This window comes from Dysidea avara, chromosome 4, assembly GCF_963678975.1.
Source record: "Dysidea avara chromosome 4, odDysAvar1.4, whole genome shotgun sequence".
Taxonomy (NCBI): Eukaryota; Metazoa; Porifera; class Demospongiae; order Dictyoceratida; family Dysideidae; genus Dysidea; species Dysidea avara.
The window spans coordinates 45146089-45208974 of NC_089275.1; the positions used below are offsets into that span (position 1 = coordinate 45146089).

At 37.8% G+C, this 62886-nt stretch overlaps 3 protein-coding genes and 1 long non-coding RNA gene across 5 annotated transcripts; 3 read left to right on the plus strand and 1 right to left on the minus strand.

The window, feature by feature from the left end:
- Positions 1 to 204: 204 nt before the first annotated feature.
- LOC136252389 (WSCD family member GA21586-like) lies at positions 205 to 9235 on the plus strand. Its single transcript, XM_066044815.1, has 2 exons — positions 205 to 1087; positions 8759 to 9235. Exons 1-2 carry the CDS (start codon positions 220 to 222, stop codon positions 9091 to 9093), a joined length of 1203 nt encoding a protein of 400 aa, XP_065900887.1. The 5' UTR covers positions 205 to 219; the 3' UTR covers positions 9094 to 9235.
- A 4190-nt stretch (positions 9236 to 13425) lies between these two features.
- LOC136252388 (probable inactive serine/threonine-protein kinase slob2) lies at positions 13426 to 32842 on the plus strand. The gene is made up of 17 exons (XM_066044814.1): positions 13426 to 13540; positions 15608 to 15684; positions 15829 to 15932; positions 16362 to 16439; positions 17777 to 17853; positions 17906 to 17983; positions 18334 to 18444; positions 19040 to 19135; positions 20750 to 20838; positions 21457 to 21563; positions 23246 to 23343; positions 27647 to 27706; positions 27749 to 27814; positions 28225 to 28289; positions 28960 to 29016; positions 31879 to 32078; positions 32624 to 32842. The coding sequence occupies exons 1-17, from the start codon at positions 13499 to 13501 to the stop codon at positions 32725 to 32727; spliced, it is 1509 nt and encodes a 502-aa protein (XP_065900886.1). The 5' UTR covers positions 13426 to 13498; the 3' UTR covers positions 32728 to 32842.
- Positions 32843 to 40345: 7503 nt separating this feature from the next.
- Positions 40346 to 53241, plus strand: LOC136252390 (uncharacterized). 2 transcript variants are annotated; one of them, XM_066044816.1, is made up of 6 exons: positions 40346 to 40484; positions 46989 to 47234; positions 47950 to 48030; positions 49016 to 49746; positions 50408 to 50764; positions 51853 to 53241. In XM_066044816.1, the coding sequence occupies exons 1-6, from the start codon at positions 40412 to 40414 to the stop codon at positions 53101 to 53103; spliced, it is 2739 nt and encodes a 912-aa protein (XP_065900888.1). In that variant the 5' UTR covers positions 40346 to 40411; the 3' UTR covers positions 53104 to 53241. The 2 variants fall into 2 exon arrangements, with proteins under 2 accessions (XP_065900888.1, XP_065900889.1); XM_066044817.1 differs by lacking the exon at positions 40346 to 40484 and adding an exon at positions 40907 to 41121.
- An 8263-nt stretch (positions 53242 to 61504) lies between these two features.
- LOC136252788 (uncharacterized) lies at positions 61505 to 62652 on the minus strand. The gene is made up of 3 exons (XR_010699786.1): positions 62530 to 62652; positions 61793 to 61929; positions 61505 to 61742 (listed from the first exon to the last, which is right to left on the minus strand). It is a non-coding gene; the product is annotated as an uncharacterized lncRNA (long non-coding RNA).
- Positions 62653 to 62886: the final 234 nt, after the last annotated feature.

Sequence of the window (62886 nt, forward strand, 5' to 3'; positions counted from 1 at the left end):
AAGACTTTTGGAGCCTTATAACAGCTTTTATGACTTCACAACCATCTTCAAAGGCCAAAATGGCAAAAATCATCAGTGAGACACTACTAAGAGGTGATTATTTGCTGCTTCAAGATGCAGCAACTAGCAAGAGAATCTGGATCTCCCCAACCGCCTACAACTTAGCCTGTTTGTGCCCCTCCCCTTGCTGGCTCCTGGATCCGCCCCTGTGTTGGATCGATGTTGGTGACTTTACAGCGGTCGCGAAGTATTTTAATATATGGTGCTGCGTTGTGTATGCTGTCCGTTTGGGTACTGTGGGTATTGTACTCCAGTGATGTTTCGTTGCGGACCGTTCACTCCCAGGATTCACACATTTTGGTCGCATTCCAGCAGGGAGTATTACAGACAAGCGCTCCACTAGACAGCACAAGTGGTTTGATTAGTGAGCCACAGCAAAGTGTTGATAAATCAATCGCAAGCCGTGAACTTGGTGTATTTCTCGAAACTCTTCGGAGCAAAGGTATACAGAAGAATGGTCCTGAGTATGACATTCGGTATGAAGTTTTACGCAATTATTCTGAAACTCAAATTGGCAACTTTGTCGCTGACTTTGGGGTACCCAGCTTGAATTCTACACCGTTCAACCGGCAATTAGTGATTTGTGCCGGTCTAACATTAGCAAAGCAGTTTGTAAACATAACAAATGATGGAAATGTGGTTATGCCTAAACACTTTCAGAAATGTAAGAGTATGAGTTTTCAGAAGAATCGTAAAACTGTTGCATTACTCAGCTTCCCTGGATCAGGTAACTCATGGGTGCGACAACTACTAGAGACCACTACTGGAATTTATACTGGTACCTACAAGGATTGTGATATTAGTTATATCACTAATGGAATGATTGGAGAAGGAGTTTATACTGATAATGTGATTGCTGTTAAGATACATTTTGTAACTAAAGGCGAATTGCCTTGGTTTCGTGGTCGTAATATCATTTATGTTGTTAGAAATCCTTTTAATGCTATTCTTGCTGAATGGAAGCGAATGACCTCATTTCTAAAGAATAAAAATCTTGAAGCCCATATTTCTAATAATGCTACATTTGGTAAGTAGTTTTATTACACAAATGTTTTAAGTAGTTTCTCATACAGTACCCTAAGGTCATCATTATTATGTTACTTGTTTCCCATCACCTAATGGAACAAAAACTGATGTGGGTGGGAGGTAATTATTGATTCTTAATTATACAGTTATTTCAGTCTCTGACTGCTCTAGTAGAGTATCTCGGATCTTGAAAGCTGCCAGGACTGCACCCTATTGAACAAGAGTGGAGGCACTTCCACCATAATTCTGCTATGTTTATACACAGCTAATACATTTACCTTAAAATCCTTGGTTACTCTGTGCCTCCTTCTATCACAAAATAGTACATTCATGTGATCTATAATCAAATAACTAAAATGTGGTGCGGCTGTCTAAAAAGTGGTAAGGGCGGTGACGGGAAACAAGGAATTTAATAGTGATGGCTTAATGTGCTTTCACAGTGCTTCTATAGTTAAACACCACATACCATCATCTTCGTATATGTTGAGTAGGAGGTGTTAGAATGGGAAACCAAGTCCGAGTTGAAGTTTTATTGTGTCATTCTAATACGTACCTTCTATAAAGCGTTTATACCTTGAAGTCACTGGTATTGGTATCTAACTGTCTTAGAAAATGGTCAGCCAGCATTAAAACAGATGTTGTAACTATGCCTTGTGGACTGCTTTGCCAAGTCTGTGAAGAGTTTATGAAAGGCTGCATATGTGACTGAATTTGACAAAACAAGGCTTCGACGCACAAAGCTTTGTTAGGAGATATGGCGATTTTAAGGAATCATTGTGTAATAACTTCCCAGTGCCTACAGCTGTGCAAACAAAATTTGCACCAATTGTTCATCTGTTCACTAGCTATCACTGAGTGGGTGTATACATTTCTGATACCCAAAATTTGCCCTGTTTTGAGCAGCTTTTTTCGAGCGGGTAATAATATCACAGATGGTAGTAATAGGGTGGGAGGGTGGGGGTGGACGGTGGTCTTAATATACGGGTATAAAATGGAGTAAGAAGACGATTGGAATCCAGAGACCAAGTTTGGGCTCTCCATGGCCCTCCATGGCCCTCAAATTACTCCAAATTGACTAAGAACACTATTGGCGAGCTCTCTGTGAAGTCCCAGCTCACTACACACCATTATCACAAAGCCATGGCCATTTAATGGTGCCAATCTCACATTCATGGCTTTGACAGGGTCGGAAGAAAGCTGCTACAGAAACCAGACTTGTCAGTGCTGAAGGAAGTACAGTGTGAAATATGATAGTGTATTAGACCAGCACTCCATTTCTGGTAAAATCGTAAGTTTGATTTTGTGTGTGTGGAAGCCTTGTTATGTGAAATCCGGTCACATATGGTAAACTGTGCTTGAAAATTTACATGTCTTCTGAAGAGCCAGATGTTTAACTGGTGTTATCCTTTAGTGGCATCAATAATTATTGCATAAAAGAAACACGTCAAAAATTAGCCAAAGTGAGTTTTTTTCTTTGTTGGTGAACCAGATGAGTATCCTCATAAGTGGATTGATTCACCTTGCTCGTGTAGAAGAAGTGAAAGCAGGGTCTGTTCCTATTACTAAATCTGTTTTATTGAGGAGAGTAATACATCGATCTTAGTTTAATGCAGTGAAACATCATTGTTCCGTGTATACAAAATACGTACAGTACATGACAAGTCTGGTGAAGTTGTATACACCAAACCACAACTTATTAATTTCATCCACAAAACTCAAGTGCTTTAACAAAACAAAAAACCATCCTGCAAGATTATGCCAGAAAGGTCCTTTTTATTGCAAGAAAAACTCTTGCAGGAAAAAGTCCAAAGTATTCTTGCAGGATTGTGCAGGAAAGGGTCCTTTTATTGCAAGATCTTGCATTTTTCTTTTTGCAAGATGGTTTCTTGCCTTCATTGAACCCCAGCAGTTTTTAAATTTTGTATTGGGACTATTGAGGGTCACGTGAAATACCAAATATAGCAATGCGGTATATTTAGGTGGTGCTGAAAGTGTGTCCAATCTCCTATGCAGCACAACACAGTAATTCCTTGCTATACAATGCCCCCCGTACTTTTCTTACCATAGTTGAGGACATAATACAAACTCCATACTAATCTAGAATGTAATTACACAGGTGGGAAAATCCCAATGTTACCCTCTATCAAAGTTGTAAAACTTTGTGTCATTCCACATGTTGAGGTGTAGATAGAAATCTGCCTGAACTAAGTTCTTAACTGCTTGTTTTACAGTATCTGAATGTGTACTTTAGCCAAGTAAGACTCTTTCCTTTGTCACTGCACAAACCCAAATACATCACTCAAAATATACTCTATATCAAAGAATTAGACAAAGAAAAATTGCATTAACTAAAGTATGAGAAAGTTATGATGCCTTGTTTAAAGGACGGTGTAATTTTATAATGGGCAAAACCTATGTTGAATCCAGGAATATGCTTTGTCATACTACACAGTTCTAATTAAAAATCACCATACAATTCAGAGGCTTATTCCATGTTCATGAGATTATGGAATTACCATTTAAGTGTCTTCATGGTCCAAGGGTTGAAAGGCAGGTTGTATTATGTATGTAACTGTGGTAACTGCTGGTTTTAACATTTTGAACTGGATTACCAATAAGTGCTAGCAACTACATGGCCCCTTGATAGTAACTACCCCTTGCATGGTCAGTTGCCCAGCTGTATGTCTGACACCATTTTTTAAAGTTTTGTATACAATGTAGTGAACAAGTACATGTAGGGAAATGACAAAGATCACAAAAAGTACAAATTTACTGTACTTTCACCATAAAATTGCTGGTATACAACTGGACCACTCTTTTTGGGTACAGTAACATAATGACAGGGCTGGTCACTCGGAACAGCTACTTATATAAAGCATCTTGTTGTTGAATGTTGAAAGAATGGCATACTACAAATGTTTAAACAACTCCATATACAGTGAATCATGCATCTGATTGTTTGGTAGGTCAGAGTAGCTCTTATAAGGCATGTCCACACGACAAAAATAATGCGAATTGAATCCGCATTGATTCGAATTATTCGCGTCCACACGGAATGCGCATTAGGGTGATTCGAATTGAAAGTGGATTACACGAATCCACCTCCACAGGTGGTTTGAATACGAATTGGCTGCGAATCGGGATTAGATACGTCATAATAATGCAGCACGTGAGGGCTTGACACGTTTGCGCGTGACCTTTGTAAACAACACAGGACAGAAATACAGAAGCGCTCGGTGTGATAAAAGCGCAGGGACGTATGGAAGCAGTGTTTCATCATCGCAATTAGCCCTTAGAGTTTGAAAGAACAACGGTCCCATACCCATCACGCATCATCAGCAGTTTTTCGTATTCTATTCGTAGAAATCCTTCTGGTACGTTATAAACAAAAGTATAAGCGTTACTACGAGCTATTCCTTTCAGTCTATCGTTAAACTCACTGTTCTCTTGGTTGGCGCAAATGAGTGTTTTCTCAACCGTTTAATTATCCGTTTATCACACCAGTAAATTCAATAATGCGCATTACGCGATAATGCGTGTGGACACGTTCAATTCGGATTCAATACGCATTGCCTGAATTTGTTTTGCATCCGGTTCCTAATTCGATTTCGTGTGGACATGCCTATAGTGTCTCGATCTTGAAAAGTGGAGTAGCTAAGGTCCCTCTACAGTACCGCTCAAATGTAACGTCGCACACGCTGACAGCGAGTGATTACAAAACTTGTTAATTAAAGGGAGTGGAAGCCATTTCCTTCGCAAGTATTCATCCCATACGAAACGGGATGAATAGTTGCGAAGGAAATGGGTGCCACACCTTTTAATTAGCGAATTTTTAAATCACTCTCAGTCGTGTGGTGCAAGCAAGTGCGATGTTATGTTTGAGCGGTACCGTATATACAATAAAGGTGGAGGATTTATAGTACTCCCTTACACTACACGTATAGACAAAGTTCACTATTTTGAATGTAAATTTAGTCATGAAGGTCACTAAAAGGTCAGCTCATACCACAGGCCTACACTGTTATATATAGCACTACACTAGTGCTATAGCTGTTATATAAAATTGCTCAACCAATTACTAATAGAACACACACTATTACATGATTACTCTAATTGAGCAGTTAGTTTTGGCTAGGTAAATAAGGTAACATTGTCATTCATAAACACAAATTCAAATGCAAGTGGGTGATGATGTGGTGGTGTCTGTCTATTATCTTGTGCAACACAAGAGTGTGTGCATATGCACAACAATACGCACTAGTATTAAGGAATCATAAAAGTGCTTAAAATAATTGTAATTAAACTGGGTGTGCGCCTGGTTTACTGAAATTGTCCGAAAAATGCGTGTCTATGTATATATGCATGCATGCATGTATGTATATATGTATGTAATAGTTGTAACACGGGCATGAGGGTTTTGCCTGGTATATATGCCCGACTGCCCGAGGGCATACATATCAGGCAAAGCCCGAATGCCCCATGTTACAGCTAATATGTAACACTTATTAGGCTGATAGCCTGTACAAGGCGATCAATCACCCAAGCAATATGAGTGCAGCCACTGGATGTGTTATATATGCATACCTAACATTTTCGATTATGGGTTGGCAGCTAGTATGTTTTGGTTACATTCGGTTGTGATAAACAGACATTTCCTAGAGATATCACGGAGAATTTTGGTTACACGAGTTTAATGTTTTAATCAGTGCTATTGAATCGTTTACGGGAAAAGTACGGAGTTTACTAAAGGCCTAGACAGGTAAGCTTGCTTGTAGAGTGGTTACTCTGTGCAGAGTGGTAGCTTCGTTGATGGGAACGTGTCCATATTCAAAATAAGCTATAGCACTAGTTTTTACCTTAACCCAACTTTTTTCAACTCGTAGGATGGTGAGGATAACAAAACGCTCTCTGTCTGAGTGGTTTTCATGGTGAAATCCAAGTTGTGCATCCTAATCACATGAGTATTAATCAATCCCCACAATCGATATTGGCCTTAACGTCTATATAATCACTGCCCAGTTGTAGCCCGGCTACATTTCGTATGTAGCCCGGTTAGCTGGCTACATACGAAATGTAGCCCAGGCGGCTCCTTTGATCTGAGGTGTGAAAGTGTTACATGTATATTTGTTTGTATTTCCGTACCCATGTGAACAAAACTTTGTTCACTAAAAACAGCCTTTATGTGAGAAATAAAGGCCACACAGAGCCTGTATTAAACTTCCAGCAGGTAAGCTTTGCGGTTAATACGAGCCAGTTTGAAATATGAATGAAACGAGTTTTTAAGGACGTGGTAAAGGCCTTTCTAAATGAGCTCTACGGGTATCAAGCAGCCGAAATACAACACAGCTGGCCTCCTGGCCTACCAGGTACATATATCGAATTCCTTTGATTTGAAATTGGGGTGTGTCCGTACATACACAAGCAAAAATTGAGAGCAGCTTTGAGGCTTTGCCTGGAGAATTTGTGTAAGAAAATGCTATAGACAAACTATAAAAGATACTTCTGTGCATTACTAGTGGGTTAAAATGGTTTGTTCAAACTGTACTTCCTTAGCAGTGCATAGCAACAGTAATTACAGAATTACAAAATATTTCATAATTCCGAAATAAAATTACATTACTATGATTCAGTTGATAATTTAATAGCAACAAAGCAAAACCCAATTAGTTTAGTACATTAATTGGTTTCTTTGCTGCATGGCACCTGGTTTTTAGAAGTAACACAACATCAACTTATTTTTCACACTTGTTGGTCATCATTTTGTAACACAACAAGTACACAAAAAAATTGGAATTTTCAACTAGAGTAGGGACCATAATAAAAAAAAAGCTGGAGTAGTGCACGATATTAAATCACAGTAAAACAATAAGAAGTGTTATATATATATATATATATTTGTATCTTCACCACAGTAGGGATACCACACTTTTTATTGTTTTACTATCGTGCACTACTCCAGCTTGTTGATGTGCTATGGTTCCTATTCTAGTTGAAAATTCCAAAATTTTCTGTGTACTTGTTTGCAAAAGTATATAATAGGGAAGGAGAATGCCGAACTGTGCTATATGCTGTGAAAAATGAGCCCGTAAAGTAACCCGCATGCCTTCATTTCTTCTTGTAGACCTGACTGCTGTTGATTGCTCGACACTCTCCCTCCCCATTATATGCTCTTGTTGTTTGTTAACTTTTTTTGTAAATATTAATATTATTATTATGATTGGTCAACCCACGCATACTGTATCTGAAATGGTACCACGCACACCAGCTATATCAATTATCATCTGAAAAGTGAAATATCCATTACGCTTCATCGTCAGCTATGTTCAACCCGTTACGCAGCATTATGAATCAAGAGCTGTTCAGAAAGCACCTCTGCAATCCATACATACTGGTGCCGCGAACCCCAGTTATATTAATTATTGTCTGAAAAGTGAAGTATCCATTACGCTTTGTTGTCTCTGTATTCAACCCGTTACACAGCAGTACGAATCGAGAACTGTTCGAAAAGTACCTCTGTCATCAAAACAGCCACTATGAAAAATACGGATGATTTCCATTGTGAAGGGAAGCTAACACGTGCTATCGCCAAATCAACACTTTTCGCTGTCAGCAAAGATGAATGGGACACAAAGGAGGACACTGGTAAGTCCATGAAGAATGCATTGTACGTACTGCGGTATGCCAAAAGGCACCTCCTAGGCTGAAGCAATGTTGAACAGTGAAAAAATCAAGCCGTAGTCCTTAGCTGTTATCGAGTTACGCTTGTCTGAAGGCATCAGGCAGTCAGCCAGTAGAAAATCTATTAAATAAATAATTTTTAAAATTCTGTAACAACTTGTTGAAAGCGTTTCGGGTTGATCTGAAAGCTTGCTTAGTTTTACCTAACCAAATACTGAGTTTTATCTAACCAATACTGCCTCATCGTCAGGGAAATTAAGGCTGGTTTTTGGGTGATGTTATTTCATGGGCCACACCTACTCCTGTGTGCTCCCTACTATACACTACTATTGTACTGTATGATATTCATCATTAGTTAATCATATAACACCACATCAATGGATATAAAACTAGAACTACATAACTAAACATGCAATAACCATTTCACTTAGTATTTTCATTGTGTAACCATGATATTCACAAAAATTATGTCCATCGAAAATTTGTACGTGACGGTACTTTGATTGTTGTTGTTGTTGGATGTGTAGTGTAAAAATTCCATTTTATTTTTACATGATAAGTAATACACAGAGCTAGCAACGCACCACCAGTTAATTGATATTTTCGCACAATCGGAAATGCGATACAAAGGTACTGTACATACTGTATTGTCTGGAATTGTGGCCCGGGAAAAACTATGAATACTTGAACCTTGCATTTATTGTGGTCACTATGTTATTTACAGTACCATGGTGACTATGTGAGACCAGGTGTTATTGACCGGTCATAATTTGAGACACTACAGTAAGAAGTGTTTTCCATTTAACATGTTTTGCAAATACAAGGATCAAAAACTCTGGTAGAATTTTCAGTCGGTCAGTCCAATCCTTCTGCCAGTAAATATGTTTGTCTGTTCATGACAAGCTTTGTGTGGAATAATCATTCAATGAAAATACAAATCTAAATCAGTGGTAGCTAATAGTCTTTTTCAGTTATTTAATTACATTTCTAATAGGTAAACAATGGAATGTCCTGGTGGATGGTTATTCCAAAAGATGGCGAGCTCATGTTGAACAGTTCTTAGCTTCAGCAAAGACTCCAATATTGGTGGTAAAATATGAGAACTTGCTCACTGATTTACATACTGAATTGAAAAGGATGATGGAATTTATGAAGTTTCCCTACACAGAAGATGACTTACAGTGTACCATCAAATCTACAATTGAAGGTTTTCACAGAAAACACAAAGGAAATGTTACTGATCCATATACTCCAGAGTTAAGAAAACTTGTATCAACACAAATTCAATTGGCCAATAGAATATTACGTTTATACAACATCAGTTACTGAATATATAATATAATTGTTGTATGTACCTACAAAAGTTTATATTATTCTGTTATACATTTTAAACCAAATTTATTATTGCCATAATACCACATAGATGTATTAATTTATTTTAAAGCAAATTATTCAGTAACAAAATTTATAGACTAAGAACCCATTAATGTTGCAAGGTGGCTTTAACGGTCTCCTACTGTATTACTAGTATCAAGAGTGTATAATATACTCTTGCTAGTATACATAAAATGAAACGGTGGAATATCTGGCAGTTGACTGAACCTTGAAACATCATGCTAGATATGATTATTACATATCAAGTGTTTTATTAGAATAACTTACGCATACCTTCGAAATTTTGTATTCCTCAGTTGTCTCCAGGGAGTTGTGGTTCCCAGTCCCTGTAGCTAGCGCAAGAAATGATGTGATAGGGAAAGGTGTCAAACTGATTGAGCATGTCAAGCCAGATTTCTAAGTGGTCAAAAATCAAAACAAGGTGTTATCAACTTAACTGTATAAGGTGTAATTTTTTAATTATCTTGTTATGATTTTGTGATGATGACATAAATCTGTCAACTATATTTTAACCCAGCTACATAGGTGTTTTGAAGGCTCCAAGCATGGCTATTTTTGATTATGTAGTGAAGCATCTCTTAGGAATCTGCAAATTCAGGACACAATTGTAATAGAAAATATCTATGATCACATCATGTGACTGAGTAGAGAATTTGGATGTGTGAGGAACAATTCCATTCACATTATAAGGACAATCTCATACCCCATACTTTTTTACTTCTGAACAAGATAACTAAATCTGTGTATATAGCTGTACTGTACAATATTTAGGCCAAATGGAATGTACATAGATAGCTATATAGACAGACTGACAGATGGCTTTTCATAGATAAAAGGGACTAGATATTTATGGAGTTTGATTTAAGTCCTATTGTAGTCAAAATGGCAGCATTAATTAATACATTGATTTAGTCAACTGAAACTATATAATAGCTAAATGCACATGATTTATTGTAGTGGTGATCATGCTGGGCATTGAGGCCTACCATGTCTGATAGTCATGTCACTGCTTAATAAGACCACCGGACCTGTGAAAACTGGCCATAATATAATTGCACCTAATTATCAACCGCTGTACCTCCAACTATCACCAAGGTTCACTATATCACCTAATTTCTCTCTTCTATCCTTTGTTCTGTAGGTTCTGTTGTTTTAGTTCTCTAGGTGTAGGTACAGGCAAGTTAAGTCATCCTTTGCAACACCAAACTCAAACAAATAACTGAAGCTAATTATATTATCATTGACTTAAGACATGACTTGTAAAAAAGCTAGTAGTATTGTATCATTCCTTGCTGGGGGTGGTAGCAAGGGCAGTCCATCTAGCCTGGGGAAAAAATTATCATTCCTTAGAAAAAAATTTTACCATTGCCAAAGGAAGGTCACACGTCAAGCAGCAAGATTTAATTGTTATGGCAATTTTTCAATTTATAATTACAGCGGTACTGGTGTTACCACTATGTTATCCAACCTAAAACGGGAAGCGTTATATCACAGAAGGAACCAAATTGAAATTTTAAAATGTTGTTTAAGATCCTATATACACAACTTAGGCCAGGCAAACTTGATTAATTGTTTCTCATCCCCACCCGCATCCCTTTTTGCCCCATCTACCTCTAATTTTTTTTTTGCTGTTATCAATCACATGCATATGCATATTTTGATGCTGAGGAGGCTGGCTATCATTTTACTGCACAGCAAATGTCACCTGTGCCTCAGAAATGGTGGTAAAACATAATTAATATGTATATAGTTCTTAAAGACTTTAGCTAACATTTATAGTAACAGACAACTTGATTTGGAGTATTTTATAATAATGAAAAATGACTTCCCACCAGCATGGAAATCTGAATTTTTGAGGATGCGGAAACAAGTAATCAAGTTTGCCTGGCTGTAGTTAGCTACAATTACCAAAGTACGTTATAAACTTACAATTCGAGCACTATACCAGAGGTCATGAGTATTAACTGTCCATCATATAGGCCTTTTCCAAGAGTTGACACTCACAAATATAACCACCATCTCTACATGGCCAAATTGCCAGCTCTAGTTGCAACAGCAGAGACAATTGACTCTTACTGATTAATTAGTCAACTAACTAGCTAAGCTATATATGTTTTGACATTGAGTTTTTAGTAATTATAATAGCTAAATAATATCTTTTAAATAGAACATCTTAGCTTAGTTAAATAGAATAGCTTAGAGTTAGTGTGGTTGATTGATTTATCATTTTTATACTCGCAGCAATTGACACTATGCCATTCCGGAGTGATACAAAAAACAACGACAACAACAAACCAAACATAAACACAAAGCAAGACCGAAAATAACAAACATTACACCACACACAAACAACACTGAATTATATAGTACGAATTAGAAAAGGCATAATGTCATGCAGCCCGATGGATTTATAATGACTATGATAGTAGATTTTAGCTCAGTCTCAGCAATGTTACGTGAACTATCCTGGCCATCTCTTGAGACCCGCTGTAAGATATCTAGATTACAAGTCCTACACAAGGCACTGTATCACCAGCTTGCTATCCATCAATGAGCTACAGACCATACCACCCATTACATTTCATCATACCGTCTTCATCCACAAGGTCACATCAGAACAGTTATTTCTCCAGAACTATCAAAGAATGGAACACCTTGCCACTTAATATTATTGAAACCTCTGATCTCGCCGGTCTCTGACTTTGATTCAGGCATTGTTTAATACATCACTTTTACAACATGCAATACTGCACTTGTAATAAGATAATTGGTTCACATTCAACTTTTTTTCCATGCAGGGGCGTAGGGAGGGGGGGTTCACAGGGGTTCAGGAACCCCCCTGTAAAATTTAGACTTCTGCAAGACCCTAACACACCATTTAGTGTGGCAGGACAAAATGAGTGAGTAATAGTGTATGGCACAGCACAACCATTGATAAAGCTTGCATTCATCTCTCAAGGAAGGATTTACAGAGGTAACATGAGCCCTCTTGAAAGCTTGTAAAACAGATCGATATACTCTAATAGAGCAGTCAGGTATACTCTAATCAGTAGCAATGGCGGATCCAGGATGGGGCATTTGGGGCAAATGCCCCCCCTCCCCCCTTCAAGAAATTGGATACAAGATCGAGATACTCTAATAGAGCAGTCAATTACTCTAATAAAGCAGTCATAATGTTCATGAGGCAGTGTAGCTTACTTATGAAGCTATAAATAGGATTTTATTTTACATAACAGACGTGATATAGTTGGTAAAGGATAACTAGCTATTATTGTTGTGACCTTTTTTTTTTTTTTTTTTTGGTCTTCAACTGGTTTTCAGCAAGTTTTTTTGGTCTTCAACTGTTTTTCAGAAAGGTGCCCCCCCTCTTTCCAAACTCTGGATCCGCCCCTGAGTAGAGCAGTAACGTATACTCTAATAGAACGGCATGCATGTAAATATCCATTATGTTAAGGAACTTCATTAGTGGAACCGGTTTTTCAGACATTTTAACATTTAATAAATGCAAAACTGAGCATGACTCGACCTTATACTGCTATACAGTGTAGCTTTGGTGTGTAGTGTTTAAAGATATAGAATGCCAGTACTTTATCACTTGGGCATGCAGAATTAATCCATGCTATGCATATTTTGTAGTTATAATGTTTTGATTGTAAGTTGTTCCAATTGTATCAGTGGATTCATGGTTCCTATACCAGTGGGATAACTTAATTATCATTTACAGGTGTCTCTATATGTGGCTCTATGTGTTATACTGTCTGTTTCCACTAGGTATATTAGCTACAAGCTTCATCCCAGGGGCACTCATATAGCTATGCATTATAATTAATGGCCCATTTTTTGATAAAATATAAAGTTTTGATTCATTAAAATATTGAAAGTCTCTCAGCGGCTGGGGGCTGTGCCCCCAGACCCCTGTTTCTGGTAACTGCAATATTGCTGTTGGAACCCCCCTTCAAAAAATCCTGGCTACACCCCTGCCATGAGCATACCAGCAGGGCTGACTGCTCAGATAAATAAATACATAGATGGTGGACGGGTGTGCCATTGAAAGAAGTCTCGTCTTTGTTTCCCGCCCCCACAGGGAAAAAGCCGGTGGTTTGGCTACGCGAGACTACCGGCACACTGAGAAACAGCGTCTGTGTATGATTATACACGAGCGATCACAATAGAAAAGCCTGCCTAGCCTGTTCAGTAATACAAGCTCGTCTAGTTTTCACACCGGCGACAAAAAGGGTGTGGCTTTCCGCGTGACTTCCATGACCAGTCACGTGTCGTGGTGCTCTTTAAATGAAAACGGACCCAAAGCCTCAAGGGGTTGGCGTAGCAAGCGGGAAACATGTCGTCAGATGTTAAGGATTATTTCGACGAAAACGTCTGGGTAAGACATTTGTAGACTAGGCTCTATTTCTTGATTTTGTAACGCTCTTTCTTTCTTTCTTTGTTAATATTTTCTTGAATTGGAAAAGGCTTTCAGTGACAGGCTTTACCTCTTGTGCAGTCCCTTCCTGTACCAAACTACGGTACATCTGCTACGTTTAATGTGCGTGTGTGACCAAAATTGGGGGCTAAAACCAAACTTTCTGTCCATATAATTATATTGGCTGCTGTACTTCTGTTAGTTGGGCAAGAAACAATATAGAACACTTTGTGGTACTGACTTTGAATTAAAACGTGAAGTGTTTTGTACTGGTGACATATGTTGCTGTATAGTGGGTTTTTCTGAGGGCTAAAACTTTTACAGATTGACTGCTATCTGAAAATTTCCCCCCTCAAAATTTGCAGTTCGATTAAAAGATCCTGAATAAGCAAAATGGTCCTTTTTGAAATTTTGGATAGTAGTAATCTGCAAAAATTATCCCTCAAAAATAACCCACTATAGCAAGCAGCGTGACACTTGTTGGCAAAGTTGTTGGGAATTAACATACAAGATTTCCGAATTGATTTCTACCAATTCTATTATATACATTTTAAAAAGTTTCACAGTTGTAGATGTGGAAATTAGGCGAGGAAATTTTTGTACAGGTAGCTAGACAATATCACAGCAAATTTTTGTGTAATGGCTAATCTGTTTGGAGCAAAAGTTTCATAACTGAGGAGTGATCTATGAAATTTGCAAGAAGTTTCCGCCTTAAAAACTTTTACGCATATAGTATGATTTCTTTTAAATTTATGGAGGTTTCAAGAGGGTATGAGATTTCCGCAGATGTTGTGTCCCTTGGATTACGATTATACGATGACTTATTGTCACCATAGTGCTGTACACCTCTGCTGTATCACAAAGGGATGCCATAGCCATTGTATTAACCTTAATCCTATGTCTTTTTTTGACATCAGTGTGTGTTGGCTCCACTGTACATTTGTCTCTCTAGATTAGTGCATCTATAAGTATGTTAGTTGTCTATGTTGATCTGCATTAAGAGGTTGACTATAGTGTGTACGCGTTGAGCTGAATCCTCAAAAACATTTACTCATGGATGCAATTACACAAGATTTTGAAATTTGGCTCATTTGTAATCTTTTCGTTCAAATGTCTGACATAATGTTTACAGCCAATCAAAAAGCTTGCCATACATTTCCTATGGGAAGCCATAAAAATTTGTGTTGTACCGATATGCATTTTTTCACATTTACCGATACCGATTGTTTGCCTATTCCTGTAACTGATATTCCGATATTTACTGATATTCTTCAATTCTTCAGAACAGGGGAGGAGGAGGAGCAGAAAATCACCTAAAGTTTATGTGTATAAACTGCATTTGAAATGATAATGTAATCAATGTAATTAATTGCGTGGGTGACCAACTTTTACAATGTTTTCTCAGTTTGCCACTAACTCCTTTCATGGAAAAGGAAGCCAAGTAGTTATAAAACATCTAAGCTAGCTGTTTTTAGTGGGACTCCAGACCCTTTGTGAAGAATGATCAACTAATTGTGTGGGCGGCCGATAAATATACACAGCCTACTATAGCCTTGCAACCATACTTGTGTAAACAAACAAGCCAACAGTTACAGCAAACCACTTACTGCTACATTCACCACCTTCTTCTGTTCATTGCTGTCATGAATGATTGATTGTGGGTTTCGGTTAATCGGCAAATTATTTCTGCTTCGTAGCCAATACCGATACTTGTAAAATTAGCTAATATCGGCTGTTACCGATAATTCAACCGATTATCGATGCAACACTAATAAAAATATGATGTCCATTATAGCCATTTCCCGAACTTGTAATGGAGCCAAACCATACGTGTCTATTGTTGATACCTTTGCTGTCACCATTAATCATCTGGTTGGCTGAAATGTTTACTTTCTTGAGAAAAAATCCACTTTTAATTTTTAGCTGTTTTTCAGGATCTAGTTCAACTTGTACATACTATAAGTGTAGGTCTCTGTATGCAGTGTGGTCAAGGTGTGGTAAATGCTAAATAAAATATTTTCCTTGTAGTTACCTATCACAGTTGGTGTTGGTGGATTTGCTATTATCTTCATTGTCATTGTTGTTATTATTGTTGCAATCTGTAGGTAAGTTTGGTTATTTGATTAGTGAGTTTATGTATATTTGATTAGTGAGTTTATGTATATGTGTAGTGTGTACAGTTTCCAAAGTGTAGCATCATCTGTATACATAATGGTGCAGTAACTCAATATTATCCATATATGCTTCAGGTATCGTAATGCTAATAGAAGAGAGTACATACCAATACAAGGGGATATGGGTGTGTTTGAAGCCATGGAACTACAGCGACAAACACAGAAGGATGGTGAAAAGGGTACGGTTTAATAAATACATACTCCATGTTTCTATATGCCTACAATACATACTGTAGTACAGTTGTGTCCCAGTGACTTGGTTGTATATCTTACAACTATACACATATGTATGTACAGACATACATACTTACATCTGTATGTATTTCTAAATGTGTGTACTCTAAAAATGCTTGTAATGTGCCGACATTACATATGGGAAGGTCATGTTGTATATAAGTAAATGATTGTTGGGGAATTTTAATGTGTAGTAGTACCTGACCTTTTGCTAAAGGTTCATTTCAGCTGTAAGCCCTAGAACACTTATCGTAATACACCAATCACTTTAAAGCTTAGCTAAACTATGGGTGGTTCATTGTGTAGTTGTCACTTTGTGTGTTGTGTAGTTTATATATTGCTACTTTGTTATTTTGATTTTGTTATTGATGTAGAGAGTGCATTATACAACTGTCGATTCTACTTGAGAGCTAGTCCACGTTATTCCATGGTCAATGCTCTGCCTGACATTGGTATGATTGTGTGTGTGCATGCGTGTGTGTGTGTGTTTGTCAATGGGTGCAGCACGTGTGTGTATGTATGGCATACTCCGTCCTATATAAATTCTTGGGTTTCCAGGGAGTAAAAGTTTTACAACTGAAACAAGTTGATGCTGTGCTTCTAAAAACCAAGCACCCAGTAAATATTATCCCTTGAATTAATCAATTCTTTATAAATTAAATTAATCTCACAGATATGCTATAGCTTTGTTTCTTGCCTTGCTTGTAACAATACCTGCAGTACATTAAAATTAAAAATATTTCAGAATTCACCAATTATGTCTTTATTCACCAATTACGTTGCTAAGGAAGCGTGACTCAAGCAAACCACTGTAAACCACAAATTATGCACAGAGCTATCTTTTCAATTGTTTAATAATTTGTCTATCTTGTTTTCATACGCAGATTCTCTACACAAAGCCTTGTATATCTTGTTTTCATAAATACTATTTAGTTATACCATAGATAATAAGAATTTGCAACAATGATGTCATTCCCATAGGAACTAATAGTTTTATGTATGGGCAATCTTCATTACAGGTCTGGACCTTCTCTCACTAACTCTTCTTTAGTTTTTCACGAATTTACCTTGACAGTTTCCTCTTCACTACCACATCAGGTGAGTGTTATCAAATCACAGCCATACAGAGCCAGTTTGTCTCGAACTTCATCTTTACGGTTGCCCAGGCGTGGCACCAATAATTTTTGTGGCGCTATTACTAAGGACCCTGACAAGGTATGAGAAGTAACCAAGTCCACAATAATAGAAAAATTGTTATGAAGAATATATTTCACAAACTGAGGCTGATTTTATTGACTACTGAACCCATAACCAAACCTGTAACAAGGATTGTCTGTAGTGACATCGCTGTTGCAAACCCTTTTTTACTAGGTTATACATTAGTCACTGAGTATCTCAGTCAAGATATTAAAGAGATTTCACCAAGTTAAATGTCTCACAAACCATCTGTTCACTGCACTTGTACAGTGTAAGCACATGTCCATCTAATTTACTATATACACCTTATTGTACCACGTGTAGCAGTCATGTGATTATTTTGGCTTCTGACTTAGAACATCAACAACGCATAAAGGTAGACATCTGTTTAAACAAGTATCAAGTTGTAGTTTAGTAGTAGTATTTGAGCTACTGTAATAGCTTATTGCATTTTAGGGTTGGCCAATATGGAAAAGTTATGTAGCTGGCTCACTAGTGGTCATGTGTATACAAACAACACACTCAAATTAATGGTGGACACAAAATTAATTTGTTTTGTTTCTTCTATGGTTATTTGTTCTTTGTCTCTCAGGTAGTAGACTGGAGAGGAGCTGGTTTGCTGTTAAACAGGATAACCCTCCACTGGCAGATCACATGATGATGACCATGGTACCGATTATGTCATATGATGTCATCTCTGGTAATCATGTGATCATTGTAGACCCCACAACACTTGAAGTGTTCTATTAACCTGTCAACTGATAAGAAGACACTAAACCAATTGTTCTTCTCTCTGCAAGTAAGTGTTTTGTACGGTGTAACTTTAGTTACTGGCCGGCCACTCTTTATACCGGCCATGTCTAATGGGTCCCAAACATAGTTAATATGTATTTATGATTTCAATTAGAAGACCACCTTCTTATAGTGACCAAGCTTCCAATCACAATCCTGAGAAATCAAATTTGCTTAACTTAATTAAATATATGGACTTGAATTTATGAATTTACGTAATGCTTTTTTATAAGCGACAAGTATTAGGTAAGAATTTACAAGCTAATCAGTGTGTATCTCCCATGAAGTAGAGGGTATCATGTTTACAGTGTATGTAAGGGTTGTATTTGCTAATCAGCTGCCATTTATTTTTTACAGCATCCATTTGTACATCCCATTATTGAGGTGGACTATATGACGGACAAATCAGTTGTGGTTATGATATCACCAATAAGTGCCCGTGGCTCCATGAAGGACTTCATCTATAGAGTGAGCAAGATGTGATGTGTTGTCCCTAATTGTGTACTTCACGACCTCATTAATAAGACCACCTTATTATAGTGACCATGTCAAGTAGGTCCCAAACATAGCTAAGGTGTACTTCATGACCTCGTTAATAAGACCACCTCATTATAGTGACCATGTCAAGTAGGTCCCAAACATAGCTAAGGTGTACTTCATGACCTCATTAATAAGACCACCTTATTATAGTGACCATGTCAAGTAGGTCCCAAACATAGCTAAGGTGTCCTTCATGACCTCATTAATAAGACCACCTTATTATAGTGACCATGTCAAGTAGGTCCCAAACATAGCTAAGGTGTCCTTCATGACCTCATTAATAAGACCGCCCCATTATAGTGACCATGTCAAGTCGGTCCCAAACATAGCTAAGATGTATTTCATGACCTCATTAATAAGACCACCTCATTATAGTGACCATGTCAAATAGGTCCCAAACATAGCTAAGTTGTACACTGTACTTCATGATTTCAGCCATCTCTTTAAAACAGGCCCTAAATAAAGGGTTGAATGTATATAAGCTATTTTGCATATAACCTGTTATTGTTTTGTGTGTATGTAGACACGTCCATTAATTAATTGGTCAGCAAAGTACAATGGCAGGGGAACACCCTTACCATCTAAACAGACTGCCTTGTTTGGAAGACAGATTCTTGAGGTCAGTATAGAGTATTGTACAATACCACAATCACATTGCTGTACACTGTGTGCAGCAATGTGTAAAATCTGTTTATACCGTATTGTGACTTGAATTGTGGCCTGGGGATTTATTTCTTTTAAGCCCCGGCCATTAAATGAGACTGGAGGCTATACGAGGTTGGTGTTTATATATGTGACCACATTCATGAATCAACTTCACATCTCAACGATGTTTGCTTCAGCAGATTCAAGCTTAATAGGAACTCAATAGAAATGTTCTTCACTTCATCATTTATAATACTGCACAGAATTGTTATAAATTATGATTATGACTGTACTAGGCATTCATTTGAGGCCTGGTGTTTATTTCTGTTGTAATGCTCTATACTCCCTGGCAACCAGGTATTTATACAGGACCAGCTGTAATTCAAGGCAATGTGATATATACCAAGTTTATTATATAGTTATACAACGGCCACGAGTGCTCTGCCTAATATAAACGCACGAGCCTGAGGGCCGTCAGGCCCGAAGGCAAGTGTGTTTATACAGGCAGAGCACGAGTGCACGTTGTATAACTTTTATGTACCACTCATCTAATAGGTGGGGAGAGTCTCACAAGACAGCTGTAACACTTATAAAGGCCAGGTTTCTAACATCAATTGTGGGTAACCAAGCCAGACGTTGCGATGACGTTCCCCCTGCAGTACTGCAGCCACCTGAGATATTGAAAGCTAGTACGCTATGGGTTATATCACTAACCTGCATTCGCTGTTCGACTCTCATCATGTAGTGCTCAGCATGCCAGTGTGCCATATAGACTAAGCACCAGACTAATCACCAGTGATTCTCTCGAGCGAAAAAAAGCAGCTAAATAGACGGTTTAAGTAAACAAAACATAACTACTAAACGATACTAGTCTAATTCTTACTATTCACACTGGCTAAACTCGAATCTGGTGGCATGACAAAACTGGTTACCACAATCGAACGTAAAGGTTAGTATTATTTAGAATATATTTGTTTTATTGAGTCATTGTCGAAGTGGACTACAGTTTAATCTGAGCTAAGATGGCACCAGACTAGTAAGGTGTGTAAGTACGTTTATATATATGTAGACTAGAGTTGTGGCCACCTGTGTTGGCTTTTTCGATCGCCATTGGCTGCTTGTAAACATTATACGTATTGGTGACGTTATGGCCCACAATCGACCTTTACATGTCAGGCTATAAAAGAATTCGAGTGATCTGTGAAGTGTCTTTCCACCTATTAGGTGAGGTGTCGTAGTGGTCTTCGCCACCGACACTTGTGCTATGCTGCACAAAACCGCAGCCAGTGCAATATCTGTATATTGCACTGTGGTCGGTGCATTATAACTTATAATGCACTCGTTGTAGTCTACAAAATCGCAACCAGTGCGTTATAAGTTATAATGCACTCGCTGCGGTCTGCAGCAATGCAATATACAAATTATGGCACTGGCGGTGCCTTTGAACTGCCCACGCAGAGTGGTACATACTTGTATGTTTCCTGTAATGTAATATATACTTGTGTGTATGTATATATGTAATTGTTGCACGTTGTCTTGCGTACAGTATGGATTTCTTACTTGTTATTGTTTGTGTTATGAACTTCAGGCAATAGTGTTCCTGTACGATAAGGGGTTGGCTCCATTGGGGCACATCCAGTCGGGAAATGTTATGATACATTCTGCCAGTATGTGTAGGTAAGTTTGTATGTATTGTATGTTAAGACACATGCACACGACACACACACACACACACACGCACACACACACACACACACACACACACACACACACACACACACACACACACACATACACACACACACACACACACACACACACACACACACACACTCATACACACACACACACACACCATGTATATACCCTCTTTTCTTATACTACAGTGTTAGGGGGATATCATGTTACTTATGTAAAAAGATTATTACCCATGTACTAACCAAAGTAATAAAATGACAGTCCACTGACTGCAACTAACCACAAACTAACAATGATGCTTACTGACCAGAAACAAAATACTGTTTCTTTTTCTTATAACTAAGCATTACACATTGTCAAAAACGACACAATCATGTCACATAATATGATGATACTTGCACATGTGACAGCTTTCATCATTAGCTGTTCACAAAAAAGTAATATGATAAGTTGATTATAGTTATTTAATTTCATGGGTAATCCCTTGTAACTAAATTATTTTTATTTCCAGTTATAGTAATAAAAGAAGTATTACTGATTAACAACTAATTTTTCCTACCACATATTTATGACGATTTTGTTGTGTTTGTTGGTTAGGTTAGCTGGATATGAAAACTCCTTGCTTGGATACAAGCCACGCTGTTACTCTACTATCAAGCCCCTTCTAAAAGAAGATAAGGCTGCCATCGACGTACTGATGTTTGGTAAGCCCAACTGTGCTAAAGCATGATCAGTACTCACTTTACATATTGTATGTACCATCATTTATCACCACAAGTTTCAATATGACACATCCTATAGTATGTACACGTTGAGCTGGATCCTCAAAAGCATTTAATAACTCATGGATGGAATTACACACGATCTTGAAATTTGGCTCATTTGTAGTACTGCTTGACCTGCTAAAAAAAATTTTTTTTTTGTTTAAATGCCTGGCGCAATATTTACAAAATTTCCACTATACATTTCCTATGTAAAGCCATAAAGTGTAGTATCCATTGCAACCCTTTGCCGAACTTGTAACCAGGCCACACCTCGCATGTTTGTTGTTGACACTGTTACCGTCACCACTAATCATCTGATTGGCTGAAATGTTAATTCTCTTGAGAAAAAAATCCCCTTTTCATTTCCAGCTGTTTTTCAGGATCCAAATCCAACTTGTACATGCTATAATATTGGCTAGCTTTGAATACTCATGTGTATGCCCATAATTTTTGTTGAGAATTTGACTATATAAACAAACCATTTATTCAAACAGTATGGTAGTACCGTTTAAGTAGGGGTCCCCTCAAAAATTTTGCGCGCCACCCAAAATTCTGCCTTTGAAAATCATCCTAGAGACATCTTACTAGACGAAAGTCATCTTTACGAAATTGTACTAGTCCATATGATATATAACACAGCATTACAAGTGGCCGGATATAGAATTTTAAAAAATTGCCAAAACTCAAATTTTAGACTGACTGCCTGACTGACCACAGTCACAAGGCTAGAGGCCAAACGAAGCAGCGCACGGCCACCATTTTATGCCACAAAAACAAACTCACCAGTGGGATGTGCCTTTTGGGGTTCTGACTAGTGTAGGCCCTCTGCACCCTTTTCTTTCATCTTCAATCAGGCTGCTTGTCTTCTTCATCCAATGAAACCATATTGAGGCGTTAATTTTCCGTATCAACACTTTCTTTCAGCTGCATATTTAGACGCCACAGAATTATTTCAAAAGCATTTCAGTCCTAACAGGTATACTAGCTAGAAATCTGCAACTTCACGATTGGGATCCTGTTCGCGATAGGTTCGCAACCACACCCATCAATAAAGATCTAGGTGGACTAATAGTGATATATAGAGTACGAAGACCATGCGCACCTCTTAACAGTCTAGCTATATTATATTTACTTAACAGTGAACAAGATGACCTCACCCCTTATTGGTCTAGCTAGCTGCACACCTCTTGGCTGACTTGCGATACTCTAATACAGCAGTCATGTATGACATTCTAATTGAACAGTCACAAATTACACTGTAGCTAGCTGTGCTCCAACAAAAAACTAAACAAACTTTAAAAATTGTTAATTTAAAAGTGAAGTAGGGATCTATGCAATAAAAAGTAGTGAAACAAGAGATGGATGATGGTACTACAGCATAGCTCGTCCCTACTTTGGCACATTAACTATAAAAATTATTTTGTTCAATGCCAAAGTAGGGACTTCCCACCGAGCTATGTTATAATACCATCATTCATCTCTTGTTTCACTACTTTTTATTGTATAGATCTCTACTTCATTTATTAAATTAACAATTTTTAAAAATACTAGTTTAAATTAAATCTTGTGTAAACACTCTGGTTTGAAATTAACTACACAGGCTCATTTTTGTTACTTCATAGGTCACTTGATATTTGAGATGAGTACAGGACAGGAGTGTAGTACGGCAACACCTGAGCCTCATGACCTCTCCACCATTCGTCACAGTGCTGTCGTTGAAGTGAGTATTGAGTGTAAAAATAATGAAGTCCATTTATTCTCTATTGAACTATCTTACAGTAATATATGTTGACTAATACCCTAAGCAGTCATTTCAAAGTGTTGGAGATGATTTGGTTGTAAACCGTATAGCTGGATATTTACACAGGATGTTGTTATTGCGAAAGTCTCAAAAGCACTATGAGCTGTATAGTAGAGCAGCTAAGTGAAAAAATCGTTTACTTTTTGATAAAACCACAAAACTTGGTACAACATTTGCTTAATTCATACTGTTTCATATTAGATTCGGTGCCATTAAAATTACCAATCATATCACGCTCAAAGAACCTGAAAGGTAAAATCAGTAGAAAATGTATTGGGGAAGCTATAAAATGTTCTGAGCTGGCTCAATAGTGAATATACTGAAACTTTGCATCTGAATAGACAAGCAAGGGATGGTCATATCTAAAAGCTGATCGAGGGAGGTGTCCATCTAGGTCATTAGCTTGCCATGTTAAGAAGCACGGAGGGTCATGGTATATGAAACCATAGATGTACAATACATTATTTCTACTGGATCATACCTGTACTTTAACGCTGAAATATTTGCTGCATCAGAAGTATTTAAAAACAGGTTGTTTTACCACATTTAGAAAGATTTTCTGATTACACCAGTAAATTTGAGATACTTTCATGCTATTTAAGCAAAAACAAAGATTTTGGATGAACTTGTATGGTTTCCTGAGTAGCTAGAAATGGGCTTATAACCTAGTTTATTAAAGTTTCAAAACATGCCCTAAGGCAATGATTTTGATGTGGCACCGTATCTCAAATGATTTAGTATACCTTACTCAACTTCCACAGAAAATCTGGTGCTTTTATCACAAAGTGAGCGATTTCATCTAATTTGTTGCTTAACCGCTCTACTAGTATATTTTAATGGATATATTTTTCGCGATTGTACGCTTGGTTCAGTGGTTTCGTATTAACAAAATAGATTACAATGATTCACAAGTCATATCCCTGTGCGTGTAAGTAGCACATCAAATGGATAGCTGTGGAGGTAGTGCACCAGCATTGTTTTCTATACCATCTGCAGTACGAGGATATCATGTATATCATGGATGCCTTAGTCGGAGAAAAGCTGTCTTGTCAAAGGGAGGCTGAAAATTATGCTGACCCATTTGCTGTTGCAGTATTAAAGAACGAAAATATCGTAGGCCATGTGCCCAGGAAAATTTCTACAGTGTGCTCGTTATTTTTGTGCCAAGAAGGTTCAATTGGTTGTCTTATAACTGGTAGCAGACGCTACTCGTAGGATCTACCACAAGGAGGAATTGAAATACCCTACAAGCTGGTTTTTCGGGGAGGCTCCAAGTATGTGAGCAAAGCAAGAAAGCTTTTGTCCGCTAGTGATGCTGGTCAACCTTAGCTCCTACTACTAGCTACAGCAGTGATCAAGCACAAACTGATGATACAAGTATACTGTGAAACCTGTCATCAAGACTGAAGAGGTGAGCCTATTGAAGTTGGATCAGATTGCCAGACTGATGTTGAGGCTCATGCAGTGTGGGTTAAGAAACACAGCATCATGCTGTATGCCAACCATAAAGAGATGATCCTGAACGGTTCCAAATTAAATGATATCATTATTAATACAGCTCAAACAATGCTTAAGGAACAGTTTGAGAGCTGATGGACTTGTAATCTACCTTACTACTGAAGAAACAGCAACCCAGGTTTCAAAATGACAAGCCATATGTTCAAGTTATATTTGATAGAGAGGCCCACTGGATAGTGGCTTCTACGGTTTTTATAAAAGATGGCCAGGTTAAAGTATATGACTCAGTCTATACAACTATCAGTAAGAAAACTACAGCAGTAATTTCTCATCTATATGGACCCACAGTCTCACTTCATCTAGTCAACATCAACAAGCAGAGAAGGGTGGTGCGGATTATTGCTTGTTTGCAATTGCCAATGCCACAACCTTAGCACTAAGGCTTGATCCACTTTCCAACAAAGCTACGTGAACATCTAGTGAATTGCTTAGAAAATTGTTTCCCATAGTGTATGTAGACTGTGAAAATAGCTACAAATGTATGTAGACTGTGAAAATAGCTACAAACTCATTGTAGCAGTAATTTATAGATTTACTAGTAGTCTTGTACACATGTATTAACAGAATCAATATTCGTGGACAATACGGTCTGAAACTTTTCATTGTACTACTGTTATTCATAACACTGATATCTGGGAAACTTTATTATTGAATTACAATTAATATATATATATACTGTATTACCTCGAATTATGGCTGTTCTCGTATAAACACCTGGTCTTGTTTAGTCGCTAGGGTTGACCACCATGAATGCCAGTTTGTAGTATTCATAGCTTTAATAGACATCATTTAATATTAACTGAAACCTTTGTTGTGTCAACAGAAACCTTTTATAGCAATTAACCTCAGATTTAGTACTACTTTTGGACGAGCAATAGGTACTTTAAAGAAATAAACGCCTGGTCATAATTCGAGGCAATATGGTGTATATACAATTCTTTATTTATAACTCAAAAATGCAAGAAGTTGCTCATTACTAATGATCACAAAAAATATATATCTATTAGAACAGTTGGACCAGGGTGTTGAAGTCAATCTGTAGACCTTCGCTTGAGCACGATGAAGCCAATAGGAGCTGAATGAAGTCAATGTACATATGATTACTTTTCTAGTAGGCCTGATTATAAGGAATGGATTCTGTCATGTTGGAACATCTTCATTCTTCAGCACTGACCTTGTAGACTATATCTCCTTTGAGTACCATTCTTGGAACTCTCACCTAAGAAAATTTCTGGCTGCTTTGTTTACACTGCCATCCAGTGACTGTAGTGATCTGTGCAATTGAGAACAAAAAGGATATTGTTTTGCCAATGCAAATCGCAACATGCTTGTGTTACTTTCCCTTTAAACTCATCAAATATTGCAAGAGCGACTTGGTCATCAGATTTCTTCAGTTCCCTATGTTTCTGTTTTGACAAAAGGGATAAGGATTTGTGAAATGTATTTGACCATAGTAGTTTCATTGCACCAATGGTTGCCAGAATGAGTAATGTGCCAATCCTCAGGGAACTTGAAGTTGGGGTGGCATTGGCTTGTTTTACCCTGATATAAAAGCTGCAGAGATAGAAGTTCACCTGTAATCGTGCCTCCAAACACAGCAGTTATCTGCCTCTTGTCATCAAGACTTTAATCTTAACACGCTTGGCTCCCTCCTTTTCCATTGTCCAATTAGACACAGGCACATACCCGTTTGGTCCCAGTTAAAGATTGGCACATCTTCATCAACAACACATCGTATCTCCTCCATGATATTTTCTCGTAAATTATCAAAGTTCTCTGTCACGGTGCAAGTTGTTCTTTAAAAGATCTGGGTTGGTTTCTCTTTACAGTCCCCATCCCACCTGCTATTACGAGGAACATATTAACCACACATCCTTTTGCTCAAGAAGCCTTTACATACGCTTTCACCTGTGCATCCATATGATCTCCAAGTAGCAACGAATACCCACACTTCTTAGGTGGTAAACTTTCCAGGACAACATCATTTTTGCCTGATTCTTTCTTTCATCTCAAGCTTCAATGCAGCTTTTCTTCAACGATCATACAGTACTTTCATTTAGGGCTGCATCAAATTGGTTGGAGTACTTTCGAACAGCAGCTGCATTGCCGCTTTCTAATGCATATTGACCTATGCTAGCCCTCAACGTGTCACTGATCTGTTTATATGGCTTTCTATTCCCTTGTTCGGTGACTTCCATAGCTGCTGAGACTTCCTTGTTTGCCTCTTGGATTGCTTCAGGTGAAACAGTGGCTGAACGTTCTCCATTGGGGTCAGGGGGCTTCTTGACTGGTTTTTAAAAAACGATAGAGCGGAATAGATCTAATTCAAATCACAATTTCCAACACCACCTGGTATACTTAGCTATGATTATTATTGCTACTACGCACGTGTCTACTTGAATAATTTAAATTTTCACGAGATTCCTATACGTCGCAAAATCCATGAAGATTTTGTCACCGCGTAAAAAACCTGCTATACGGTAGCATATTGTGAAACAACTCAGTCACCTGATAAGTAGTATTGCCATGTATAGGACTTTAGAGGACAGAGATTTGAGTAGTGAAATGAATCGCAGTTTTTGTATTTAATTATATAGTACTTGTACATTGTTTTATTAGTTAAATTACCAGGTCGTCTTTAGGTGAAACGCATGTTGATAGCTGAAATCCCTCTGCACTTGTCATGTCATATACCTACATGCAGGTGTTGTCCAGGATATTCACAACCACAGAAGATGAGGGTAGATATTGCACCATACAGGAGGTACAGTTTGTGTGGCTGTTTTGTTATGATGAAGCCTTACAGGTGCTAGAGATGCCGTTCTTCCAACAGCAAACACCACCAGAGCTGGCAACATGGAATATGCCACAGGTTAGTGTGTACTGTGGTTGGTGTGCATTATTTGGAAGCAACATTGTTCTTCATGATCTCTAAGACAACCATATCTTATACACAACAAAGTGCATGGACAGGGTGCCGGCTGTGGTGATTGTAATATACTGTGAACATCGGCTTACACTTACTGTACAGCATTGTACCCTGTACGTGTTTGTGGTTCCTTGTCAGAGATAGAATTATTATGCTAAACTGCAAATGGACTTGTGAATAATGAAAGGGCCTTAGGCCATTTCATTTTTGTAACCATGTCATACCAAAATATCATCCTCTGCACAGTATTATATTATGTTCCACTATTGATACATTTAATTGACATTCCTTTCTCTTAGTGTTTTATACTTAACTTATCAACTCTTAACTATGGTGTGACTATTTCATTGTAGATACCTGTGAGTTCTGAAGTGAAGACATTGTTACAAAGCTCTAAAACTTCTGGATCTCAAACAAGGTGTGTGTGTGCGTGCGTGTGTGTGTGTGTATGTGTGTGTGTGTGTGTGTGTGTGTGTGTGTGTGTGTGTGTGTGTGTGTGTGTGTGTGTGTGTGTGTGTGTGTGTGTGTGTGTGTGGTTAAAGCATTGGCCTGATATTTGAATGGTTGCAGATTCAATGCTCCATGGTGCCCAGTTGCTGTTGTTAGGTTGAGCAAGAAATTTGCTTTGGACAGTCTATCCGGCTGTGGTTGAGTGTCAACTAGAGAAGCTATCCTGTCTCACTTAGGATTTGCCTGCACAGAATCGAGTGCTTGAATGGTACACAGGAATCCCAGCACAGGTTCACTGGGTGGCAATAGTTGTGTTTTGCATGACTACCAGAGGCTTTGCTTTGTGTGTCATGTCTACATAATATGTGTGTCCGTGCATGCATATGTCTGCATGTGAGTAAGGTTTTTTTGCTTACTTGAATACAGGCAAACTGCCATTCCAACACATGTTTTCCCTGTAAGAAACCTGATTCATGCCCACCATCAACTTGTGATTGGTCATAGCGTCTGTGTGTTGAGGCGATACTATTGAGATTAGAGCAGCTGAGATTGTAATCATACATGCATCTGTAGGGTTATAATTTTTTTGTTAGATGACTTATTTTAAGATAACATAATTGTGCATGCTCTGTATGTAGTGTTGCTGAACAAAGGAAAGCTAGAAGATCTAGAAGGAGCTCTGAAATTAAAGAAAAGTGAGATTGTCATCTTTTTTATGTAACTACTGCATAGTGATGTGTTGTTCCATGACTACCTGCCATGTACATATGTCAATATACTCTAATAGAGCAGTCACTGGTTGTAGTTGAGAAGTATATACTTGTCTTACAGAGACTACATAAACAATACTGGAAGTACTACCATATAGTGGATAATTTTCAAAGGTTTTTATTTTTGGATATTTCAAAGAGGCCCTTCTCTTTGAAATATATTTTTCTAAGTCCTTCATATAATATCAAAAGCCTGCCTTTATGTGATCCATAATTTGGGTGACTTGTTCATGTATTCCAGTTATTCATGATTGTAATGGATAAACAGTATCATTACTGCGTCAATAGCCAATAAACAGCTATAGTCTGTTCGCGTTCACCTGAGCCCTTGTTTCTTGTTATAACTCTTGTTACATGGACCAGCTACCCAAAGATTTAGTAGCGCTGTGAAACCCTTTAAATGCCAAAACTGTTAGTCAAAAAAGTGCTTTGATGCAGGCAAGAACAAGTGAATTATGAGGCTTTAAAAATTAGGGGTGAAACGAATATTAAATTTTAGGTATTCGAATATTCTTCAAATTAATGAACGAATTAACGAATTATTCTTTAAGAATTTTCTGTATAATTAGGTGCTTGAAAGGGACAAAATCACTTTGATTACTACTAAAACTTTAAATGTTAAAAAAGAAAAGTCCTTTACATGATGAAAAATTATATTTTAAAATGACAGTTTTCAGTTGTCAAAATGTTTTCAAGGTTAAATGTGTACATTATCCGATTAACGAATATTTAACGAATATATAACGAATAACGAATATTTCTTAACGAACGAATAACAAATATTCGTACTATTCGTTTCAGCCTTATTAAAAATATCCCATACATTTAGTATGGACGATTCAGGGGGAGTATATAACAGTGGAATAGACTACTGGAATGGTGGAATACTGGAATGGTGGAATGGAATTTTTTAAAAGTTCAATCTCATTTTTTATATCCAAATAAGTACAACTCCTTCCCTTATGTAAGCAAATAAATAGGATTCCCCATTGAAGTCAGCTCATTTAGCATACTTTCCTCACCACAACACTTGTATGACTTATAACTCAATAATTTATTACTTGTCTGAAACTAACTGTCTTAATGAAGGTTCAGTTCAGTGTGCAATACTGTATGTGGTACTGCCACAACTTTAAATTTTGTTTTCTGACGTAATTGTGGAAAGGCTCATTGTAAACGCTTACAAGATAGTCCCGTTTCACTTTACCCAAAGAATTTCACTTAGACTCCTAGGTTAGTAGTAAACACCTTGTACAGGCTCTGCCTTCTGTGTTCGTCCTCCAGTGCCTAACTGGTAAAGTTGATAATAAATAAATGAATACTTCATTATACAGTGAATGTACTTTACAATGCATTCATGTAATCAGCTACAGGGGGGGGGGGTGTAGCTAGCTAACTTTTTATCATTTGGGAACAAGGGTTAAGTCAGGAGTCTTCTTGGTATTCCCAATAAACTGCTATTGTACATGTACATTACATTGGTAAACTTGTCTATGGTGAGGTGAATTATGCTAAAAGAGCTGACTTTAAGGGGAATCCTATTTATGTGCTTACTTAAGGGGAGGAGTTGTACTTATTTGGATGTAAAAACTGAAAAATTCCATTCCAGTATTCCACCATTCCAGTAGTCCATTCCACTGTTTATACACTCCCTGATTCAGGCGCGCAAACATGTTTACAACATGAAAACATGCTTGTTCTAGTACAAAACCATTGGGAGTGAACACATGTTCACTTCTTTGATATTGCTGTATTTGGCAGGGCTCAGGTGAACGCGTACTGACTATAATTCAGGGTTCACAGAAATTAATGCTGTCTGCTATTCCATATAGCGTAAAGTGCTGTGAAACCTTACCGGGTAAACCGAATAACCGGTCAGTTATCAGTTATTTTCATAACCGAATAACTGATCTCTAAGATATTCACTCAAAAATGTATGTTTTGGGTACTACAACATTGATATCACACTTGTGGGATTCTGATATGGTATAATCACTTGCTGCCTATTACTTTGACCACTGTAAGGACGATCTGACAAACTACTACTACAAATTTTAATAGCTTACATGTTGAGTACAGCATGAAAATTGCAGAAAATGTCATTCAGTTCGGTTAACTAGATAACCGACAGTTATTGGTTGCTCAGTAATCGGTTATGATATTCTGTCCAGTTTCGCAGCTCTAATACGGTCAAGCTGGTGGCTGATTAGAATTTACTCCACTTGAGACTCCCCCAATCTTCTCTCCAGTACAAAGGTTGGGGATTATATCATCACCAAGTTGGTATTTGCAAGCATGCATGTAATTTCATAATTTTCCCATTAATTTGAAATCCACCCCAGCTTTGAAATATGCACTCTTCAAAATATTTTGCTTCTTCTGCGAATTTGTTATGCAATAGTTAGTGTGTACACTCCTATCAGGTTGAGTGTACGTGTCTGACCAGATGGAACATAAGTAAGTGGATTCACTGTATGAAATATGTACTTTGTCAAACTCAAAAGCTTGACCTTGAGTTCCCCCTTTCAAATGGAAAGACGAGATTGACACAGTGTGTTTGTATGGGGGGGGGGGGGGGGGGGGGGGGGGACACTTTGATAAATTTTGCAAATCACAACGGCCACAAATCACATGAGATTATCATGAAAGTTGAGCTAGAATTTGCCAAAGTTTATGTCATATTATCTATAGCTGACAAAGTTTTCCTGTAGTAAGACATGTACCAGTATTGATAACTGTATCCCATGAAAATATAATGAACGTCTCTAAGTCTGTTTCCATCTGTAGGTATCCAGTGTCTCCCATAGTGACATCATCAGTCACATCCAGTGTACCACAGTATATAGTCAGCAGGACCTCATCTTCAGCTACCATGTCTACTACTAAATCTACTACAAAATCAGCCACGCCCTCTGTACAGCAAACAAAACCAGCCGCACCCTCCGTGCAGCCATCAAAACCAACCACACCTCCCACAAGTAAAAAAGGTGAGTTTGTATGGTTTGTTGTCCTAAGGGAACTATGTGTTACAAATACAGTGACAGACTTGTTTATCTAATTTGCTCATTATTTTGTTTGTGTTCCATTTAACCCTTAAACCCGTAAAGAGCTTTTGGGGAATGCGTGTTTACACAATATTCTATTGAAGTAGTTGATTGTTTTATTAGAGTACAGTGGAACCATCGATTATCCTAACACCTATTGTCTGAACAATTGATTATAAAAATGACAATTGACTGCGCTCAATCAAAGTATTTTGTTAACAAGTGTATGCTTTATTAGAGTAGTTGAGCAAAACTGTGTATAGAAATGTATGGATGTTTGATTTATGGACTTTTCAGTTATATAAACACCCTCCCCCCCCCCCCCCCCAATTAGTTTGGATAATAGGGGTATCACCGTACCTTATACTGTGCCCATTTTAGTAATGCACTGTGTTAGCCTTACATAACAGTACTATCAGTATACATTAAGTAATAGTGCTTCATTTTATGGTCTTGTATTTTCATGTGTGCTTTTTGTACTGTCACAGGAAGCAAGCCAGAGAATAGAGGAGCACTACTCAGTGATATTAGGACGGGTACTAGATTGAAGAAGACAGTTACTAATGACAGGAGTGCTCCAAAAATAGCCTAGCGCTATAACCTGTATGATGTTATGATGAAAGAGAACGTTTATTATGAAATTGTATATTTTTAACCACTTATACTGCATCTTTGTTTATACATTTATTGTTGTCTATCTGAGTATACATCTGTTTATGCATGCCTTCCTCATAGCATTACTGTTTCATTTGCTTTGTAGTGCTGAAAGCTGTACGAGTGAACAGCACTTATAAGTCTGTCTTGATTGTCTGTCACTAAAAATTGTAAAAAAAATGTTCACATAGATGTTGATGGCAACCAAACAGTTAAGTTGGCTGTATGATTTTCTTAAAAATTAAGCATAATGGACAGAATAATGTAAATATCCTGACACGTGTCAGTTAAAAGATCAATGTGGCCCTACTGTCTGTTAGGTGTTTGATGTAACTGTTATAGTGACATACACCTAAAGCACCAAACTATTTTTTTCCATAGGCAGTTGATCCTTTACAGAACCTGAAATATCACAAATGGAAATTTTGTTGCAAAACATGATAGCTGAGGCTTACCACTGATGAGGACACTTGAACACTGCAGCATAGCATGACAAGTTGAATTAAAAGTATAATAGATATAGGCTGGTGTGTCTACAAGTACTTACAGTGCTTTAAGCATGTAATGTTTTCCTATTACTTTAGACGTACTACTATTTTAATTTGTGAATTGATTATTGGTAAAATCAGAATAAAGATACAAGAAATATTGTAGTCATAATTTATATATATATATCATTAGACAGCTGTCTAACCACAAGATATTTAAAATATGGCTTACCATGCATCATCAATGTTATGGATGGAATTTCCATGAAACATCACTACTTGCTATTATCCTGTACTATAAGTTATGTAAGTCTGATATGCTATAATCTTGCCCAAAATGGTTTAGGAATTCAAATTTCTCAAAGTTTTCGTCTATTATGCTCTTCAACATTTCAGAGTATTTCACTACAAAGTGACTGTTCTATTAGAGAGTATCGATCTAAGGAGCTATGTACAACAGTTTTCGCTAACTGCTTTATTAGAGAGTGTTGATCTATTTTCATGGAAATAAGCTCCATAGTTTATCTTTGAAATATCCAGGTAGCATTATGTTGGGATAGCACTCCAGCCTAAATTTAAATATTTTAACAGGCAGAATAGTATAATTATGATCATCTTATACCTAGATACATGTCTCATGATCAGTAGGAGATTGACAACCATTAATAATTATTGTGGTAATCTTATTATGATTGTTATGATTAAAGTACCTGGTAAAGGCAGAGCCTGTATACCAGAAGGCCTAAGATGTTTATATTAACTGCACTAAGTATGTTTGAAAAGTAGGAGAAAGAAGAAAAAATTCATGACTGGATCTGGGCAGCCTCGAACCTGCATGCAGTCATCCAATTAACGCTCGAACGCTTACAGGAGTCTGCCAGGCGGTCAGGATATTTTCTTCTTACTATTTTCATGTATTTGTATCCATAGGAACTTGTGACATGCTGGACTGTTTTAATTATTAGAGTGTGTTATTGAGATAATACTTTACAAAGCAGCCAGCAACAGTACTCTTTTACTTCTACACAGCTACAGCTACTATAGCAAGGAATATGCTTATGGATGGCTAGGCACCACCTTATTATAATGCTTTAATAGTGCTGGCTCACAAATTCACTCTATTTTGTAACTTAAATTTTGTCTCAATTTCCATGTGTTGTACTATAAATTTCTAAAAAGGTAATGTTTAAAATGAAAAGAGATATTGTGATTTTTCTTAATGGAAAGTAAGTTAACTATTTGGCAGATTCATCTTAATACTTAATAGTAATACAACTGTCACATGTCAGATAGTCACCTGAATGTTCTATTAGAGTTGTATATTACCAGACTGTTCTCTTAGTATATGTTAAGTACTGTTGAGTTTCCATGACATACATTTTCATAGTAGTATGGCATGATATATATAGTATGTTAGCATTACGTTTGATGGCTACAGCACCCAAAATTATACCAGCATGATCACTGGGTGTCTGAAGATTTTAGATTCAGTAAAGTCAAGAAAGGCAAAAAATTTGGTGTACCGCACATCCAATGCAGAATAGCTAGTTGGATTATGCTCAGGAGCTATTTTTTTTATTGGTGTATATCTGACTGTTGTATTAGAGTAAGTGACTGCTCTATTAGAGCATCCATGCAAAAACAGCTAAGCTGTAAAAATGGGTTCAGTTTCAAAACATTTATAGAATTACTCTTATGAGCATACCAATTTACTTGATGAATATTATTATTAATTGGTAAAAAGGATTAAGCGGTCACATACTGGTGATGCTGAAGATCATTTACATAATTATGGTGATCTTGATGAATGGAAGGCCCCAAATGCTATACACTGTATTAATAAAACTTAGTCAACGCAAATTTCAGATGGAGGTTTTGATGAGAGCAGGAGTATTATTCACTTTACATGGCATTGGTCCAACCAAATTTTTGTTAGGTAGCCAATGGATCTCAGATTTGTCATTCTCCCGTATTAGTCACTTTTTTTGTCGAATGTTACATGAGGAGGCTTGAAGAGATTGGGAACTTCTGATTGACGAACTTCTGATTGACGTTGACAAAGCTGTTGGATCACTGGATTAAGGCAGCCAAAGACTTGACAAAATCAAATCTTTGTATTTGTAATGGTAATTTTTACACAGGGAGCTAGTGCACTTAGTAACAAAATACTTTTAAAATTTTTTTTATGAGGACTTTACAGCACAAGTGCTGAAGGTCTGTAGGGCATCTGGTCCTACAGCCTGTGTTCTGTAGAGCCCTGTGAGCAAACATACACACAGAAAGAGTAAAATACAACACACATATCTATAACTACAGTACACACAACAAACACAATTATTGCTATGCATACACACACAAAGCAAATATACAGAATTAACGACAATACAATCTTTTAATTGACAACAAACTAGTAACCCCTCAACAGTTGATGCTAGATTGTTCACAAAACAGAACCACAGTAATAGAAACTCCTTTTCCAAAATTGGTAGAAACCTGGGGAACAGAGGTGATTGATATATATTACAGCCAACGTGACCTTAGAGTATTGAAAAATGCTTTGTAAAACTTTTAGATGGAGAAAATTGGTGTATGTACTTAAAAACTTGAATAGCAATATGGTATCGTCGATGCTGAGTTAAAGTAAAGAACTATCTGGTAGTAAAAGATGATGGTACTGTATCTTCTTAATAAACTTGGATAAACAGCACAATAGTAAGCAGCACAAAAGTATTATACAGTACACAGAGTACTGCTGATGGTAGTGACCCATAGCAAAGCAACTCCAGATCTCACTCTAGAGATTATGTTAGAGATGTGTAAAGTCCTGGACAGTGTAGTGTCAATTATAACTCCTAGATCTTGAACAGCATCTACTTAAGCCAGTAAAGCGACTGAAAGATTAAGTGATTTATTTGTAATTTTCTGAGACTTCCTATGATCAGCGGCTGCAGTCTTGTGTGGTATCTGAGGCGATGGTGACTTTAATTTGATTTGAAACGTCAGTAACAGAAAGGTAGCTACACTACACTTTCAGCCAGCTACACGTACCAGTTTTTGATTTGATTTTTGATTTGATTATAACTTTACAGTACTGCATACAGGTGTACAATAATTACAATCATTGGTATTGGGGGTAGGGTACTGAAGGTCAGAGCTAGCGGCCACTAAATAAAAGAAAGAATAACTTACCATCATTATAAATAAGGGGGGGGGGGGGGCAGGGATTATTGGAGTATCTGCTACATGGGCATAATGATGTAATTAGTCTACTGCAGTTACTCCAGTTAAAAATTTGAGAAATACATTCATTCAATTGATCTTCACACAGAATATAACCCTGCCCTTCACTGACTGGCATTATTCTGAAAGTGGCTCCTCACACACAGCACTAGAATGAGTAAACCCATCACCATGCTGTTTCTGCTTTCTTGGAGATGCTTTGAACCCATCCAGAAGAAAGCTGCCAGATTAAGATTCCTAAATGATTTTTCCAGGTACTCTAGTGTTTCTGATATGTTGATCTCAATCATGATGTTGCTTAATTTGCAGCAAAGAAAAGTCCGAGCTAAACTCATAATAGTAATGTACATATAAATTCATGATTGAGATTTCTTTTTCCCTTAATTGTGACCATTAAGGAATGGATACTATCAGCAATTATTATTAATGATGAACACTGACTCATATATATTTTCCTTCCCACCTGTATAATAACCTTTGGAACCCCTTCTCCCATATGGCTAATTCTCCCTCCTTAGATCAGTTTTGACATAAATTTTGCATACCTCAGTAACTTATTAATTTTATCATGTATGATGTTTGCACAGTAAAGCCAATGAAGAATGAATACTGTAAAAATATGCTTTCTTCGAGACTTTCGGCTTTCTTTGTTTATTTATTTATGTATTTATTTATTAATACTTTACAGGACTGTACAGATCAGCATACAAAATTAAACGGTTAAATTACAGACCTGAGGTCTACCTGGCAGTATCTTGCACTAGTAGCCATAATTAATTACTTACAAATTACGATTAGCTATAGCTATACTAAGGGGTAGCTATAAAGAGTACAAGTTACAAGTTAAAGAATAATATAGTTTGTAGGAGCTTGAATGTTTAAACATTTGGAGCAGGGTAACGGAAGTAAAAAGTACATAGATTATACAAAATTGTTTTTTTTTTGTTGTTTTTTTTGTTTTGTTACAAGCTATACAGCAACAAAGATAATAATATAATAAACACTTAAACAGTGGGCAGAGAGACAAACTCTGCCCAGTCCTGGGATGATGGTATTGTTGCCATTACAGAAGCAGCATTGCCACGTTGAACATCAATGGTAGGGTCCGCAATGCGAAAAATCGATATCCTCCAATCAACTACCTAACTATTGTCATGTGCTAGGCTAAGTGTAACTTGAATAACACCAGCGTGGCAGCCAAGTTTGTCACTTTCTTCTGGTAGAAAACGATACAAATGTCTTAAAATCACGTGATTTTTAGCTGCAGCGGTTCGTAGGGTTCTTCGTATGCCACGATATTCACTCTCAACATTGTTCAAGTAGTCTATCATCAACTCAAAGTATTGGTGGTTTGATTTTATTGGTCAATTTCTGGTGGCAGCACGATCTGTGCAGCTTTTTGACGACAGACAAAATGTTTCTTCCTCTGGAGCACAAGACAAGCAGAGCAGCAACTGCGCCGTGGGTCAGCAATGACCAGTACTAGGTAAAGTACCTGCATGCAGAGTATGGTTATAATTGAAGCTTGTTAGCCATCTGGCTGAGCCATCTATATGCTGAAATTCGGCCAAAATGACGCGATTTTTGCGAACAAATACCAGAATGGTTGATACATCAGTAAGACAGTCTCCAACAGCAAGGATACGAAGCTTATAAACACCTAACAATACGGCTATCTCGCCCAGTAAACGCGTAGAGCAGTCCAATGCATGAAATAGGCACTCACGTGATTGATATTCAAATCTCCGAAAATACAACTATAATCTATTCCAATGACCTTAAAATCACTTGGAATCAAGTGACAATCAGTTTGTGTGTGTTAGGTTCAGCATCTCGACTAGCCCAGCAGTCTAAGACTTTTCCTACAATACCATCATAGTACAAAACACACCTGCACTGGCCCAGACCACGTCTGAGTGAACAATTAACACAATATTTACAAAAGGAGCACATTGCATGGTTCCTATTCAGAAATGATAGCGATTTCATGGATATTTCCGTAATTTAAATTTCAATCACGTGAGTGTCTATTTCATGCACTGGATTGCTCTATGCGCTTACTGGGCAAGATAGCCGTATTGTTAGATGTTTATAAGCTTCGTATCCTTGCTGTTGGAGACTGTCTCACTGATGTATCAACCATTCTGGTATTTGTTTGCAAAAATCGCGTCATTTTGGCCGAATTTCAGCATATAGATGGCTCAGCCAGATGGCTAACAAGCTTCAATTATAACCATACTCCGCATGCAGGTACTTTACCTAGTACTGGTCATTGCTGACCCACGGCGCAGTTGCTGCTCTGCTTGTCCTGTGCTCCAGAGGAAGAAACATTTTGTCTGTCGTCAAAAAGCTGCACAGATCGTGCTGCCACCAGAAACTGACCAATAAAATCAAACCACCAATACTTTGAGTTGATGATAGACTACTTGAACAATGTTGAGAGTGAACATCGTGGCATACGAAGAACCCTACGAATCGCTGCAGCGAAAAATCACGTGATTTTAAGACATTTGTATCGTTTTCTACCAGAAGAAAGTGACAAACTTGGCTGCCACGCTGGTGTTATTCAAGTTACACTTAGCCTAACACATGACAATAGTTAGGTAGTTGATTGGAGGATATCGATTTTTCGCGTTGCGGACCCTATCAATGGCAACTGTCTGAATCAAAAATTGGGTGGCCCTATTATCACCAGACTGTTCCATTACCCGGGAACCTATCCGCCTCACTAATGAGCGTGCACATGATCCCCAAGCACCCAGAGTCTCAACACATAAAGGGGAGAAGTGAAATGATGGAATCAGAGAAGAATACTTTCTGAACTTAGCTGACTCTGCAGAGTTTGCCAGCAGGCTGTATAGTAAAAAATAATTCTTTGTAAGGGGGCATCTCCAAACTGATTTTGGTACGCTTAACGTCATAATGACGCTAACTTTAGACCCCCCCTCCCCCCTCTCCTTGACGTCACACTATGAAAACAATGCATTGACAATAGAAGCACAAAACGTTATATTCTTTACCTGAAAATATAGTCTACAAGCAGTATAGCTGCTTAATCACGTCAATTCCTCTATTCCGGCTAGCTGTTTACACTATAACTGCTTTAATAAAAATTTATAACGTCATGGCCTGAACCCCCCTCCCCCTTAACGTCATTATGATTGTTATTATCTACTTTACCAGTTAGGCACTGGAGGGTGTACACAGAAGGCAGAGCCTGTTCGAGGTGTTTACCCATAGCCTAGGAGCGTAAGCGAAAATCTTTGAGCTAAATATCCTAAAGTGCACAGCTGAAAAACAGCTTTTGCTGATGCTGTCTCCCTGTTTAAATAACATTAAAAAATAATAATAATAAAATAAAAAAAGTGAAGCGGGACAAATACCTAGAAGGGGTGAAAAAAAGCCAACCCCATCGTGACTTGATCCGCAGGCCACCCAGATTCCGGCCAAGCGCCACGCTCGGAGCCAATTTTGGGGAGGCCACCTAAGTAGGGAAATGTTGTTGTTATTATCTACTTTACCAGTTAGGCACTGGAGGGTGTACACAGAAGGCAGAGCCTGTTCGAGGTGTTTACCCATAGCCTAGGAGCCTAAGCGAAAATCTTTGAGCTAAATATATGACGTTAAGCGTACTAAAATCAGTTTGGAGATGCCCCCTAAGCCTTGATTCCTTTCCGTCAATTCCACCGCATCAAAAACAGCTGGCTACTGGGTAGGTACCTTTCTTTTACAAAGCATACTATGTCTATATATGATGTTTCCGTTTCCTTGTTTTCAGAATCCCTTGAATTGTGTTACGTACAAAGTTGGAGGGGCGGGATCACGTGCATTCGCATGCTTTAGTCTTCGTACACTGGTGTGTTGCAACCATTCTGCAACTAGGAAGCGTTTAGAATGGATGTAAAAGGAGATGCTCTTGCAAAACGAGAGTTGGAGGAATCCATGGAGGAATTCAGAACTACGAAAAGTAAGTGTATAGCTAGTTTGTATTAGCGTGTACCGCGAGCTTCCCGCCGTGTGAGTCTGCTAGCTTCCTTGGCTAGCTTTGACGGTGAGATGCATTGTAGCTCAGCACATACATTCGGATATGGATAGTGGAATAATCAGGCAACGAAACAAGTAGGCATGATAAGTCGTGTAGTACGCATGCATGGTATTTTGGCGGTTATCAGATATAGCTACCTGGCGGCAGGTCTGGCTACTGGCGTATTTGGTGGTCTACTTCGTCATGGACTTCCAAAGTCTTGCGAAATTTTCAACTGACAACCGTGCCCACGGAAGTAGCTAACTGGACTGCACTGAAGCTTTTTTGTTTAGCTATTTATTTATTATTTATACTTCCCCGGAGCAGTCAGCCCTGCTGGTATGCTCAGGAAAAAAAAGTTACAATATAAACCAATTATCTAATTACAAGTGCAGTAATGTGATTGTAGAAGTGACGTAAACAAATCAGAGTCAGAGGTTTCAATAATATTAAGTGGCAAAGTGTTCCATTCTTTAATAGTTCTGGAGAAATAACCGTTCTGATGTGACCTTGTGGATGAGGATGGTATGATGAAATGTAATGGGTACGGTGGTACATGATCTGGTTGCTCTCATTGATGGTAAGTAACATGATGGAATGGAGACAGCAAGCTGGTGTGATACAGTGCCTTGTGTAGGATTTGTAATCTAGACAGGGGCGGATCTAGGGGGTGGGCTTTGGGGGCTGAAGCCCCCCCCCCCCCCCCCCCCCCCCCCTTCACTTTTAGGCTTTACTTGATCAATATGCTGAGGATTACAATGAAATTTTGTCTTAGCATAATTATATGATCAGTAATACAAATACTCATAAACCACCTTATAAACATCTTTCCAAGGCATTATTAGTGGATTTATGCTAAAAGTTATGCAACAAGGACCCGGATCAGCACTGGAGGTGTACAAGATCGAGATACTCTAATAGAACAGTCACCTAACTACTCTAATAGAACATTCAGCGTAAGCATAATAGTTGGTCCTGTTATGGTATTTTTCCAAATCTTCCTGTGCCTACACATACAATGAAGTGCATTGGTATGTTTAAAAGGCTTGTTCATCTACTTGTGTAGTTATTACCGGTACCAGTATGCTTAATTCAGATACACAATTTCCATTGAAAATGCTTTCAGATTCAATCTCGTATCATTCAAATTTTCCAGTTTCAATATTATCATGCATGCAATTGTGAGAAGGTGCATCATGTGCTTGGTTGTCTGAACCTACCCAAACCTTTCCATTAGCAAATGCTGCAGAGAGCCATTATATATTTAAAGGCAGTATATAAAATATCTACAGGCATAAATATGCATTTATGTGGAAATGTCTCCAAATTGCTGTATTTTAGCATCAATATTTCAAAATGTTCCAGGGGGGAGGCATTCCCCCAGATCCCCTATTTCCAGCATTCCACCCAAGAGATTAGTACCTTGAGTTAGCCCCCCTTTTGTAAATCCTAGATCCGCCCCTGCTAGATGGCCAGGATAGTTCACTTAACATTGCCGAGACTGAGCTAAATCTACTATAGCCATTATAAATCTATCGGGCTGCACGGTGTTGTACTTTTTCTAATTGTTGGATTTGTGAATCATAGTATGGATCCCACACAGCTGACGCGTATTCCATTTGTGGTCTAACCATTGTGAGGTATGCCAATTCCTTAACTTTTCTTGAGCAATTACTGAGGTTGCGTTTCAAAAAATTTAGAGTTTTTGTTGCCTTTGTTACTATGGTGGATATGTGTGAGGACCAGGATAACGATCTGTTAATTAAGATGCCCAGATAAGAGTGTTGTTCAGATACTTCTAAAATGTGGTCATTCGATATGTAATCATGTGTGATTGGTAAAGAGGTCCTTGTGCATTGCACTACGGCACATTTGATGACATTAAAGTTTAGTTGCCAAGTGTTAGCCCATTCAGATAACTTGTCCAGATCTTGTTGGAGCCTGGTGGTATCTTCTCTGCTATTGACTATTCTGTAAAGCAAGCAATCGTCTGTGAACATCCAAAGAGGAGAATTGATATCTTTTGTTATGTCATTTATATACAATGACCCTGACAGTTCTTGTTCCTTATTGCAAATCGGATTAGCTACGGATGTACATAAATATTAGCAGACTCAGTTTTATGCGGAAATTCAATATAGTCTAGTGTAAAATCGCCCATCCTGTTTACCCATTGGCATTTCCTTCTACATTATAATATTATAATACTGAGGTAACCAACTTAACACTAGTATACATTACTTCTTGCATATTAGCTAGCTATGTATATTACCAAACTAAATATTAAGTTACCAAACTAAATATTAAGTTACCAAACTAAATATTAAGTTACCAAACTAATTATTAAGGAACCATTGCTTACAGCAATACTAACTATTACTGAGTAGTTACCAATTAGACCTAGAAATACATATGTTTCACACATAACTTATCTTGTTTATTAGACATCACCAGTATGATAGTACTATTATCATATGTACTGTATATTTGGAAGAATATCACCCCAAAACCAGCCTTGCAATACCTTCATGGCATTGGTGGAGTATAACCATGCTCAAAAGTGTGTAGTGAGTGGCCAAAAATGCTTCCGATAAGTTGCTATGGAATTATTTTTATTTAGCAGAACTTTCTACTGACTGACTGACTGACTAACTAACTAACCACCTGATGCCTTCAGACAAGCATAACTCTAAGGCTATGGCCTGATATTTTCACTGCTAGATGTCGTTTCAGCCTGACTGCTGCCTTTTGGCATACCGCAGTATGTACAATGCATTTACCTGTGTCCTGCTTTGCGTCCCGATTATCTTGGCTGACAGCGCAAGGTGTTGATTCGTGGTAGTGCCATGTGATGGCTTCCCATACATTTGTAAAGGGAGTTGTCAGAGTTTTCTAGATTGATTGCAGAGGTACTTCTCGTATTGTTAATCATTTGTAATGGTGTGTAATGGGCTGAACATAGCTGAAAATGAAGCGCAATGGCACTTCGCTTTTCAGTAATAATTAATTGTTGGGGCACACATTCAGATGCAAAATTGGCATGTTTGGCATCATTCTTCCTTTTGAGGTATATAGGGATAGACTGACTGGAGTATAGGGATAATGTCCACTATGCAGCTATATAGGCAACCTCTCTTAATTCACTATAGTTTTTAGCTATTCCCTTTGTGATTTTGCCATCTATTGCTTACATATCTATATGTACTCCCTACACTTTCAACACTAAAATAGTCCATTCATTCTCAGTTTTCTTGTATAGTATAAACATTCAGAAATAGTAGTTGCAATGAAACTTCCTTGTGTATGTGTAGTTGTCAACATAATGTTGTTATGAAATAATATTCCCTGGAGATATTAGAAGACAATATAGTGCGTAGCCACAAATTATGTCACTAACTGTGTCTACTGAGGTATATGAAGGAAAGCAGGAAATTTGGCTCTTATGCTAGACATAATGCCTTTTATAGTAATAGAAGATTTGATATCGTAATAGTGTGGGTATATATTTGACATCAGCACTTACCTAACCAAGCTACTTCCCTATTAAGGATTTTGGTTTAACCATGTGCAAAGTCACATTACTTAAAATAGGACAAGTGCATATAAGCTAGACTTGATTATGCAGTTATAGGCTTATGTCTCTTCAATTATGTACATATCAACATTTGTGCTATGGTAGTAAGTGGAGAGTACAGTGTTGTGAAGTTTGCAGTATACACACATCAGGTGATCTTTGCAGGGTTATCTGCATGTATATCTAAGATTTAAATGCTACAGGATAAATGGGATACTTAGTGTTCAGCATGCTTGATCTTCATGATGTCATGTGACATATGCTATAGAGCCACTGCAGATAAATTTAAGGGGAACTTTACATTAACCCACAACAGAGCCTTCCTCTTTGAGTGTATGTTGTTGTGATTCACTTGAAGTGATGAATTCACACTATTTCCTTATTGCTTTAGAGGAAGGAATTAATATAGCTTGAAAATTGCAAAGGTGTCTATTTAATGTGGTAACCTGAACTGAAGTGAAATATCTTTATCTGAACAAGCCAGCAGTGATATTACAAGGCTGAGGGTTACTACTGTCAATTACGCACAGAGTATGAGTTTCATTTTACTTTCACAACCACTTGTGACAAAGAAATAAACAAGAATAATGTCACGGTAGTAGAAGTGTTATAGAAAAGACTCGCTTCACTGCCTGTAAACAAGTATGAGTTGTGTATGTATTGCCCAGTGATGGATATAGAAATTTTCAAAGGGGTTTCACATTTAGGCAACAGGGGCAGACCTAAGATACTCTTATGTGATCATTAGTGGAAGTCACTCAACAATACTCAGTATGCGAAGTGTGGTCTAACCAGGGGCAGGGCCGCCCACAGGGGGGGGGGGGGGGGCAACTGGGGCATTTTGCCCCGGGCCCCAGCCTGAAAGGGGCCCCAGGAGGCCCCATGAAGGGCCCCCTGAATACCTGTTTAAAAGATCGATATACTCTAATAGAGCAGTCAGATCTAAATACTCTAATAGAGCAGTCACAGTATTCTTCAGAGGAGCAGTGTAGCAAGCTTATAGATAAGGAGATATGGTTGGTGCTGGGTAATTATTGTCATTGCCAGCAGGTTGTGACCTTTTTTTTTTTTTTTTTTTTTTTTTTTGGTCTTCACCTTACAACTTGGGTGAAGGGCCCCACTTTAACTCTTTGCCCTGGGCCCCTTAATTTCTCTGGGCGGCCCTGACCAGGGGGGTCTTGGGGTATGCCCCACTGGAGAATTTGCCTTCTGAAATTGAATTTGGAAATACCTTTGATTTTGAATTAAACACTACAATTATAGATTAAACTGCATGGTATTATTTATTGTCCATCTCAAACGGTGGCAATTCTAAAAGCTGGTGACATGCAGATGGCAAAGCAAACCAAATGCATGGGACACAACTAAACAGTACATAATTTACATGTATCCAGTCAGTAAACTCCTGATTTCCTTCCATGCACTTTGGATTTAGTGATTGGATTTAGTGACTGAATTTATCGGCATAGGTTCTCCTAGGCCTACTAATTGTATAAGTTTTGGAGAAATTTTCAGAATAATTACCAGGGGCGGATCCAGACTTTTACTAGCTACCTACTGATATAGCAGTAATATTTCATAACAAAATAATCACTCTCCTGCAATGTTTCACTGTTAAATCTTACCATTAAGCCAAAGCCTTTTCAAGTAGTACTAATTAGTCCAGTGACGGATCTAGGACTTTTAAAAGGGGGTTTCTGAAAGTTGGTGTATCTGAATAAGGTGTCTGATGAGATTTCTCCAGAAAATTTTGAGATTTTTGAAGCTCTGCATGAGATTGGATTTTAGGCTACTTTTAGTTAGCAATTAGCTACATGCTTTAAACTGTAAATACTATAGCTAACTATAGGGAAAAGATGGTGACTATAAGCTGTAGCTTTGATTGCCCTATTAGAGTAGTTACTGTACTTGACTGCTCTATTAGAGTATCTCGATTGTTTTTAATGCAGTGGGAGCTGAAAAGTGAAATGTTGCTGAGGATGAAATAGCTATAAATGGTGTTAGTTAAGTGCAGCTGCATGCATGCTACTGAAATACAGTGGTATATAGTTGTTTGATATTACAAATTGTCAGTACAACAATGTTTGTGTATTTGTGACCCGGTCTGCGAAAAGGGCTCTTATAGCCTTTCCAATTATCCATGTTTGGCTAATCATAACTCCTAATCTACTAAAGCTATCACCATGTAATTACACCCACAGCTACTTCCAGGTTAGGGTTGTTGAGTGACCAAATTGTAGGCTTGTACCATATTCACCAGTCAAGTTATGGGTTACCATATATATGCAATTGGAAAGGCTATAAGAGCCCTTTTCGCAGACCGGGTCACATTTAGACTTCCACTGAGCTAAATTTAAAAGGGGGTTTCTGTCGAAACCCCAGAAACCCATCTAGATCCGCCACTGTAGTCCTAATATCTAAAATATTAAAATGATATTTATTTTAGAGGTGCTTATAGAGGTCACCTGAAAGGGGTGGTGCCAGAATCATGGCATCAAAAATTAACTAGGCCATTAGCTACCAGTATTTACAACTTGATTGCTAGTCTATAAACTAGGTAGTTTCACCAACCTGCATTGCTCCATAAACTGATTTTGGACACACGCCTTAGAAGTTAGAACTGAAACCAATGTAACCACGGTGACCTGTATCTGCCACTGTTGCCAGTTTAATGAACCAAATAATGTGTAAAGTGATCTGAATTTTATACTGGGTGGGTTATAGACATACAGCCTTACAGGTGTATGGGATATATAAGATTCAGATCTCTGCTAATCATCTTACCAGTTATGTATAGTGTGTTGTTTTGCGTGCATGTAGCATATACAAATACATGTTCATGTTTATAGATAGCATAACTTATCCTGTTATAGGAAAGGAAAGGCCTCCACTAAAAGATATGGCCAATCATATAGTACCAAAATGGGCCTCAACATGGAAGGAACTGGGTGTGCATCTTAACATTGAAGATCACTTGTTAAGGAATATTGAGAAAGATTTTTCTAATGATTGTGAAGGATCATGTAGTAAGATGTTACAAGAATGGTTGGATATGAACAGGAATGCATCATGGGAAGTCCTCATTGACGCATTAGACAAACTAGCCGAAAATGCTAGAGGTACAATAATTATGTATATATAATTAGTTTATAGCTGCCTATCTGCCTGATATATATTATATGCATGTTCAGCCTGTTCTCTGTTGGCCCTAATCATAGTCATGTAATTGTATATGTGGATCAAATCCTGCTATTTGCTTTATGCTTCAGCTGCAGTCAGGATTATTGAAATAAGAGCCTCAATTTGAAGTTTTAATAAGAGTCTGTGAACTTAAGGAAAAAGGAAGTTTACAGGAAGTACTTATATTGTTTGTGTATTTCTAAAAGACATTTCTCTTTTGAGAGCATACATGTTTTTAAAAACATTTCCTACTACTAACAATATGTTGAGGATAAACTATAATACTTGTTTAGGGACTATTGCAGTTGTAAAACTACACCATGATTAAGTTTGGTGAATCTGGTGAACTGAAGCACATTCAACAAAATTTATATGTTGCATATTAATATTGTATGGATTATAAAATTGCCCACAAACTTTTGTATGCCAAATTGCTGGACATGTTGAAACATTAAAGTTTGGTTTTGCCAAATGTTTGTGTACATAAACATCTAAGCAGTCTGTTAGCTTATGAGTGTGCATGCAGTATTGTATACAGTGTATTGTGTCTGTCTGTACCCATACACAGCTAACAGTGTGTATAGCCATAATAATAAACATGAGGCGACTCTACCTAGACAAGGTATGATGCATATTGTACTCTTTACTTTTTAGAGGTGCAAAAGTTGCAACAAGTTCAGCCATCCATAATGGATCTCCCAAAGAGCCCAAGAAGGCCCAAAAGTCCATCAAACAGTACGTTTACTTATTTGTAAGGTTGTATGTAGTTTTGTCTTTAAACCAATTTTGTGTTGGGACTACCTGACTCACTGATGCATAATTCGACCATGGATAAAGCTACAGGTTTGATTTCTTCACTGTTCGATATCACTTTTGGTGTGAGGCATACTTTTTTGCCAACTGGAAGCAGTAGCTACAATACACGCATCACTGATGTGCCTACCTTTGTCCTCCTTTGTGCTCTACTTCTTTCTCCATTCCCGCTTGGTGGTAACTTGAGGCATGACTTCAGTGCCTTTATTTTCTGTAGTGTGATTGGATTGCTTGCAGAGATGCTTCTTCATTTGTAGCACTGGAACTGAAGCCACTTCACAATTGATAGTCAGGGCGTGCATGCAAATTGCAATTTCCATAGTGACTGGGCCAATTGCAGAGGTGCTTCTTGTACTGTTCTTCATTTGTAGCAGCACTGTATAATGGGTTTGGCTTTCTTTATCTTTCTCTAACCTCACATTTTCCCATGACTTAGGTGCACGTATGTCAATATCACTACAGTCTTTGTGGTGTATGCTGCGTAGAATAACTTCTTTGGTGTTTATTCATACTATTTTGTTCAGCAGGACTCCTCTCTCTGTCTTTCTAGCTTGTCAGCAAGGACATTTACTGCATCCGTGGTCTGGAATGAGATCTCACATGGTTTTTACGTATAGCCACCTATTCAGTGGGACTTAATGTGCCATATGCATGTACTAGGTATTTCAACACCCAAGGAGGTCCAGTATGCTTTCAATGTGAAAGCATTGAGCTATGCATGCATGCCTTCAACCTCCTTTGTGGTTTAGTTACTGTTTAGTTCTTCTAAACTATATAATGCCAACTGTGTATGCAGTATTTCTGCTGAGGGATCTCACATGTATGCACCACACTTTCACTCACTTGCATGTATGCATCTACATAATAATATGGTACTCATATTTTAATCTACATATTATTCTTATAGCTAAATCACCTAGCTGTTGTGGAACAGATAGCAAGAAATCTATTGAGTGTGATTTAAAAAATCAAGCAATCACAAAATTAAAAGTGAAGTATATCAAAGTTGTCAACAAGATAAAGCAGACCATGGAAGAAAAGCATTTTGATGTTGATGAGCTAATAATGAACTTGTCGGCAGCTGATGAGGATAATCATACGGTGTTTTCCACTGATGTTGCATACAACACAATAAAAACTATACCTGACTTGTTCAAGAAGATTGGGCAATACTGCAGTGTCTATGATTATGAGCTCCTACAAGTGCTTGTTGAGTCAGTTGATTGTGAAGAAGCCATCAAACTACTGGAAGGGTTTACCGAAGAACTAAATAACTCAATCATCAATGAGCTAGACCTACTGCGGATATTCCAAGAACAACCAAAACCCACTCAATTAATGCCAGGGACACACAAACTGGTTATTAAGTACACTGGAAACATATGCACACTGCCAATGAAAAATATGATCCAACGTGTTGTCTTTGAGTGCTTCAAGTTGAAGCCAGGCTCAGTTATCTTAAGAGGAATAGAGGAAGGATGCATTGCTCTAATATATCAGATATCTGCAGCAGTGAAGTCTTACCTACTACACTACAAACTTGGTCATCAAGAGTTTACACTGCTGGCAACGCACAAGATCAAGTGTGTAATTGTTGATGGTACAGAAATACAAGTGCCACCAGAATTTCTAGAAAAGGTATGTATGTACAGCGTAGTTATATGTGCTAATAATACGTTTATGTAATATTAAAGTGACGTATATGTCTATATACTGTTTTATGTTATTGCGTTCAGAGCCCTGATTTACACAATCTGAGTACATCATATTGCAGTATAGCCAAAGGCTGTTCTCATTCAGATGTAAAGTACGTGGCTAAATACGTGATCTAAGTAGAATTACTAATTTTGGTACTGCAATTGCAAAAGGCAGACGATATACCATAAACAGTTCATGTTTTGGTATTATGTATCAATTTTGACTTTTTCATAGTAAGACAGCTCTTAAAAAGCTTTATCAAATTCATCACAGCATGTTTGCTGTGACTCAAGTTTGGTGAATCAGCACGCAAAACAGGTTGGCAGATAAAAATTTGGCAAATTGATCATGTAGCCAATAATACAATCTGCAAAATATAGTTTGGTGAATTTTCTAAGTTCACCAAATTTTCATCATTTATGGTATATGAGGCCTAACTGAGATATCATCTACAGAACAGTATCTTGTTTGAACTATATAAGGATGACAAGTTGCAAGCATGTTTAGGTACTATGTAGGTTACATACAATGTAATGACGTACATACAGTACCTATAACTCTATCATAGAATTTATGCTAACTTTAAATACCTCAACTGTAGGCAAATTTGGCATCTGTCACACAGATCACATCAAGGGATGCTGATTTCAAAAAGAACATGTTATCAGCACAACTAGACAAAATTGCTGCTTCTCTGAGTCCTGAAGATCTAGAGGCTACCTTGTCAACACTGAGGACGATTTTTGACAACATTATTCAACACCCAAATGATGACAAGTATCGTCAAATCAAACTGGCTAACAAGACATTTAGCAGCAAAGTGTGGAGGTATCCTGCTTGTGAGGAGTTGATGAAGATGAGTGGGTGGGTAGAGGAGGATGATCATGTGAGACTAAGAGATGCTACCCATTTACAAACAGTTCATTCTGCCATATGTGAAAGGATTGGTGTTCCTCATGTAAGTCACTAATAAGGTGTTAGTTAGGACACTTGAGAAAGTAAATTATATAATAATATGTACAGTTGTCCTTCCTTTGGTGGTCCAGTGGGACTTTCAATTCTGGGTTTCTTAAATTTCATCTGTAAGACTTGGAACAGCTCTCTGCAGTCACTATAGTCCTGTATGTACATGGGGAATTTTTGTTCCAACTTCTATATAGTTTGAAAGCAACTGAGTAGTATACAGACATATCCCATGATGATGTTCCATGAACAATGACACCATGGGGTGTTGAGGCTTTTATATACGGTAAACTTATCATGTAAAATGTTATCACTTCACAATAGATCATATTGCTGTACGTATTATTGTTCTATTATTATGACTTACTCATCAAAGGCTTATGCCTTTGAAAATTATAATAACCTTAACACAGTAAAATTTCCAGACCCACTGGTGACTTGATTGTAGTGACCAGCATTAAAGATGTCTTGACCTCAGCCTATCAATTCTCCCTTATACCTGGGCATACTTACTATACTACTATTAAGACAACCGAGGCAGCTACCTAAGTAAAAATATTGATGAAGAGAACTAGTAAGATCACGATATAGAGCAGTCTCCCTACCCTTGGCTAGCTATAGGCCTACTAAAATCTTCTCTTTGAACCATTGAGCATACACATATTACAACAGTCAATCATCTGTAATAACACATGCTTTGAAGGAGTTAAAGACTCCATCCAGTCCTATATATAGGCCAATGAATTTTGTGCAATTTTTTTATAGAACTGCACCGAATCATTCTTTTAACTATGTACGTAAGTATACTAGTACAGTTAATTGTTGTTGCTACATGTTTACCTGTTGACCATTTCAAGAGTAGATGGTGATATGTTGCCAAATTTTGTCTACCTAACATATTTGGAACTCTGGTTGTACGGTAGCAGTGAAAAATTGAATTTCTTTAAATTAGAATACTGTAGCAGTTAGTTTCTTATGCTGCAAAATTCAAATTAAAGGCCATAAATTAAGGGCATATATATGTATGGCAAAATATTGCATTACTAGATATCTTCAAAGTATTCACTACAAATTATTTTATAGGAGCCATCAGGGGTTAAAGTCAAGGATCTTGTCACTTCCTCAGCAGCTACAGGATCACAAACTACGTCAGAAGTGATACATTTACTGTCCAAACAACTTGAGAAAGTGATTGCTTGTTTGCACCCTGATGATCGCAGGGCAACTCTGAAAACATTAAAGGAGTGCTTTAAAAATATCTTTCAACACCCAAATGATGACAAGTATCGTCAAATCAAACTTGCTAACAAGACATTTAGCAGTAAAGTATGGAGGTATCCTGCTTGTGAGGAGTTGATGAAGATGAGTGGGTGGGTAGTGGAGGATGATCATGTGAGACTCAAGGATGACTCACGTGTCCGTATCATGTCTGATCTACTAAACATAGCTTACAGACAGGAATGTCCTAAGCAGGCAACGTCTCAGACTGGGGTACTGTCAGTAGAACAGTTCCAAGCATTGATTAAAGCAGTATTTAGTAAAGACATTGTTAAGGTTGATGGCTTCTTGCAGAAGTGTGGTATCACTAATGCTGGTAGAGTCTTTTGTGAGGATGACTGTTCAGTGAATCTTCTTTTTGCTGCCATCATCACTCAGCAAATTGAACTTGCACAGCTGCTGTTTGACTACTATGATGTGGATTCTTATGAAATTGATGGTTTTTGTGCTGATCCCAAGCCCTGTGCTTATGCAATGTTTGAGCATGCATCAGATGAGTTTATCATTGAGATGATGTCTGTCATGCCTTATATTGATGTATGCTCCAAGTATGATGGCTACACCATTTTACATGCTGCTACCATGGCCAATAGCCTTGATGTCATCTCCTTTTTGACTGGTGACAATTTTAATTTCAAATTAACTACTCCTGATGACCACTTAGGACGTACTCCACTTCATACAGCTTTTCTCAGTGGAAATACTAAAATTGCCCAATGTTTAATGGACTCTGGTGCTGATACATCACTTAAAGATATGTGCTTCTGCACACCTCTTGATTACCGGATTGGAGACCCCAAAATGATTGCAGATTCACATCACCTACAAAACCAAAGAACAATTCGCAGCGATCCATTTAGCATTGAACACAACTACTACCTTAAGCTTGTCAAAACTGAAATGGATCCAAAAGATGCAGTTTCTGTCACCATGACAGAATACCCAACACTTATTAACAAGATTGTATCTGTGTCACGGCATGATGATCGAGATCACATAGTCAAAGAACTGGCAGAGTATCTGATACAACGTCCTGCAACTGTAGCATTACCTTGAATAGTGATTACTATTATAATTATGTACACATTCAAATTATATAATTTACTTAGCTACTTATTAGATGTACTTTGTAAGTTTTACCCAGAGTGATATACAAATTCATTTTAATAATTATTTGAAGCATTATTTTACTGAGTTGACTGTGGAAGTATAATACCATTACCTGGACTGGACTGGACTGGACTGGATTCTGGATGAACTAGCAAGTCTATTTTTATATGTACTACACTCTCCCGCATACATCAAACTGATGTGCATAGCTGTAAAGGATAATAAAATGTTAATCAATTACTTATTTACTTAATTACTTACTTAACTAAGTACTGATTATTTTACTATTCTATATTTACTTATTATTAAGTAATAGTTAGAGACCTATCACGAGGATCTTCATGATTTTAAAAAGCCAAGGTTTTTAAAGCCATGAAAATCTGAGTGGGCAGTCTTTAACTGATATTTAAAAATGGCGTGGGTGTATTTATACTAGTAGATAAATAGATTGATTGTGGGTCAAGCAAAACATCATGTCATCATATCTTGCACAAAATGTAAACTCAAAATCACTTTCTACATTGTCGTATATATAAAAGGAAGCTCACAGATCTCATAGCAGATCAGTGATCAATTGTGAATTCTGCAATGCTACTCAGCACATCATTGATCATCAGTGAGGTGTGCTGTGTGTTGACTCCCTCGACTGGAGATAGGAGGTCTCATTTTAGAGAACCTCTCCAGAGGTCTCTTAGGGATTAGACCTTATTATTTCCCAAAGATCAAAGGATTTTATCCATACCATTTCTAATCATTGTGTTATACTCAGTTTTACAATTATAAAAAGGAGATTACTACTGATAAACTGTCTACCTGTAGAAATCACCTATATATACAGCATACATTTAGTGTTTCACTACGTCAACATACAATATAGTTATATGCATATGTTTAAGCAAGTCATAGATGGTACTGAAGTGATGGTGGACTGGTGGTAGTCTGTAATATTATTTTCATTTGCTACTCAGTATATGCCATGAAAATTATGAATGTTCTATTAGAGTGTTTCAAGAAAGCAGCAAGTGCACTTTATTATTATTTATTATTATTATTATTAGCACTTTACAGTGACCAGCACTGAAGGTCTGACAGCAACATGTGCTGCAGCCTTAGGATTACCTAACCTAATTTCAGGGACTTAGACCTAATGACTTGACTTACTGACTGACTGAAAAGGTGTAACAGAAAAGGGGCCAAAGTAAGGAAAAAAATCCCTTCCAACCCCAGGATTCGAACTGCAGGTCACCCAATGTCTAGTCGGGGCCACACTCAGTCTTCCTCCAGGAGGGATGGATTTTCTTCCTTAAACCTAAGTATTTATTATTAGCACTTTACAGTGACCAGCACTGAAGGTCTGACAGCAACATGTGCTGCAGCCTTAGCTTTGATGAATGTGGGAGAGTGTGTCCAGATTCCAGTCTAGTCCAGGAAATAGTACCAACACATTACAAAGCAAGATACCCCATTCCCACATGAGAACAAGCAACAGGCAATATTGATACTGCTAAGTCCATTTGTCACCAGTGTCCGTCTGATCTGAGTGATTGCCTACAGGAGAAAGGCTCTCTCTCCTGACTCACATCACTTCCCATTGAGCAGTATGGGTTTTTTTGCACAAAGATGATTCTCTTTGCTTGCAGTATGGTTGAACAACTCTTAGGTTACCTTCTCAGTGTGCTTGTGGTAGTAAATTTTTGACTTCTCACGCATTTACTGCATCACTACCCTTTAGTCATGAGTTGGCTACAGTGTACCTTGGAGTTTTCACTGCTTAAGTCTTCCATCATGTGTATTCGTGTCTCCATATGAAGCTCCAGACACCCTGCTCCAGCTGACCTTGTAATTGCTGAATCCAATGTGTCCACTGTTCATAATTTACCACCTAGTAGGCTCCCAGTCACTTCTATTCTGCGTTTCATAGGTTCTGTAGGTGTAGGTATAGGCAAAACCATTTCATTAGAACATCTTAAAGTGCGGTGGATGGGCATGCCATTAGGGCTGGTTCTTGTGTTAATTAATACAAATAATGGGGAAACTTTTTATTTGTTTCTGCTCTGGCTATTTGTTTTATCTATGTCTTGCCTCCCAGGTAGTATAATGGGGAGAAGCTGGTTTGTTGTTACACAATTAAGATAATCCTCCACTGGTAGATCACGTGATGATGACCATGGTAACAATGATGTCATATGATGTCATCACTGATAATCATGTGATCATTGTAGACCCCACAGCACTTCAAGTGTTCTATTAACCTGTCAACTGATAAGAAGACACTAAACCAATTGTTTTCTGTGGCCGGCCACTCTTTAACAAAGGTACTAAATCAACCATGCCTGTCTAATGGGTCCCAAACATAGTTAATATGTATTAGTGATTTCAATTAGAAGACTACCTCATTATAGTGACCAAACTTCCAAACACAACCCTGAGAAATCAAATTTGCCTAAATTAAATACAGTGACTTGAATTTATGTAAATCCAGCTCGCTTTTGTATGCTACAAGTGTAAAGTAGAAATTTTACAAGTAGTCAGTGTATTTCATGTAAAGTAGAGGTTATCATGAATGTAAGCGTTGTGTTCACTATAATCACTTGCCATTTATTTTTACAGCATCTATTTTCATTATTGAGGTGGACTTAATGGCGGACAAATAAATTGTGGTTATGATATCACCAATAAGTGCCCGTGGTTCCATGAAGGACTTCATCTATAGAGTGAGCAAGATGTGATGTGTTGTCCCTAATTGTGTACTTCTTGATCTCATTAATAAGACCACCTTATTATAGTGACCTTGTCAAATAAGTCCCAAACATAGCAAAGGTGTACTTCATGACCTCATTAATAAGACCACCTCATTGTAGTGACCATATGCATGCCAAGTAGGTCCCACACAAAGCTAAGATGTATTTCATGACCTCATAATCATTAATAAACCACTCCATTATAGAGACCAAGTCCCAAACATAGCTAAGGTGTATCAAGTACGTAGGTCCCATATTTAAGGTGTACTTCATGACCTCAGCCACCTCATTATAGTGACCATGTCAAGAAAGTCCCAAACAAAGCTAATGTGTACTCCATGACCTTATTAATAAGGCTCTCATGATTAATTGATGAAAAAATATAATCAAGTTATTATTTTGTCATGTACATGTAGACATGAATCACCAATAAAATCTCTAAATAGTGAGCAACTTGAAGGGAACAATTTTATTGCTTTAATAGTAATTAAGAGAATAAAGCATTACTATCACTAAAGGTTGGCTCACCATTTATTAACAACATCCATGCCAGATCCTGAGCTCTTAAACACACCATTTTGCATCCTGTAAGTGCTGACAATATATGTAGCTAGTGTTGCCAGCTAAACTACTAATTGTAAACTAACTACCTATCAACTGCTGTCATTCGCTCAACTCTCCTTTTACCCACTATAACATTATGCTAGTTGGTGTGTAGACTACCACTACTATGCTGTACGTTTAGCTAATGCAATGTGCATGGTGATACTGAACTAATTTACTGAGACCCCTACTCATTATTAAGACCACCTCCAGGGCCACCCAGAGAAATTAAGGGGCCCAGGGCAAAGAGTTAAAGTGGGGCCCTTGACCCAAGTTGTAAGGTGAAGACCAAAAAAAAAAAAAAAAAAAAAAAAAAAAAGGTCACAACCTGCTGGCAATGACAATAACTACCCATCACCAACCATATCTCCTTATCTATAAGCTTGCTACACTGCTCCTCTGAAGAATACTGTGACTGCTCTATTAGAGTATTTAGATCTGACTGCTCTATTAGAGTATATCGATCTTTTAAACAGGTATTCAGGGGGCCCTTCATTGGGCCTCCTGGGGCCCCTTTCAGGCTGGGGCCCGGGGCAAAATGCCCCAGTTGCCCCCCCCTGTGGGCGGCCCTGACCACCTCGTTATAGTGACCATAGCAAGTAGATCCCAAACATATCACATAACACCACCTTATATTTAACAGGCCCTAAAGGTGGCCTTATTAGAAATATTATACCCTCGATGATGCTTTCTTCAGTATATTTCACAGATTCAAGCTTCAAAGGAACTCTATAAAATATTCTTCACTCCATCATTTATAGCACTGCACGGAATTGTTCATTTGAGCCTCATGCAGTGTTACTTTATCCACTTCAGTGTGGGTGTTCAAAGGCACCACTTGGGATTTACAGTAACTTTTCAAAGCAGCCAAATTGAATGACAACAGTACTTTTACTTCTAAACAGTTACTGTGTTACTGTAGCAATCATAATAGGTGGCCAGACACCACCTTTTATTAATAGTTATATATGGTATGTCGAATAATCACCTGATAGAGGTAATTACTGGCTGTTCTCTTAGTGTATGTTGACTTTTTCTATTACACACATTTTCATAGTACATAGTATGGTATAATTTTCTGAATATATTATACTAGCATTATGTTTGATGGCTTCAGCACCTTTTAAACTCAAAATTATACCAGCATGATCCCTGGGTGTTTAGATGAGGTTTTGTGATTCAGTAAAGCCAAGCAATTTAGCAGACAAAAATATCCAATTTGGCAGGCTATTGGATGTACTACACATTCAATATAGAATAGCTAGTTAGATTATGCTTGAAAGTTACTGTTTTATTGTATTGTATCCTTCTAATTGTTGCATTCGAGTAAGTGACTGCTCTATTAGAGTATCCATGCAAAAAAGGTGTGGCTTCCAAAAGCTTGGACTACTACATGTACAGTGGCGGATCCAAAGGGGGCACGAAGGTACGCCCCCCCCCCCTCCCCCCAACCTCAAAAAACTTTAAGCAAGATCGAGATACTCTAATAGAGCAGTCAGTCAAATATTCTAATAGAACAGTCACCACACAAAACACTCTTCAGAGTTGCTGAGTATGAAAATTAACATCTGCAACATTATCCCATGTATGGGAATTTTAGCCTGTTAAGAAGAATTTTTTGTAAATGAAATGCACATGGTCTTGTCTATGCCATTCTTTAGGCTAACATATAGTTAGGTAGCTGAACTGCTCATGATTGTCATTTATCCACGACTCTTAGTCCACTTAGAAAGCAGTATGATTAAGATATTTGTGTACATAAACCACTCTATACATTTAATTTTCAGTCCTGAAACATATGACATAGCTTTAGCTTCTGGAGGGCTGTGCCTCCCAGACCCCCTGATCCATATACCTACTATCCTGGTGCACCCCGCCCCTTTCCAAACCCTGGATCCGCCCCTGTACTATATACACATGCTTTTATTTTAAAAGTCTATTTTATAGTCAGTTTGCTACCAGCTAGCTAATTGTTATAGTTTTACTTTCACCCATAGTTTAACCTTAACGTAATGTTGTTTTGTAGCACCTGTTTGATGTGTCCCCATCCAACAAACTTGCTCAAGAAAATAATATCATCAAATTGAAGTTCTAAAAGGACTGGTGATTCAGCAAGAAGACCAGCTCCATCATCAATACCAGTCCCATCATGCTAACACATGGGGCAGAGGTTGGTGATATTGATGATTTCAAGGAGTGCTTCACCTTAATCCAAGAGCACACTTGTCCATATTGCTTACCTCATCCCCAAGACAGTTTCTCATCTAACCACTATAAGCACATCATGGCGTCATGTTTCAGTGCTCCAACAGAAACAGCTAATGGGGGACATGCATGCTTCAGCAGCAGATAAATACTTCTTCTCTTAGGCCACTCATTGTAGAATTGTTACGTTTCAGATCAGAACGTTAGCCTAAACTGATGTGGGTGGCTCATTATTCATTACAATCTTACACGCACCTGACTGTCTTATTAGAGTTAGTTGAATGATCCTATTTGATTATCTCAATCTTTATCAAGGTTAAAGTCCCTTCTCCTGACATTGGGGTTGACCTTCAACCCATCTAGCCTCCCTTTCTCTATGCCTAGTTATGTAAGCAAGTTAGTTTATAACTCCTGTACAACCATTAAACATTATATAGTTATATAACGGCCACGAGTGCTCTGCCTGATATAAACGCACGAGCCTGAGGGTCGTTAGGCCCGAAGGCAAGTGCGTTTATACAGGCAGAGCACGAGTGCACGTTGTATAACTGTTATGTACCACTCACCTAATAGGTGGGGAGAGTCTCACAAGACAGCTGTAACACTTATAAAGGCCAGGTTTCTAACATCGATTGTGGGTAACCAAGCCAGACGTTGCGATGACGTTCCCCCTGCAGTACTGCAGCCACCTGAGATATTGAAAGCTAGTACGCTATGGGTTATATCGTTAACCTGCATTTGCTGTTCGACTCTCATCATGTAGTGCTCAGCATGCCAGCGTGCCATATAGACTAAGCACCAGACTAATCACCATAGTGATTCTCTCGAGCGAAAAAAAAGCAGCTAAATAGATGGTTTAAGTAAACAAAACCTAACTACTAAACGATACTAGTCTAATTCTTACTATTTACACTGGCTAAACTCGAATCTGGTGGCATGACAAAACTGGTCCCCACAATCGAACATAAAGGTTAGTATTATTTAGAATATATTTGTTTTATTGAGTCATTTGTCGAAGTGGACTACAGTTTAATCTGGGCTAAGATGGCACCAGACTAGTAAGGTGTATAAGTACGTTTATATATGTAGACTAGAGTTGTGGCCACCCGCGTTGGCTTTTTCAATCGCCATTGGCTGCTTGAAAACATTATACGTATTGGTGACGTTATGGCCCACAATCGACCTTTACATGTCAGGCTATAAAAGAATTCGAGTGATCTGTGAAGTATCTTTCCACCTATTAGGTGAGGTGTTGTAGTGGTCTCCGCCACCGGCACTTGTGCTATGCTGCACAAAACCGCAGCCAGTGCAATATCTGTATATTGCAACAGATATTGCACTGCGGTCGGTACATTATAGCTTATAATGCACTGCGGTCGGTGCATTATAACTTATAATGCACTCGTTGTGGTCTACAAAACCGCAACCAGTGCGTTATTAGTTATAATGCACTTGCTGCAGTCTGCAGCAGTGCAATATACAAATTATTGCACTGGCGGTGCCTTTGAACTGCCCACGCAGAGTGGTACATTATTTGAAATGATGGAAAACTTGTCATAATAATGACCAAATTTAGGTGGAGAGACATAGCAATAATAACTTACTAATTATTAACTAACTAATTAACTTAATTAGGTGAGTGGGGGATATGAAAATAAAATTAACAGTAAGTGGCCTTATATTGATAATTTAATCAAACGTAATTTTCTTTAAAGTATTATAGGTAGTTATTATGGATGTAAATAATTATAATTAATGTTAAAGCACAACAAGTGCAACTATAATAATTATAACGTTTCTGTAGCTACTAATGCACTAATTTGGTAGCTACACAGGTTTTAACACTATACAACTAAAGCCGGGGACAGTGAACTAGTTTTGATTTTATATATCTTCCCCATGATGGGCCTGAATAGCTATCAAGAGGTAATACTACCAAGAGTAAATAATGAAAGAGGAGAGTGTCTAATTCCAGTATAGTTCTTCCCTTAAATTTACAGGAAGGGTGTTAATATGCTTTGGCTTTGCATACACTAAATTTTCAAGGGGCTTTTTAAAGTTATCATTCCAAAAGTGTTAACTCTCTCAATCAGCACTTATAGCATAAGCATGAATTTACTATAATATCCAAAAAGATTTGTGGCTCTTATTTTTGATGACCCATACTGGAGTTAGACACTCTCTCTTTTATTATTTACTCTTGATACTACCCATATTACAGTAACAGAGCATATAATTAAGTTTGGCGTTATATCACATGAGATGCAGTGAATGATAGAGTACCTTACACGTGTATAAAATTAGGGGGCTATACTCTGATCAATTGAATGCCAGGCATGAATTTATCAAATTTTAACTGCAGTGGACCAACATCAAAAATATTCAGTAGTGAGTTGAAAGTACTTTTCTGTTAGTGACACGACAAAGAAACTTTGTCAAGTCCTCATCACACAGGACTGATTTTATGAGTTTCTGTGTCTTATAGCTACTGAATAAAGTAACTGGCCTTTTCCAGTCACCAGTGTCTTTCTGCTTTCTTGAAGCTGTTTTCTTTGTAGGGCTTTCAGTGGCTTAGTGGCTACACTGATTTAGCTGCTGTACTAGTAAATTTCCGTGTTTCCGTAGAGCAAAATTCTTGAATGACCAGCAGATGTGTTGCTTAGATGAGTTCTGTCAATACATCAAAGCATCTGAGGTGACTGTAACTTAATAAATATATAATAATAGTGATGAAGCTCCCTTGTAAAGTGAAGCGGATAAGCTACCTAACTATTATTGAGTGGGATTTTATTTATGTTCACTTTCTCATGTAATTGTTCCCACTAGGAGGTAAAACATAACATTAAAGTTTTGGTGAATGCAGAAAAAGTCCCAGACCATGGTGGTGACTTGATCCATATAGGCAGCTTACAGTCAAGGCAAGTGCTCTGAGGAGCAGAGCCACACAGCCCAGGATACAGGATCTCCTGTGCACTACTTTACAGGGTAGCAGTTGGATACTAAGCCATCACCAGCTAGCTATGTGATGAAGCCATGCTGCAACAACACATGTTAATGGATATAGTGATAATAAACTATCCACACACCTTTTCATGCCATAGATACATAAACAACACCAGTTCATCAATTGTCTCCACTTTGTATAAATGTTTTACATGTTCACATTTTCATCAGTGGTTGTCCAAGTCATTATAGTGCCTTTACTGGTCCTCAAGGCACTCACCTACAAGAGTAGAACCTCTTTAAGAGTTGTTGTAACTGATGAATCTTATGCAGCATGCAAATTACTTGATGAACATTTTTATTTATAGAATTGGCTTGGTAAAAGGATCATCCTGATAATTCAGTGGTCAGTATATTAATTTTGATGATGCAGATATTGATAATATTTAATGATGAATACATGTAAGAGATAAAGTACTGCCGTGAGTGCTATACGTCAAATATAGCATGTAAAAAAGGGGATGAAAGACAAATATAGCATGGAGCAAATGTCAAGTGCTGTATTTGGTCTTGAGACCACTTCTTGAGTGCTATATTTGACATAAAGCATGAGTCTAGGCAGTGCTTTAATCGTCAACTTTCAGTTTCGTTATGAATGAATAATACACATAATTATGATACTGTGCAAAGACACTGATTTCGCCTTTTCCAAGCCCTTCTCTTAGCTAATTGTAGTTGTATGAGGGTAATTTGTATTTTATCTGTAGTTATGTTTTGGTTAGTTGTACATATTGCATATTGGTGTTAGTTTTGTGCTACTTTCATTAATCACTATTCACTTGGGGTACACACAAGACACACGAAACAGTTTAAAACTTACGGAGTAGTCTTATCATCAGTAGAATAGGCATTGCACCTGTGCTTAATCTTGGATGAGTCTATCCCATCTTCTCTCAATGAGTAAAATTTTTGATTGTGGTACTAAATAAGCATACTTCTGTGATATTTCCATTTATGTGTAGTAAGAATGTTCACTGCTACTGACCTCAAGCAACCATCATCAAAATCTTCAAGTACGTCTATAAATTAAAATCCAGTGATTCTGCTCTACTCTTACAGATTGGGTTGACTGGTCAGCCAGCACAGTGTAGGCTATTAGCCTAGACTGGCTTGGTTGATTGGTTCTACTGGCCACAATCAGGCACAATGAGTGATTACTTACTCAAAGCAGGCTGTA

What these genes read in the sequence shown, in the direction of transcription:
- LOC136252389 (XM_066044815.1), top strand. Translation starts at nt 220, where the DNA reads ATGTTGGTGACTTTACAGCGGTCGCGAAGTATTTTAATATATGGTGCT. An exon ending in TTCTAATAATGCTACATTTG is followed by an intron (nt 1,088 to 8,758) that starts GTAAGTAGTTTT and finishes CATTTCTAATAG; the next exon opens with GTAAACAATGGAATGTCCTG.
- LOC136252388 (XM_066044814.1), top strand. Translation starts at nt 13,499, where the DNA reads ATGTCGTCAGATGTTAAGGATTATTTCGACGAAAACGTCTGG. An exon ending in ATTTCGACGAAAACGTCTGG is followed by an intron (nt 13,541 to 15,607) that starts GTAAGACATTTG and finishes TTTTCCTTGTAG; the next exon opens with TTACCTATCACAGTTGGTGT. An exon ending in AATTGTTCTTCTCTCTGCAA is followed by an intron (nt 17,984 to 18,333) that starts GTAAGTGTTTTG and finishes TATTTTTTACAG; the next exon opens with CATCCATTTGTACATCCCAT.
- LOC136252390 (XM_066044816.1), top strand. Translation starts at nt 40,412, where the DNA reads ATGGATGTAAAAGGAGATGCTCTTGCAAAACGAGAGTTGGAGGAATCC. An exon ending in GGAATTCAGAACTACGAAAA is followed by an intron (nt 40,485 to 46,988) that starts GTAAGTGTATAG and finishes ATCCTGTTATAG; the next exon opens with GAAAGGAAAGGCCTCCACTA. An exon ending in AAAGGATTGGTGTTCCTCAT is followed by an intron (nt 50,765 to 51,852) that starts GTAAGTCACTAA and finishes ATTATTTTATAG; the next exon opens with GAGCCATCAGGGGTTAAAGT.